Source organism: Diuraphis noxia, unplaced genomic scaffold (assembly GCF_037042655.1).
Source record: "Diuraphis noxia isolate RWA-SAM2 unplaced genomic scaffold, SU_Dnox_SAM2 contig0003, whole genome shotgun sequence".
Classification (NCBI taxonomy): Eukaryota; Metazoa; Arthropoda; class Insecta; order Hemiptera; family Aphididae; genus Diuraphis; species Diuraphis noxia.
In genome coordinates, this window is record NW_028301713.1 from 10240286 (window position 1) to 10312374 (window position 72089).

Sequence of the window (72089 nt, forward strand, 5' to 3'; positions counted from 1 at the left end):
TAAACATTTATATTTTAATCACGGGTGATTCTTAAAACATTCTAGAAAAATATACTCTTACAAGTTGTATATAAATATTAAATTTAATGAACCATATGGTAAATAATATTATGTCGATGATATAAGGTTTCTGTGTGCCTCTTGACTCTTGTTAATTAAATATACTTACTTAATGTGCATGTACATAGGTAATATTCTAAAAACATGTACAATGTTCATGCCTAAATAAGTCGGTCAACATTTGTAAATGTATATATGAAGAATGAATATTGATAATTTAATTTTAAGAGGTAGCCAATGGTCATCATAGGTAATGGCAATACAATGCATTGCTTTATCTAATTAATGTTTTAGAAATTAGAATAAATTAGAATAAAATATTACGTTTTTACGTAGAATTATTGCCTAATTCACCAAGTACCTAAAAATTAAAAGATAATAATTATTATAGTTGCATGTGAGATGTGCGTACTTTTATTCAATTCAAATTTCAATTGTTATATTTCTCGAAGGATTTGAACATGTAGTATAATCATAAGATATATAATGTCATATAATAGTCTTATTTCACTGTACATAGTCGTTAAAATGTACGCTGCTTACCTACATACAGAACTCAATTTATTGTTATTATAATATCCACAGTGTTTTGTGGTAGGTATATTCTTCCAGAAGCTAATAATAATAATAATATGACATCATGGGAGGGTGGATATTTACTAAACAGAAGATTACGCCGTTATTACAGGATTGCATGTCAATATTTTATTACCTAGGCAGCGCCTTTCACTTTATACTCGTATTTTTATTTATATTTTTAGTATGAAAATATAGACAGCCCTCGTCGTCAGTTAAACTAGAACATGTACCAACATGTAAAGCTTTAACCTACTTGTTCAAAATTGGCTTACATTATAAAATCAACATTAGATATTATTGTAACTGAATTACCGAGACAAAAATATCGCACTATATTAAAGCGTTTAACCTAACATTATTATATATTATGCTTAAATTATTCATTTGTATATGGATTCCCTATTTATCGATTAATAGATTTACACTAACTGGTATAAAAACAGTCTAATTTATAGGAATATCTAGTTTTGTAATAATATTTAAAAACATGTTAAGATGTATTTTCCTCCAAAAATTGACACCCTTAGATTTTGAAACAACTCTGGTTATGACTGACACAATTTTATTTATTTATGAACTTATATAATATTTAACTTATTATTTTATTTGGTATAGGTATTTACATATCTTATAATTAAAAAAAAAAACTGTATGTTTAATTAATAATTAGTAATTACTTATTTTGTATAAAACTACCGTAACTGGGTTGAGACTTGAGAATTTAAATAGTTAATAGAAATTATTATTTATTACATTATCTATTTTTACACGATTTGATTACTTGATATTCATGGTATTATTATAATATATAGGACAAATACCGTTTTTTCATTTAGGAACGTCATATCAATTATTTAAATCTCTAAAGTGTATGAAATCGTAGTAAAACGTCATATTATGTATTATTATGATTGTTGGAATTTGTTATGTGTGTATAGTGTTTTTATTGGTGGAAAATATATATTATGTATTTATATACATAAAGTGACGAAGGGAAGAGCCTTTTCCACTCTGTCACCCCCGAAGGCTGTCCCCACCACCAACTCCGCCTAGTTACATGGAAATCGGGAGCTGTTCGTGCCGTATATAGTATATAGTGTTTTATTAGCGCGTGTAGAAGCACGCGAATTTTGATCACGCTGAAGTTTAGAGCTGTACTTGCCGAGCTCAGTGAAGCACAAGAACTTACCAAGCTTTGACACATATTCACGCTCATTTTGTAGAATTATTATTAAAGGTATGTTATACTTTTATATTATGTATCACAAATATAATATTAAGTGTGTATAGTATTTACAAATTTTATACATCCAAATGCGTTTTGTATATTACTCATTATATTCTGTAAAAACAATAATAATCCTCTAAGGACTGCAACGGTTAGAACATATATATACATTTATGTTATACACATATTTACATTTTTTGATTTTTCGGTTTTTCGATATTTATCAAGGAACCATAAAAAATTACGACTAAGGATTTTGCTCACTTGATTACAAAATGTATTATACATTTCTATTAATACGTACGAAACTACACAAATAATATTTATATTTTTAATTTTATTAATTTAATCGATGTATAGTAGAACTATGTTAAGGCGCAGTGTCGTAATATATTAATAAACCTGTAGTAGAAAACGAGTAGATATTTGTACCATATTATACTAACTTTTTAAAGCAGTATGTATCAATAGACATATTGTATACTATTGATTCGTATATCCATCAGTCGTCCTAAATAATATACTCAATATACATAATATTATTATTATTAAAATATAAAATAATATTTGCTGTCAAAATTGAATAGAAAAAAATTTTTTTGTTTGATACGTATGCTTTCTATGCAGTCGTTTTCGGTTATGGAAAAGCTCATCATATAAATTATAAAATAAACATCATATAACAGTTATAGGTCGTATATACAGCCATACAGGTATGTATAGTTCATTTTTGGGGTCTCCATAAATACACGCGGACGTTTAGTTTATACATGTATTGCTCCGGAAATCGATGGATGACGTGCAGCGTGGCTTTGGGTGGAATATAGTAGTTTCCTGTTGTCTACCCCTCTTCCCACACAGTCTTTGAAACATACCGAATAATCGATTCTGCCCCATTTTGTTCGTGCATTATATGAATATATATGAATATATATATTTATGTTTTTGTGTGTTTAGGCACGATGTCAGTCAGTATATTATTACAATATGTATATATAGTATGTACAAGTATATTAGTATATATATATATGTTAAGTGTTTGACGCGCGCGATTCAATATAGTTACGATTCGCCAGTGGTGTGTATCGTGTATAAAGCGATGTACCTAAATGTTGTGATTGTCATTTTTAGGTGATCGCAAGAAACGGACGCATATAATACATATTTGAAAATGTATTATAACATATTATAATATAGCTTATAAAATATTATTGTTTTAAACGACAAAAACGTGATTAAATTATAATAATATACTTTCTTAAATAAATGCAAATATACATATATATTGCACGTAAATAATATAATTTTAACTAATACACACATGGCATCGCATAACTGCGATATACATTGTGAACACTAACCAAATTTACTAATAATAAAAAAATAACATGGACAGCCATCGTCGGAGTAGCATTATAGAACCCACGGGTGGTGGTTACGTACCGGATACAAGAAGTCAATTGAACACGGTAAGAGACGAATATTTTCACAATAATGCACTGCTAGAGGTATAAAACAGGTACCTATATGTCCTATATACAATTTGTATTCAGAAATATTATTGTAAACTGTATAATATGTGGAGCCAGGGATAGTCGCAACAAATATAATATTACGTGTATACTGTATAAAAATTATAGGAAGTAGATTTATCAACTTATATGAAAAAGTTTCGAAATTGTACAGTTATTCTTCGTCTGGGAATGAGCTAGCCGTTTTTTTTTCACGACGTTTTAATGACTTCAGTCATATTAAAATTATATATTTTATAATACACTGTTATAGTAAATTATGTATATAAACAGTCAGCAGATTGACAAAGAACACAAAGACTGTTATTAGAAAGTATCCATATTAATGAGTTAATTACGATAAATTATAATAATATGCTTGTTGGACTTAAATTTCGTATCATATCCCATAGTCGATATTTAGGGTGAAATTTTATCAATTAAACAGTTGTCTGAGACTTATTTTAGGTAGTTTACGGATCCAATAAGGCTGCACTTCGCACACAAAAATAATAATATTTATGAAGAATTAATCGTTCATGAATAGAATAACATAATTACAATACAATAGTTGCATAAAAAAAAAAAAAAAACACACAATATAGAATAGAGTCAATATTTACTCTTTACTAAGGCAGAATTTTTCTTTTTTGAAGAAGAAGAGTAGTATAATCTATAATTTTTTATGTATATATTACAGTAGAGGACAAATTAAAGTTAAAGTAATACAGTAATTTTTGCAAAATTAATTTTGTTATATGAAGATAACTATTTGGAAGAGTTCGCACAGTTATGTAATATATATATATATATATAGGTTTGTATTTTTTTCATTGTCAGACGACTGTACAAGCCAAGCCATCGCAGCAGAGGGCCCCTGAATTCGGTTCGAGACCGCCGCGGCCCGAATTCTATCAACAAAATCCATACGGCGCGCCCAACAGGCCACAGGGACAGCAGCAACGGCCACCGCCGCCGAGAACGTCAGGCGAAAACAAGGCCAGTCCCTGGAATCTTATTCGGCAAGCTCTGCCACCGGACGTCGGGGTCCGTGGTCCGGTACAGTTGCAGCAACAGCAACAACGTGGGCCTCCGCCGCAGAATTATAACAGCATCAACAACAACATGCAACAGAGACCACCAATGCAACAAGAACAGCAACAGTACAGGCAACAGTTGCCGATGCAGGAACGCCGTGGTCCTACGTCCCGGGTCACTGAAGACAGGCCGATGCCACAATTCCGGTCAGATAATGGTAGACAGGCGAGACCCGTAGGAGGCGGTGCTGATGACGACGAAGAAGTAGTGGTCAACTCTTCCATTAATCAACAGATGCAGCAACAGCAACAACCGACATTAAACCGAAGGGATTCTACGACATTTGCAAGCGGCCGAGCCGGTGACGGACCGGTTGACCCAAACAAGCAGTGGCAGCCGAGAGCGGTGGCGCCGGGAATGGTACCGTACGGTAAACCACAGCAACAGGAACAACAGTACGGTAGACAATCGTTGGTGATACCCGAGGGACAGGAGCAGACACGTTTTCCAGCGCAAGCAACCGGTGCGTACAACAACAGCCGGCCCACGGCCTCGCAAGAAGACGACGTTGGCCTCAACGGCAGTAGACAACCGGTGCAAATGCAAAATGGCATGCAAAAAATCTTGCAGCCACAACAACAACAGCCACAGAGACAACAACAGCAAAACTTGTTGACAAGACGGGACAGCGTGTTGGACGCGAGTACTGCAAAGGCCGGGACGGACATGATGTCGCGGAGGAACGACGGAATGGCCGAGTACGGTAGAAGGCCAACACTGGACTTGCAGGATGAAGGTGGCAACAGGTGGCAGTCGGAGCTTGTTGGTGGTGCCCGAAGACCGCCACCCGTGCAGGACTCTATACAAGATGATAGCAGACGGCCGGCTGCCGAATTCAAGAAAACGGAACAGGAAGACGTGAGCGGCAGACGTTTGACGGACTTCAAAACCATCAGACCAGAAATCGGTGCCGCCACCGAGTATGGCGCGGCCAGCAGACAGGTGAACGCCACGACCCGTCCGGACGACAGACCGCCTATGAGAGATTACGAACAGCCGCGGTACGAGCGCAAAGCGTTGTTGGAAAAAGATCAGCCTGTCCAGAGGCCGGCCGCGGTGGAGCACGGCAACCGTGCGTCGGAGCTTAGAAAGTTGCACTTCGAAGCCACTCATTTGAAACCGGTCAGGGAGCAACCAAATGCGGCCAACAACGACGGCAGGGTGGCTTCGGAGCGAGGTAGGGAGCCACCGACGAATGGGACGGGACCTAGGGATTACGCGGCGATGAAGTCCACCGGCGACGATGACCCGCCAAACGAACGGTACAGGGCGACCGTCACCGCGGCGGCGGACCGCGTTGCTGGCGGAGACGACAAGGTCGTGCCGCAGCCGAGTAAGAACTCCAGGCCCGATACTTTAAAAATAATTAAAGGTACTTTAAAGCTACTTTTCCCAGCAGATCGATCGCACGCACTTTTTATAGTCACCGGTACATTATTGCATAATACATATATTTTATTCGTTAATAATTGTACGAGCCCAAGTCCTATATAAATAACATTTTTTTTACGTTAACGCAATAATTACAAAGACGGACAAAAACCTGACGTAACAACATTGACAATTATTATGGTTAACATTATGAAGTACTAAATGCTAAAACTAATTTTGAATATTTGTCTTACACAAAATATAAATAATTTGTGACCGTTGTAGCAACGGCCAACGATACATCATTTTTCAAGTATGTGATGAGTTATATAGTATAACTCATGAGTTGATGAATTTTATGTGGAGAAGGCTATAGCCTGTAATTTGTTGGGTCTATATACAACATAATATAATCTAAACATATACGGACAGGGGGCTAAACTATATTCTGGTGGCTATTCATTGCCTCTCCCCATTATTATATGCTTATGGATATGCGGTGGTGTCGTTTTATCCTTTAAAATCGGCAATTTAAAAACACCGATGTAAAGCAACACACGTCACACACATGTATACACTTATACACTAAGTATACCTTCACCTTCCCCGCTCGTCGTACAAAAATACACAGATGTATAAAATAAATGGTATGAAAATCATGCGGTGTTCCAGAAAAACCAATATCGGGGTGTTTACTGGAAACACTTGTGATACTACACATTCGACACTACTGCACACGGATACTGAATCGTAGAATCATAAAGTACATAATATTTTGCACTCAATTTTATGATAAAAACTCATCATATTATTTAATTATTACGTATTACTTCATATTTATATATTATTATTTATTATATAACATAATTTATGTAGTTGTCATAATATTCGATAGTCATATGCTTTGATATGTTTTTACAAAAATATGTCATGCTTGCGTATAAGGTAATTGTTCATCAATAAAATTATGTTCCATAAATTATTACTGCTTAAACTCATAATATGATAGAACTATAGAAGTGTAACTATATAAGCGAATTATTAAAACTTATGTATATAATAGGTAATATATATTATATACCTACGTATTACTAAAGGTATATTATATCTAAAAATAATTTCAATATTGCACGCCTATATTATGATAATTATAGGTACTGAAATCCACAATAATGTTTTAAATATGTTTTATGTGTACATTATATGTATGTACGTATATAATAATAAAATATTTGTGTTAATAATACATTTGTTTTTGTCTGATTGTATTTTGCAGACAATGAACCACTCAAAGATTCATCAAACTCGAAAGTAAGTAAATAATTACAGTGTATTTATTGTTCAACTCTTTAATCGCTGTTGTAGGCCGTATATGTATCTATACGGCTACTACCACATATTAGATAATTCATATTTTAAGAGAACATCATCGTTTGTTGGTACACTGCAAAACCATCATTAAAAATTATACCTACGGGTTACAACTACAACAGTAATACGTTTAATACTATTGTCGACATACAGGGCGATCGTCAGAACGACAACGACGTGGGCAAGTCGCCGAGCAAAATCCCGAAAAAAGACCGTTCAGAATTGAAAACTCCCACCCGAGCTGTCACGCCAAAGTCTCCTGTTGAGGGCGTGACCGGACAGAAGAGTGAGTGACGGCGACCACCGGTTGTGATGGAATCGAATGACAAATTCCATCGATTGTTCATAACTAGGGAACGGATTTAAATGCTCAAAAAAACAAGAAAAATGCATTAAAAAATAATACGATTTAATGCCTTAAAAAAATGCTTTAACATCAAAAAATGCACTAAAAAATGCCCTAAAAAACTTTAAAAATGGGTTTATATTCAATAAAAACAAAATTTTGTATTTAAAACTTATAAAAAAACACATTATTATGAAAAATCTAATAAAAAATATTTAAATACAATACAAGCTTAATTAATTAACTTTAGATAAATAGTTTATCGTATCTTATCTCTTATCTTTACCTTAATGTGGGTAATGATCTGTTGTAACTTGTATGTATTTATTTTGTGTCTACACGTGTCAACAATAATTTCGTAATTTCGTAACATAATACACGTGTCAACAATAATTTCGTAATTTCGTAACATAATACATATTTAGGTATTTTAATTTTTTTTTAGAATGAACGTGGAAAAAATGTTGAAAAAATGACTTAAAAACCACAAAATGCACTAAAAATTTCAAAAAATGCATTAAAGTCTTAAAAATGCAAAATAAAAGTTACATTTTTTAATTCTTTGATGTATGAAATAAACGTTTTGCTTGGAAACCAATGTTTTCGGACATTCAGAAAAAAATGCAATTTGCATTCAAATCCGTTCCCTATTCAGAACTGTATAATGTGATATAATTATATTAATTTATTCATGCCATTTTGGTCGTATATAGAGTTGCCGATGAACAAAGTGCAAGTGGGATCTGCGCCATCACCGAATCTCAAGGTAGTCCGGTCAAAAGTCGGATCACTGCAGAACACCAGTCACAAACCGGGCGGTGGGCAAGTGAAAATCGAAAACAGAAAACTCGAATGGAAAGCCGGTACGAGGGTTGAGGCCAAAAACGATGCATACGTTCCCGGTGGCGGCGACAAAAAGGTACCTAAAAATAATTTGTATAGGTATTACCTATTATGGTATGAGGCCCGAAAAACGGCTGCACTCTATACCTACTACATATTTTTTAAGCTCGAAATTGCCTGTATGTGCTAATTATAGTAATTATGAATGATGTATTGCTTTGCACGCTGTGACCTGTGAATATCATTTAAATTTCAATAAATACATTTTTTTTTTATATATATATATATAGATTATAGCATTGAGTTTTATATAATATAATAGATATCTATGCTCAATGATAATAGGTATACACTACTATGCACAATAAAATATCATAGGGTACTATTAATAGGTATCACGCGACTACTTTTAGTAGTGCTAGTGCAGGCTATGAGTTAAAAAAGTATTTTGGAAAATTAAATCGAAATCAAAAATGTGGCTGTAGTGTTGAGTTTTTTGTTAAATGACGAGGAAATCGTGAAAACGGAAACGTTAATTAAGCACGCTAGTTTAACTTGCAGTATATCATATTATATAATATGATATCTTATTTCATCCCATCCCATTATTGTCATGTTATTATTTTCAATATTATTTATTTAATTTGAACTGTATTGCGATCAATTAACCTTTAACCAATGATGTTTATTTTTTTAGATTCAAAGTGTTAAGCTACAGTGGAACGCCAAACCTAAAGTAGGTTCACTGGACAACAAAACCCACAAACCTGGAGGTGGTGACAAAAAAATCGAAACCGTTAAGCTCGACTTCAAAGACAAGGCAAAACCAAAAATCGGGTCCAAAGACAACATTAAACACACTCCAGGCGGAGGAGCCGTCAAGGTAATGTTATAATAACAGTCGTGATATACAAATTAAAAATAACTTATTTTTTGAATTAGATTTTTGGTCTCTGAAATGATTGATTACATATATATTTGTAATTTGTAATTGTCATATTATATATGTGTCGTACTACTTGTATCGTCATCTCAATTATAAGTTATGATATAGTAGAAAATTTATTCGCTCTAATATACCACGATCCTTAAGATATAATATTGTTTTCTATTTTACTTTTTGCATTAAAAATGTCTTGCTTTTAGATATTTTTTGTGATCTCTCGAAAAAAAATCTTGTAAGCATACCTTAATGTATTTGTATTATAGGTAGGTAATTATACAAATATTTTAGTAATCAAGAATTAGATATTTGATATATTTTAAGTTCTCGACTATTTATGATGGTGTCCCGCAAGAATTTACCCATTGCGATATCGCACGAAATAATGGAGATATAAAAATTCTGATTTTGTAATAAGACTCACAGGGATAAGAACTACAATTATTTCATTTTTAAATTTATTTTTAAAAAGTAAATAAAAAAAAAAAATAATGTTTTGGTAAAAAATTTAAAAATTTATTTTTTTAATTTAATTATGTCCTAAAAAAATGAAAGATAGCCATTTTGTAATTTATTTTTACTAAAAATATTGACGTTACAAAATTTTGTTTTCATTAAATTCCTGATTTTTAATTTTTTTTTTCTAGTTTTAAAGAAATAAAATATGATAATAACTAGGCACACTGAAATTGTTCGGCCGGCCGTGCAGGCACGGCGCGGCGGGTGACACTACGCGGTGTTAAATAATTCACAATTTTTTCGAAACTAAAAAAAATTTTAAGTCAGGAAATTAATGAAAATAACATTTTTAAACGTCAATATTTTCAGAAAAATAAACTCTACAAAATGGCTACAGACTGTAACCTACAATCAATTTTTTTTTGGAAACAATTAAATAAAAATATATATTTTTTTAACTTTTTATCAAAAAATTAAAATATGAAATTATTGTAGTTCTTGTACCTGTGAATCTTATTATAAAACCAGAATTTTAATATCTCCATTATTTCGAGAGATATCGCAATGGGTAAATCCTCTTGCGACACACGACATTGTATATAGGTAGTAGCATCAAAAAACAAATTTTTAATTTAATAATTTAATACCTATATTTAATTATTTCAATCTGTTCATATTAAATTATTTTTGAAATTAAAGACAATTATCGAACTGTATTCGATTCGTATTTAATATTAAAAACGTAACCTTTCGATAAAATAAATTAACAATTATTTTGTGTGCCTAGTAAAATTCCATGAAAAAAATGAATAAACCTATATTTCGATATACCTATCTTATTAAAATTAAGGTGTGAAACATTATAATACATTCGCACAACCGACGAAATTTAAATATTTTATGACTTATTGATTTTTAAATATCGGTTTGTGCTATATTAATCAATAAGTAACTCGCACATACCATTTTAAAAAATAATTCCATACAAATAAAATATGTACACCTATCTATTTAAAACCACATCATTTGTGGAAAATATTGTTCATTTGACGTATATTGTATATTGTATATTGTATATTATATACAAATGTCAGTTATTATATTTGAATTTTGAGTTGTTAATTCATAATTTATTGCTTAACCATAAGTAATAAATATTTAATACGTATACCTGTCACTTCATAAGTGGCGTTAGAAATAGAACTGGAAGCGCAAAGTACACTCAAATAATAATAAAACCCCCAAGGTCACATTTGACGAATATCATTATTTTATAGCTTAATAATTTAAGTTATAATATCTGAACGATTTATTATTATTTTAAAACTACTTCCTATTTATAAGTCGGATTCTATTTTGGTGGATTTTATCTTTGGCCTGACGCCCTGACCCGTTTCATTTCAATGATGAGTAAACATTTACCTATTTATTTTTATTAAACATATTATAAGTAAAAGTTTAAAAAGAATGTTTTATTTTTTTCTGTAAGAAAATTATTATGTTTGTTCATGAAATAGTTCAGTGCATAATATTTTCTATAAAAATGATAGGTCATTTAAAAAAATAAAATGGTGGACCTTTCCTTATAAATTTGATTAAATCCCCTCCTGTGATCTGCAGAAATACCTAACTATGGTTGGTATTATAATTTATAATGTATTAGATATATACGTTAATACTAATTTATAACTTAAAATTAATATTTTATGGATTATTTACCTATTTTATTTTCAGATTCATAGTCTATTAAATGTACCTACCTAGTATTTATAATCAAATAGCATTGTTTTCAAGTAAATAAAATAATAAATTATAGTACTATAAAACCTTATGTAATATTGGTAAAATAATACTAGGAGATGCCTATCCCGATAAAGTAGTAATAATATTACAAAGAGTCTAAAATATTGTATTGGAATTATGTGTTTTTTATAATTTTTCTAAAGGTTTATTAAAATGCTATGTTTTCGCTTTTGTTTAAAACTGTATTTCGAACAGATTCTAATAACTGTCATATAATGATGACCTCGTCTTATTATTATTGTTCACCAAGAAGGTTGTGTAATTTTTTTTTTATGGAAAACGATATTTTAATTTTCTAGAGCCAATCCATAGAATTATTAGAAAAGGAATCGCACGACGTGAGTAAATAAATTAGGTCGCAAAACGCGTATGTACCTATATTTATGTATGTACAATGTGTATAGTTATATATACATATAGCAGGAGGTACCTACTCGTAATATATAACTATCATATATATTCACCAAATCACAGCGCTTAAAGCATATTATATACATAATATATATTTAGGGCGGTAAAATATACCTATAGAATATGCAAAACTGTTTGTACAAACGAGTGTGCGTGTTCATGTCTTACACTGCAATACTTATTTATAATATTTTATTATACACTGATTGTTCTGTGTTCATTTTTTGGTCTCTGCAAATATTTATACATACGTATATCAAATACCTATATGGCTATATCGTTTTGAGTGTTTTTAAGTTTTCGGACGTATACAGCAATCCGTTTCAGATTAAGTTACGCAGGGCAAAAGAAGAAATTCGCGTTACAGAAGACAAAAATGTTACCTACGATTTGTATTACTTATAATCAATATCCATCAATCAGTCCACCTTAAAGTTTTATAATTTCATTATGTGTGAATGTTGCAAACGTCGTAAATGGCGGTATCTTCCTAGTCGAAATATTAAATAATATATAATGTAGGTACCCTATTTATGCTTATTTTTATAATTTACATGAAAATTGTAAGCTAGCTGGTGGAGTGCAAGTGCAATACAATTTACATGCCGTGCTTATATGATACCTAAGAATGAAAGAGTCTAGAATTGATGAGAAAATTCATCGAAGGTCCGAACCGGCTCTAATATTATAGTATGGACATCATCCGCAAATTACCATTTAGACTTAAGAGAAATTCAACTATAATTTATACCTTTGAGAAAAAAAAATGGAATGAGTAAGCCTGGTGAATTACTCTGTATACGGTGGTTGTATATCAATAAACCTTCATCAGTAGATAGTTCGTCATCATAAACATACACACATAAAATAAAACTAAAAGTAATATTCGCGATAACGGATTGCTGCGCTATAGAAATGTACCAACGCTGTTCTCGTTTTACGTGCACATAAATCGCACATAAAATACATATTTATTATTATTATTATAACGTACTTATCATGTTATTAAACGCGTATTTTATGAATATATAGATAGAGGATCAAAAATTGGACATAAAAGCCCAGAGCAAGGTAGGATCGTTGGACAACATGAAACACAGACCTGGTGGTGGAGAGGTGAAAATATTCGATGACAAGAGTTACATAAAACAGACGAACGCGGGACAAATCGGAACGCCAACAAAAACACAGGTAAAATATTAATATATTATTATCTTTTATTAATAGGCAATAGGCATTATTATTTTATTAACGTTTGTATATTTAGGCAATTTTTAAGTTTATAGTAGAGGCACTTATAGGTAATATGGCCATTGTTCTAACGTAGACTCGGCATGTACCTGAGCTAACATTATTTGGCGTCAATAGTTAATGTTTTTAAAATAAATTTTGTATTTTTTTTTTTTAAATTCAAAGACGACCTTTTTATAAAATAAAAATAATTTTTCTTGCTGATCATTCACAATAACTATAGAAATCTAGATGAACGGATTTAGTCATAGGCGCACATAGGGTGTGAATTTAGGGGGTGCTGAAATAATTTATAGTACACAGACCCGTGGGGAGCGAAGCCCCCCACTACACCACCCTAATACTATAATAATTGCATTGCAATAATTATAAATTTTATTAAAAATAAAAATAAATATTTTGTAATTATATTAAAAGTTATAATAACATGTAATCATTAATTATTAATGTTAGACAAAATTTAATTTTCTGTTTGATATTGCAAATGTTTGCATTATAATTTCCCCCTCTATTTTATTGGTAAGATCTCTCTCAATGCTAAGCGTAGATAGCTTGGTAAATCTTTCTATCTTTCTTGGCCCATATTGGTGCGTAACCAGTTTTTCAATCTACGCATAGCTGAGAAGGAGCGTTCACACGTTGACGAAGAAATTGGAATTGTTATTCCCAATAGCTTACAGACATTTGGAAACGAACTTTTATAACATTTTTTCATGCCTTCATATATAAAGCTGGCTGGTAGACTATTCATTAAAACCATCATTTCTGCTGATAAACTAACTGTTGATATTTTCAAAATATCCTGATATACATAAACAGATTTATATAATAATATTTCAAAAGATATGACTATGTAATAAATATTTTAAATAGTTTATGCGGTGCTAATTTTAAACCTGGGAGTGCTAAGCACCCTCCTATGTGCGCCTATGGATTTAGTACAAATTATACATTTGGTAGGTAAGTACCTATATAAGTATACATATACATCCCTATTTTCAAATGTTAATGCCAAACCTAAAACTTATTGTACCAAAAATTCTAGTAGAAAACATTAAAACAATTAGATTTTTTCTTGAATAATTAAGTATTAACTTGAAAGAACTTATAATCATTTAAAATAACACAACTGATATGGATAACGAGTAACTTATTGATTTGTTCAATAACTGTTTTCGAAATATTTTTATAATTATATTAATCATATTCGTTTACATAATACCTATAATAGGTAAGTTATAGATATTAAACAAACAATTTATTCTATATTTCTTTAATCACAAACAAGGTCTACCCATAATTATTATAATCAATGGCCTATAATTATACAACTATTAATTTATTATATTTATTTTTAACCACTACATTTAATATTATTTTCACATCTCCTTTGAGGGCTTAATTTGACACTAAACGTATGTATCGAAAATCACAACATTTGTATAAATCGCACAGCTTTAATGATTATTTACAGAGCTCGAGATCATCGCAGGCCGGCAATGTAGCTGAACAAGAAATTTAGAAAACCATCATCATCACTTCATAAGCGTTATTTTGTTATTACGTATTTCATACTTGAAGTACACATTATATAATAATAATATAATATAGTATTAATGCTTTTGATAAGGCTCTATTAAAGCCAGAGCACATATTATCAAATATTGATTATTACTGAATAATATGTTTGCACTACCGTAAAACACTCACTGGTACTTGTACGTATTAATAATAATCTAAAGTAAAAAGCATCTTTTGTACTAAGTTTTATCAATTTTAAAATATAACTTTATTATATCTTTTTGTAACACTACAACAATATTGTCGTTATTGGGTTTCATTGTTGCATAGCTCCGGAGGAGTTCTAGTTTGAAAAGTCCATTAAGCATGAAGTTATATAGCCCTGATGAACGACCCAAAAGCCATGTGAAAATTGTCGTTACACCAACAAGTGAGGAGGATTTGTACAATAAAATAGCAACAAGCAACAGTAAAGAAGGACCTAGGCGATCAGCATACATAAGATCACCTTCACTACACAATGACATAGTTATACCCGAAGAGGCAGTTAAAACTAAAAAATGATAAGATGTCATCAATAATTAAGAATTATATATTTGTCCATCTACTGTGCAGAACATTTTTATAAAAACATTCCAGATGTGGCATAGGGTTACTACATTTACAGTTCCTGACATTAGCAGCATAGTTGAGATGTTGGGTTTTAATGTTTTAGATATATGGTACAATATGCACATTGTGTGATGATAATGATAATAATAAGAATAATAATAATAAATAAATAAATGGCTTAATTCGAATACTGATACAAAATCAAAATATAATACAGTAAGTACAAGAGTAATAATGGGATAAATTGCATATTTAACTAAACAAAAATTAATAAGGGAAAAAAAATCAAAACAAAATTCAATACATAATAAAGTAAAATTTTTAACAAAAAGAAAAAAAAATGGAATACATTTATCTTGTTACAGGTTTGAACTTGTGTCGATTATTTTTTATACATATGTTTTTGGCCCAAAGCAAGTCATAATATTAACTTCAATTTTAACTTTTGGTCAATGGTTGTATTTTACTAACTATTTACACTTTAAAATTTAAAATTTAATTTGGTATAACTAGAATGTCCTCAACACTCCAAAATAAACCAGATATTCATAACTCACTAAAATAAAAGTTAAAAATTATCGATATTATTTAAGGTGTTTCCGGTAGAGATGCCAGTCTTAAACTATGAAAATAATCCATTTCCAATATTTTTTCAGCCGACATTCTGTTTGCCGGATTGTAGGTACACATTGCCTGTTATTAAAGAAAAATACATTAATTATAATAATAAAATTATTGTTACTTATATTTAATTATCTTTAAGAATAACTAATAAGCTTATATTATTGATTTAATTTTCACATTATTGAGAAATGTGGTATTTTATAATCTGGGATTAAGAAAAAACAAACGATAATTGATTGATAATTATAATACTAAAACTAACAATATTTTCATATACACATAATTAAAAAATGGTAATTTAGAATCTAAGATGTGATTAATTTCCAATATAATAATAACATTCAGTATTTTATATGTATGATATAACACAGGAAATAAATCTTAGAGTAAATATTTTCTTAGTTTCACTTATATCTAATTATAAAACATTCAAAATAAAATAATAGTTAATATGTAATATAAATATTTGATGTACCTATCAAGAGATTTTGCTATACTTTTTAATTCTTCAGTCAGATAATATCAGTTTTATTGGATACCACTATTATATTTTAAAATTAATAAAATAAATGTAATCTAAAATCTTGTATCAATGGAACGAATGATATTCTTTCAAATAATTTTCTAACATTTAAAATTGATCAAAATCAATGTTAAGAGGATGCCACATCTGCATGTATTGTCTCCATCGTACAAGTGGGTAGCATAGGACATTTTATGCTCAGTAGATTACATTTATCTCTGTTAGTTTGAAATTTAGAGTGAATTGACCTATCATACAAATTATCTAGGGAATCTCATGGGCTTTTTATATTTTAACTTTTAAGCGAGTTATGAGTATTTTTAGATATACAAACAATTTACAATTTTAAAATATTCCTAACTCGCTTTAAAATAAAATTATTATAAAAAGTCCATGAGATGCCCTAGATAATAATCTTGCCTTTAATTTTTATGATAGGAATGATCAGATTCACTCTTAATTTTAAACTAACGGAGATAAATGTGATCTGCTGAGCCTAAAATTTTCTATACTACGCACTTGTATGACAGAGACAACACATGTGAGTGTGGCGTTCTCTTAAGAACCATCAATGATGATACTACAATTACCATGTGGTATTAATAATAAATTAAAATAATAACATCATTATTAAAATTCAAAACACTATTATACCAATAGGTATAACGATGAAATGAATAATAATATTTTTATAACATTCATTTCATTACTTAACTAGCACATATTTTTATTTTTTATGTGACTGTAGTTATTATTTATTTTACCTTTTTTGATTTTAATGTTCTTATATTATTAGTATTTTTATTATTCTGTTAATAAACACTCTTACTCACATAAAAAACATTTTGTTGATCTTTATCAGAGAGTTCAGGTAAGAATTCTTCAATGAGACGTGCTTCCCATAGAGGAAATAATGGTTTAAAATCTGGTAATTTATGTACTCCAGGCCATGTAACATCTGTTGGAGTTCCGAGAGTCCGAAAAATTCTAAATAACTGGTCAATTTCTGAATCGCCCGGAAATAATGGCCTCAAAGTCATCTGTTTAAACATAATAAAAGCAGAAAGTTTGACTTATCATTTTTATATATTATGGATTAATCTTTTTTTTTTAAATTTTTGTAGAATTTTACAGTAGAAAAATAAATGCATTTTAAAGACTCACCATTTCTGTGAATATACACCCAAGGCTCCAAAGATCTACAGCCATGGTATACACCTTAGCTCCTAATAATATCTCAGGTGCTCTATACCACAAAGTTATAACTTCATGTGTATAGTTACGCAGGGGAAATGAAAATGCTCTAGCTAATCCAAAGTCTGCCAATTTGATTATACCACCAGCAGTATTTACCAAAAGGTTTTGTGGCTTCAGATCTCGATGAACTATGCGATGAATATGACAATATGCTAACGCATTTAGTATTTGGTATAAGTAACTCTGAAAGTTGAAAACAGTTTTATAAAAGCATCCTCAAAAACATCAAAAAATATATGTAAATCAAGTTAAAATAAAATAAAATTAATAACATTTTATCCTAAAAACTGCATTAAAGATATGTGGCAAGAAAAGTCAAATGAAGTCAAAGTCAAATTATTTTATTTTAATTATGTGATACTTGTGCAAGTATACCTACAAAAAAAAAAAAAATTTAAAAACAAAAACTGGGCAAGATAAATGCATAAAATTATCATGAGCTATTAATGTGGATACTTATGATCAGGGCCCAGGAATGATATGGAAGAACTGTGAAAACATTCCACAATTATTAATGGTTCTAAATGAAAAAAATGGCTGTTGGCCCGAAAAACATTTTTATTTAATTTATAAATTTATAGATAAATATTAAATAATGAAATAATTATTTTCTCAAGCTAATACAAATATAAAATTTTACATTATTTAAAAACTACTTTTTTTCTTTCAAGTAAATTTATCTACAAATTCAAATAAAAATAAGTAGATAACCACTTTGGTATTAAGTAGAAGTTATACATGCCTAGTCATTTAGTAGGTACTGTAGTGGATTTGTTAAATTTTAATTCAATGATAAATTACTATAATATATAATGAATAATGATTCTGAGTAAAGACGGTCTAAGTATACTAATAATGATATTAAAATGTTAGTTTAATTTTTTAGTATTAGGTACAAGACCATTTTAAAATGACTGAGAATTATCAATTCTTATTTCTCAAAAGTACCCACTAGATCCAATTTACTAAAAGAAACTCTATCAAAGTTGATCTTTTTTACTAGAAAATGTGTCTTCAAACACAAATATAAAAATCATATATCATTGTAAAATCAATATATTTATTGTTATGCTTAAGCATAAAAAAAAAAAAACTGTTATAATATTAAAATATTTTAAATATTAATAATATTATATTATATATTACTTATAATATTAATATTAAAAACTGTCAAGTAGGCAATCACTTATCTATACAGTATTAGATATCTAGTGCAGTGGTTTATAACTGGCAGGTCACGAATAACTGTGATGTGTGTCACCAAAAATATTGTATATTTATATTGTATGTGATCAAAGTATAAATATATGACATTATTATGACGTTATGAGGTGATGATACAAAACATATACCAGAAAAATTACTGTGAAGATAGTCTCATTCTAAATTTACATATAGATTTAAAATTTATGTTTTTTTTAAAATCAATTACTTATTTTAAATGTGTTTCCAATTGTATGCATCTAAATAAGGGTATTTTTTTAAAAACAAGGTTGAAAAACATTGGTGTAGGGCATCTTGTCATAGAGTAGGTCAGGTCAGTGTAATGAATGTAAAATTATTATGAATGAAGGCGGTTTTACTTTTATTTGACCTAAGTTCCAAAGTTATTAAACAATTATTTTAATAATAATATAAATATTTTATCAAGTTTTTTTTTTTTAATTTCTAAATATTTTTACTTTTAACCCTTAAAGTACAAACTATTGTCCTATTTGGAAAAAGAAACAATTCTTAAAGTTGAAAATCAAATGATTTTTTCTACCATAAATAGTGTCATCAAACACAAAACAAAAATTTAAATTTAATAAACCACAATTAAGATGCTATATTTATAAAAATATAGTCACATGTTTTAAACCTAAAAATAAGTGTTTTACTGTTGTGAAATAAATAAACTACGTTTTGATAAATTATATTTGAAATTTTTTATACATCTATATGTATATATCTATTGTAATAATAGTATAAAATACATAAGTTGTATATCATTTTTTAAGAATATGAGGTGTACCAGTAATGGTAAGCCAACTTAAAGTTCCTACAATTGACATTTTCGATAAATTATAATTAAAAAAAAAATGAGAATTTCAATTTCTAAATAAAGTAGGTAGGTACATAAAAATTATTTTTATTTAATTTAGTTTAAGATTAAATCTAAACAGAAATTATTTATTTCATTAATATGTATTTATAAACTGAACAGGAATTATTAATAAAATTTTTATTAAACCAGATTGATGGTGTTATATTATGGTAATTAGTAGGTTTCTAAAATTATATTTTTGTGATTTGTTCTCACCTTGATTTGAGGTTCAGGTAATCCAAATCCAAATTCTTTTCTGCGCAATTCTAATACTTTTTTTAAATCATAGTCCATAAATTCAAATACAAGAAACAATTTCTTGTCAGACATAATGACATCATAGAGTTTGACGACATTTTCATGGTTTATTTCCTTCAACAATGAAATCTCTCTCATGGCTGTCGAAGGTACACCTTCTGCACTTCTGTACAATTCATGAAAAACAGTTAAATCATACATAAACAGAAATAAGGTACTAACAGTCAAGTGGACAAAATTATTTTGATGCTGGCAGATATATTAATATGACAAATGGCCAAGTGATGACTGGGATAATGGCAAGAATAAACCAACCAAGACTAAACCGGGTAGTTGTGGAAAAAAAAACTTACGACTCCATTCTGACTTTTTTCAGAGCAACAAACTTGTTGGTCTGCTTGTCTAGCGCTTTGTACACAACCCCATACGTCCCTTCGCCAATCTGCTCCAGCTTGTCATAGTTGACGTTGATGCTGACGTTTTTCGTGGGACCTTCTTTCACAAACTGTCTGCTTTTCAAGGCGCTCTGCAAAAAAAAAAAATTTCGCAAGACGTGTCACGCGAAGGCTCACACACACACACACACACTCAACCACATACATATAGGTAGGTAAGTGGTTAGGTATTTATTGTAATATGTGTCGGGTATAAATATAAATAATATTATGTAAAAATAATAAATTATTTCTATTGTGTACAAAAAACAAACCTGCATGACTCGTTGGCCGCCGTGTAGGGATAGGCTGTAGGTGTCACGAAACGTAGTGAAAAGAATACGAATTGCGGAAAAACAACTACGATGAAAAAAAAATTGCGTCCGGTGAAATTCGCAGAGGAGAAGGTGGCGTATAGTCAACGAGTAAAGAGACGACGTAAGACTTGAAAGGAGAAAAAAAAATAGTTAATGTAAACATTGTAAACAAATGCTCGATGATAAAGTCAGATTTTCCCGCCGTTTTCACATTCGCACATGCACCGAGACGGACTGGGCCAGTGCTACCAGACGGCCGAATCGAAATAACAGCTGAAAAATCCCGCCGTAAGCAAGACTCGTATGAAAATGTATATTGCAATAAAATATAATAATTGTATAGGTACGGCATAAAATAATGAATTAACCTAGACATATATTATTTTCATTAATATTATTTTTGTCCCCTCAACTTTGACATTATTACCTCCATATTACATCGGGCACATTTCCCGGAATCGTATATATGTTACACATTTTACACATCACGTAGCTAACCTGCAGTAACCCCTATATTTAATTATTTATTTATTTAATTAATTTACGCCGGTCGGCATTTACATATTGGTGATGGAGTTAATGGAGAAAATTTTTTTAAATTGTATAAATGTGAAAATTATAGATAACATAGATAGTATATTCAATTTAACATAAAAATAACTTAATAATTAACATTACTAAAAAATAGGTATGAAGTTAAGAAGTTAACAGCATCCTAATCCTGAACGTGGCAATGAAACTAAGATACGAAGAAATATAATTTTGTACAAAATGAAATGCATATATATTGTAGAATATTGTATAAAAGCATTGTTGTTTACAAAAGATTTAAAAATATCATTTAAAATAAGTAGGTATACCGTATACAAAGTTTTAAATGCCACATAGAATTATTATTGTATTAATCATTGTTATAAGTAACACTTATAACTTATATATAATGTAATATAAAATAAATTTTAATCCACTTAATATAATAACTAATTTCAAATGAAAAATAAAATATTTTTTAATAAAACTATTTATACGTAATTTAATATTTTTTAAATTTTAATTCGTAACGTGCAAGATAGGAAAAAGCGATGGATTTCAAAAAAAATAAAATAAAAATATATACAGCATTAAAAAATGTAATTTAAATAATATTTCATATCAAGAAGTCAAGACGCATTTAGTATGTAAGTACCTTAAAAGAAATTAAACTTACATATATAGAATATACACAACAAACACACAAACTAATAATTAAATGGTTATCAACGGACAAGAGGTAGTTGTTACTAATTGTTTTGATTTAAACAATTTTTGGGACTAAAATCTAATAACCGCACGAAGCATTCGGAGCTTTTAATGTTATCAATTTGTTGCTTGTTTGAATTGAGGGTTTGAGACAAGAATAAAAAAGTGTGTAGTGAGTATATGGTTGGACCATTAAGGAAAATACGACCATATTCAAAAGCAATAAAATAAAACATAAACGGATTTTGAAAATAATGGTAAAATAACTATTAACTATCAACTGTTTATACTCTGTCTTACACCTGTTTTGTTACTAGTAATAATTCAAAAAAGTAAAAACATTATTCGAAGATACCATTTTGTAATTTCTTATATTTCTTATATCTACTAATGCGCAGTGAAATTCTATAAAAATGTTATGTTAATTAAATATATTATATAGCCAATATAATAGCTACTTATTACTTTTAGTAATCATTAATTATTAGGTTATACTGTTTATAGATTGAAACGGAACCATTCGTGAGGCGTTGGAAATAGGGACCGTGGACCCTGGTACCAAAAATTGATAGTCTAAAATGTTCCGACGCTTGTTTACCCGATAACTGTTACGTTTATGACGAGGATGATTTTTTTATAGGTCCCTGGTATCAAAATCAATATTGCAATATTTTCCAAATATTTATTATTTAAAAAACCATAAATATACTATATATATATTATACTACAACATATATATATTTTTTATTATAATTTAATATTATTAATGTATTATACTTTTGTAATAATAATTATTAATTACCGTTTAACCAGTTACCACAGCGATAAATATAGGGCAGTGGATAAATAAATATTTTAAGAAATATACTCAATACTCTCATGTTAGCGAATTCTCAAAATTCATATTTTTATAAAAAGTTATTACGTTCCAAATTAATTTAACCAAGAAAATATTGAATTTTAGAAAATTTTTAAAATATAAACTACTTGACTTAAATAAATCTTTTTTTGTTAAATTTAACCTGCATTAATTCCAATCTAATCCCAAAGGCAAGATTTTAATATTCCTCAAATATTATTTATATTAAAAAAGATTTCATTTTTATTTTTATGTTAACTTTACGGTATCCACTCATAGTGTCATGATGAATGTTTCAATATATAGTTTGTTACATGGGTAATGCTGCAATATGATTTAAAATATTAAGAAATCAATGAAAAGTAAATAAAAATTTATATTGAAATCATAAAAATAATTGCAATGTATTTTTTGCAGTTGAACCGTGATAACAGTTTGTTTTGAACCAAGTAATCATCCAAGATTATGACGTAATTACTAATCAACTCTATAGATAAAACCACAGATTAATAATATAATATAGCCATATAGGTATTATCCGTGATGGTTAAAACGTAAATATTATGATCAAGGAAGATCCCAAGAGGGGGGGGAGATCCACCTATCGCCCCCCTTTATAACCACTACTGACTCGTTTGTTAAAATATTATATTCTGATTAACAGCTGATAACTTTTGTCGATCATAATCGTACATTCTTTGGTAAGTATTGAAAACAGGAACTACTAGCAATTCAATACACGACGCTACAGTTGTGTGCTACACTAACACAACTTATCGTTTAACTCTGAATAGAAGGAGAACAGCACGCGGGCAAACTAAAAAAAAAAAATAAAACCAATACTAATATACGGGTGTCGGACACGTGTAGTGTGTCGACAAAAAAAAATGTTTATTGTACAAACAACAAATATTTCGATAACACATTTGCGATATTTTGAGTATACTGATTGAAAGAGAATATTAACAATAGTTGTAGACAGACGACCGGACGAGTATAGAAACTTAAACAAGTCATTAGACAAAAATGCGAATGCAAAATCGATGCACGAAAAGACTACGTAGAACCTAGCGAAAAAAACGTGCTCGCGCGAGTTAGGTAGCGAAAGAGAAAGAGCCGTGCGCGACCGTTCGCCGCGTGAACAGGTACGTTGGTCGGTAACGAATACACAACAACAAATAGGACGGTGCGAAATTTGGTTGGATGTCGAAGGATTGGACACCGTATACGTGTGATGGTCGGTAAGTGGATCCTCCCGTACGATAATGAATGACGCTGGTTTGAGTCGATCGATGGCAATCCACGCCGTGGTGGAAAGATCGCGTTGCACCTATTGAATAACGTTTTTCTCGGCGTTCGACGAGTACGACCAGTGAGCCCTCGTAACGTGGTTGGAGCGGTGGTCTGGACAAACACGGCATGACTGACGACTCGACTCTGCAGGTCGGTGAACACGAACGTAGTGCGTTGAGTATCCGAGCTGTCTCGCGGAGTCTCGCTACGCAGCTACCAGCTCGGGTGAAAGTGCTCGCCTGAGCAGGTGCCGTATACCAACTCGGCCGCCGAAGCTTGTTCGGCGCCAGCCGCTTTGACTGTGTTGCGCAGCGCGAGTAGTACGATATATAAGCAGCTTGATGGCTGACCTGCACTGCAGCGGTGATTCGTGCGCGGCGTGCAGTAAAAACATACTACCATCGCGTTGGCTGCATGTTGTCCAGAGGGTGATACGCGGTATCGAATGTGCTGAATAACGCCGAAAAGTTGATCGAAAGTGCAGATTTGAACAGATCCTACTCGAACTGTCGGCCTTGGTCCGCGATGACGATGATGTCGGGCACGCCGAACCGTGCAGCCATTCAGTTCGCTATTGTTGAGATCTACGAGACTGCTCACCAGTGGCGCAACTAGGGTGGTGCAAAAAGGTTTTTAGCACCCCCAAGTTAAAATTTAGCACCCCTAGTTTTTTATATATAATTATTATTATATAGGTACCTAATATTATGAATTTTATGTTTTTAAATGATAGGAAATTTCCTGAAAAAATGTATAACTGTTTGTTCGTATAATATACTTTGTTATTTATCTTTGTTGAATATTGAAAAAGATTTATTCAATCAGATAAACACCGAAACTATTTTGAATAAATATATATTGCATGAAACCCAGCAAAATTATGCTGATTGCTGATTTCAAATATATAAATTATTATTTATTTAACAGGATTATGAAATTAAAATGTTTCAATATGTTTCTGATATTGTAGTAAAAAAAGAGTAGTATAAATGTTGTTCATTTTTTTATTTTTGTAAAAAGTCTTAATATATTTTTTAAAGTTTTGATGTACCTATCGATTAAAGTTGGTCTATGTGTAGGGGGTGTGGGGGGCTTTACCTCCCATGGCCCTGTGATGTATTCACAGATTTAGCACCCCTCGTTTTAGAGATCTAGTTGCGCCTATGCTGCTCACGCCAACATATTCTCGATCTGCTTCTGGCTATTTATTATAGGTACGCGGCGAGAAGGCACTCATCTCCGTCACCGTTAGCGCTGTATCTTATTTGTTCGGCGGGAGATGATTTTTCGAGAAAAAAACCCAGCGGCTGCCACTGACCGCTGACGTTCTGTTCGAGGACAGGGCCGGCTCAGGTGCGATAAACCCGCGGTTTCAGCGAGCGCTCGTCAAAACTGGCTTGCGCGGTCGCCGTCCACTGCAGTATTGGACCGTCCTGCAGCATGTTGCATGGTCGATCTCTCGGCTGCCGTGCCGTACAGCGGGGCTTGTATTTTGGTGATAAGAGTTCATCGAACCAATAGAAAGCGTTGAACTAGAGCAGCGTTGTGTTTGATTTGCAAACAAAATTATAGGCTTACTGTAAAGTTACTAATGCGATGAAGTGCGCGGGGCCCTGGGCAGCTGCCCCTTCTGCACTGCCCCTTCGCCGGCGCTGCTGATAATTTCCATAATTATTTTATAATTGTTTTTCAATTTCGAGGTAGAAGGAATCTCGTGCCAATTTAAAAACTAAGCAAGTTCTGTTCGCGGCACTGGAAAGTTACATTTTTGCAAAAAGAAATGTTAGTTTTTACTAGGAAAGTATAATGGGAAACCAAGTTTCAAGTGACATTTACGTAAGCAGGTTTTCATTTAATGTTTTTTTGAAGCTATTATAGCCATGTTGATGATTAAAATTAATTGAATTACCTCTTAGGTTCTCTGCGTTAATAGTTTTTGGTTTAAATTAAGCCATAATAAAAATAATCATTATTACTTCTGATTTACAATTTTTAAATTTTTAAATGGCCAAAATCACCCATGTTGACAAGCATCACACTTCTTAAATTATAACAATTCTCTCTACGATTTCATGGCAGTGACAATTTGTAATATGCAAAGATATTTGTACAGGATGCAATAATATTGTTCAGTATTCTTTAGGTACAGATATTTATTTAAAATGTATTAAATTAACAAACAAATTCTTATGTTAGTATTCCAAATGAATACGTGCGGATTGTTTATTTTATTACAAGCAATACTAGGAATTTTTGAATTTTTAAATGCGTTTAACCAAATCATTATTAATAATATAGTATTATTTGTTATACAATTTAAATATTTTTACAAAATCAAATAAATTTACTTATTACTCAGATACATATTTATTTGAAATTTGAATGAACATTTATTTACCCTAATAATACATCAGGGTAGGTATCCAAAAAAATATTTATTATTGGGATTATCCTTATAACTAAATATAATCTTTATCGAGTACTTGTACGTTTTACATTGACACTGAATATAAAGTATCGATAAATCTTGATGAATTATAAAAGCATAAATGAAATCTTGATTAATGTGAAATGTAACTTTTGTTCCCTCCTCTCCAATATGTGGTCATGTTACGTTCACGGTCCAAAATTTCCTTATTTTTTTTTTTGTAATCTAATCGTGTCTGTACTTGTGACGACTTATATAGAGGCGATGACTGCTGCAGTAGTGCTATCTATCGCCGTATTTTTTAAGTTCCCAACGAATTCACAATGAACTGATCGAGATTTTTGCTTTTTTTAGTCGCTAGATGACAATATCAAATACATTTTTTATTGTATAATTACAAATTTTTTTTCTCTTTACTTTAATTTTATCGCTTACTGGCCGTATTATATGAATATTTAATTTTAAATATTCTTAAAATATAATGATAATTATTAGTATTGAAATAATTATCTTGATGAAATAAAATATACACTACAATCATAAATCTTAAAGAATAGTTTATGATGAATAATTTTTATATCTAGATAAAAATAAATAACAAGCATTTTTTTGTCTGCATAAATTATTTATTGTATCAGTTATAAGTTATCTTAAAACCAACAGAGGTGCTAAAATTGTATATTGTATATATAATATAATATGAATAACAATTATTTAAAAAATTGATTTTCGATAATATTCTAACATATATAATATGATTATATTTACATAATGTATACATGAACAATAAGTAATAACTAATAAATATCTTTAGAGACCCTAAGTAGTTAAAAAATTGAACAAATTTACGATTATTTTATTATATTACTTATTTTTAATTATTATACATAATAAGTCTTAAAAAGTTTTGTGATTGTTACAAGAAACAATCCACTAAATATGGTAACTAATTACGTCGTGGCTGTTGATTGGTGCGATTTCGGTATTTTGTTTTTTATTTTCACTTTGGACGCCGCCGTCTACTGCAATGGACGATTTTTGGTTTCTGTTTAAGTGATATATCAGACTGAAAAAGTAAACCAAAAATATATTATAGCAAACGTATCGTTACAATATAATTATTAAACAACATAAATTATTATAATCGCATTTGCAGAGACATCATAAGTTTAACCTACGTATTATATCACACACATACAGATACAATTTATTTAATACGCCATGGATAAAAAATTTAAACTATAAATAATTGGCAAAAACTGAAGAAACAGATGAAAAAAAATATTGAACAAATAGGTACTTACTAAAAAACGAATATAAGCGGAGTTGTTAGGACAATACTGATTATAAAAAATGCACTGGGCGTTGATTCTAATGTATGGTTGTATACAAAACTGTATAATGGTAGAAATCCACCTTTCATCGAATTTTCCATTAATAATTTCACTGCATTCATAGAACCTGGCGCAACGTATACATTAAAAAAACTGTGTTAAAATCGAACTACGCTGCAGATCGTAAAAATGTCTGTTATTAATATTATTTTCATAAGTTATCATATAATCACCCAATTCCTCAGATCCAACGCATTTCGAAGCAATAGAACTGGTCAACGCCAAAGCTGCACCTCGAAAGATCTCTAACGGTGGCACTGTAAAATTACAAATTATTATTTTAACATTTTAACACAGCTATCGTTGATCAAGAAATGCCGTTTTTCGCGGTAATATACTTACCTAAATATAGTTGCCATGATTCGAAAACTAAAAAGAATGCGACCGCTGCTAAAAGATCAAATACCGAAGAAATCGCACCAATTAACGCATCGTTCATCCGAAATTTGTAGCTTAAAATCCCTAGTGAAAACATTGTGCCTGGAAAAAGATTTATATTGTAAAAAAAAAATAATAATAATAACTACAGTGTAAGCATTAAAACAAAACAACTTAAACAAAATTAAAATAGGTGATCACTGATCAGCTATGTTAATAATTAAAATATCCACTTATGAAGCTTATTAAATGATAAACAAAATACATTTTTAATTTATATAAATTATCATTTGTTATAGAGTATTAGTAGTTAGTATCAACAAAAAATGAATCATTTTAATACATTTTAAGGCTGCCTCTCTCTCTGGAATATTACCGTTTGTTTTATTTTTTCTTAAATATTTGTTTGGTATATTGTAATAATATACAGGTTGGTAATTTTTAGGTTACAGTTTTTAACTACCTACCTAGGTATCTAGATATTGTTATCTATTATTAAAAATTAAACTTACCTAACAATATGGCGGACATCTGGTAAGCATTGAAAACACTAAAGTCTACTTCATTCCATTGAAATTTATACCTCAAATATAGGTATATTACAGACATTTCTCCTAAAAAAAATATGTTTATGCATTGTTAGATTTATTAAATAGGTAATTTTAATTTACATTTACAAACAATAAAAAGGTATTATTAAAACAAGTTTTTTATAACAAATATAATATTTTTGTTAGTTGTACATATTTTTTATTAATCTTATTAATTTAATATTTTTGAGACGTAAACAGAGTGTTTCTTAATTATTTATGTGTAACAAAATATTTTTAGTTGTTATTAATTCAATATCAATTATCTACTGGTTCTGGGTATTGAATAATTAAATTAAAGAACAATGCTATCAGTCGTTAGAGAAACAAATATTTACTAATATCATTTATATGACAGTTTAAAATATTATTTTATCAATAATGTTATTAATAGCATTATAAATTATAATGTTTCTATACATAAATAAATAACAACAATTATAATATTCATTGGACTTGCCTAATTTTCTCGTCATATTTGTTACAATCTATAAAATAATTCTTGGATTTTACAAAATGTTTTATAGTTGGTAATGATAATAATATTAAATAATTTCTAATCTTTCATAATAATTAATAAACTATTGAGCAATTTTATTGAATAAAAGAACATAGACAAATAATAAAACATAATTGATTATCGTTCAGTTTTAAGACGTCATTTTCATCTCTGATCAAATGTATTAGACGAGAAAAAAAAATTACGGTAGTCAGTAATTCATATTTTGAACAAAATATAACTATAATGGCTTTTCGTAATTGTTGAGCTAGATTTAAAATTAATAAAAAAAAAACTTTTCGTATTAGTTATATACCTACTTCATAATGTCAGTTAGAAAATAAATAACATGGCACCTAATATCAGTTTGGATTGAATGTACCATTCAATACAGACGTGCAATATATTATCAATCTAATTACCTATCGGCTATCACCATTCACTGTTTCAAAATGAAAAATCACTATTACCTATAAGTAGTAAGTACTCGTACTTTAAACTCAAATCTAATTAAAATTATAGGAATTTAATAAGAACACTATCAATGTTTATAATAATATAATTAAAATTTATATTTTAACATGCATCATAATTGATTTATAATTTATAAAATTTAGATAGGATTATTTATACATTGAATGAATTAGTGACAAATATTTTATCCATTAAATTTTTGATCGAAAGTTTCAACTCCCTTGTAAAACTATACACGGACGATCTTTTAAAACAAACGAGACGCTTACTCGTATCTTATCGAATTGATTTTATTTTTTTATGACTCGTCTTACTAATTTTCATTGATTAGATCTACACATTTCCACGAATAATAGTGATTAAGTGCTAATCTTAAAAGGACTCCACACCCACATGTGTCGTTTTCGTTTTACTCACATACAGCATAGAAAATCGTTCACTAGTTTTAATAGTGTGCTGTTATATAGCTTTGAATGCTTTGATATTAGAAATTATTGACTTATCAACAAACTATTAGACAAGAACGTTATCTGTGTTCGTATGCTGGTTTTTTACGACATTAAAATTAAAATTATGAAATAATCATAATTGAATTATGAGCATTTTCAAATATTAACATTTAATCATAACTCAAACCAGAATTAGGATTATCGTAAAAAGAAATTTACGAACACAGATAATATTTTTACCTAAAAGTTTTATAATATAGGTCAGTTCACTATAATATCAAAATTAACAGCACACTATTGAAACAAGTGAAAAAAATGTAGTATGTATGCGTGTAAGACGGAGACAATACATGCCGGTGTTGCGTCCTCTTAAAAAGTTTATGTAAATATCAATATCAAATGTATTATTTATTATTATTAATTATACATGAGTAACATGAATAAGATAATATGAATGAATAGTATAGCAATTAGCAGCTGCTGAGTACTCGAAAATTAGTGTTACACGGAAAAATATGAAACAATGTTTTATATTTGTGGCAGTACTATATAATATGTATATATATATATCATATACTATTTTGATAACATGTATAGCTGTGTTATGTATAACTTATCAATAGGTAGGTACTATCTATAAATAGCTAAAACGTACGCATATTTTTTTAAAACCCATAAAATGATGTATTGAGTAAATAAGTATATAGCTTAAATGAGCGTGGATTATTTAGTATTTGTTTTACATTTAAATATATCATTTTATGAAATACTAATCGAAGATGATAAAAGTTTTATTATTCCATTAGACTGAGCGGAGCGATGAATGTATTAGTTTTATGATGATATCTTATATCTTTTAGATTTTTTTTTTTTTTGTTTCAGTCATCAATTTTGGAGCACATGCAAGAAATTCATTAATCTTAAATTTTATCAAAATTTTAAATTTAATTTAATGGTTGGTATTTATTGTAGTCGAAATTGAAAATCCCTTATATTTTTTAAAGTAGACTATTAATTAAAGAATTTACGCAATCCAGTTTTTGATAAAATGTATTTTTTTTTTTACTCATTCAAAAATGAACAACTATGTAGAGAATTATATTGTATTTAATATGCTACCTATATATCATTGTTATATTGTAATAGTTTTATATTCATAGTAGCATAGTTCTAGAAATAATATAATTTTCAACATTTTGGCTTTTTTGGTGTTATTGATTGATATTTTTGTTTTTAGATTTTTTTGTTTTAAAGTTTCATATACGTATGATTTATATAATATATTTATGCATATTCATACATCTTTATATACGCAATTTTTGTTTGTGTGGAAGATAAAGTTTTGAAATATTATAAAATGTTCCAAAGTTGTTTAAAACAATTAAAAAATATTGAAATTTATAAAAACAGTAATTTTATTACCATATTTTTGCATGTAAAAATAGTTCATCATAGTATAATACTTATAGATATTGATATTATGAAATATTATTACAGGCAAAACTGGTAGATTTTCTCAACTCAGTATGGTTTTTCGTATCAATAATTTATGATTGAATATGTTATCAGTATTCCGACTTACTTAATCTGTATCAATTAATGCATGTAAAACAAAATGTAGGTTATATAGGTATACCCGTATACCTAATATTATACTTTTTGGGACATTCTTATCGACCGCATATTTTTGGACTTTGGATTACACCTGTTGTTTAAATAAGGTAAATATGTAAGCAATTTTACACTCGTATATTTAACAGACAATTATAAAATTTTATTTTGTGTATTATATTAAATTATTATAATTTTGAAATTACGAAGTACTCACTTATGTTTTTGATTTAACAATTTTAAATGCAAACGTAATTTTGAGGCAGAATGCATTTAGTAGAACAACATATCGATAAAAAGCTGTTTTATTTAATACTTAAATATTTAAAGTTTAAACAGACTTAAATAGGTATAACTTTAGAACATGCAGTGTAGACTTTTATCACAGTATGCTATGCACAACATTTTTCTATAGACTATATAGTTCTAAATGTTCTAATTAAACGATAGTGTAATATAAATCGACTCTAATCTTTAGATAAATTGCGTTAAAAAAAATATTTGTTCAAAATTTCAAATATTGACTAGGCATGAAAAATGAGTGCGTAAGTACCATCGAATGGCTTAATTATTCACCTCTGACCTATATAATATTATATTATCATGTTGAGAAACTATTATGTAGGTAAACATAAAATTATTGGTAGGTACATTATATTATATAGAACGTTAAATGTTTGATAACTCACCCTCCAGCGGCACGCACGTGAGCGGTGCGCACACGAACACGACCAGGCACAAGATCAACTTGCCGTGGTTTGGACGCGGTTTGACCAACACTCGGTAACAATTTCGGAGCACGTCCAACGGGTTAACGGCCTGGACTACATCCTCGTTCAGCGAAAGCTGGTCACCGGCGTTTGACGTCCGCCGCCGGACGCCGTCGTCGTTGATGAACACAAACGTGAAAGCGAGTGCGGTCAGGCCCAAGGCGATGGACACTACGTACGCGGCGACGAAACCCACGTTAACCACCACGAACCCGTAAAAAAGCATCCCCAGTATACCACCCACGGCTACTGTACCGCCGACCACGCCGTATTTGACTGTCCGCCACTCGTCCGTGGTCGTGTCGGCCACGTACGAGTTGATGCCGTTGAACAGCATTGGCAGGCCGCCGGTCAGCGACAGCGCGGCCGCCTGCGCAGCGGCCGTCAGCGCCGGCGATACCGACCACACGACGGTGCAGTACAGTGACAGCACGTCTGCCAATATCTGGCCGGCGATCGGCGGCACGATCAGCGGCCGTCGGCGGCCGTGCCGGTCACTCCACGTGCCAGCGGCCATGGCCAGCGCGATGGGCACCAGGTATTGGACGAGCGCCTTCCAGCCGTTGATCGGCGCAACCACGTGCTGCGCGGTCGCCTCGTCCTGGCACTTCGAACCCACTTGGCTGGCCATCGCACCCGTCGGGTCGCACGCTTTGTACAGCAGTAGGTTGGTGCTCAGGCACCCCGAGTACACCATCGCGAGGAAGTAGAACAGCACCACCGGTTCCACGGACACCTGGGCCGCCAGCCCGCGTACAAACGACATCGCTATTGGCAATATCGACATTCGATATTGTTGTTGTTGTTGTTGTTGTTGTTGTTGATATTACAGTACTATGCTCTCGATTCCGCGGTAATCGCCGGTGGTCGTATAGTAACGATCAAATTAATTCTTATCGAAAACGCGTTCACATTAAACGTTATCGTTCGGCGGCGGTGATGAGTGTAATGTTTTAATATACATAATTAATATGCGTGAGTGTGCGTGAACAACTACGATAAGGAAATAAATCGAAATAAATCATAATATTTAAATTTGATTGAAGTGTCGTTATTTTGAGTCCAATCTCGTTCAAAACAATATTATGTTTATTTATTTTTACGAGTGCGTTTAATATCTACTTCCTTAGGCATACGAAAGCGCCAATCAAATCGTCTTATTGTTTATGAAATAGGTAGCTGGTAATTTTCATCTGTGAAAAAAAAAAACTAAACAATTAAAAATTAAATATTGTTGTGCGCGAGTTATCAAACTTAACAAATAAACGAGTCGCGATGATTGGAAGTTGAAGGGCGATATAAATTTGATTCGAGATATATGTTTTATTCGAGAAATCTCATCAATTAAAAGGGAAAGAATTTTCTAGGGGATTAATAAAAAATTCGAGTTATCGAAAATCGACTGTACAGTAGATACTAGATAGTATTAATAATTATGATTAAGAGGACGCTATACCCGCATATGTTGTCTCCGTCTTACAAGTGCGTAACATAGCAAATTTTATGCTCAGCAGATCACGTTTAGCTCCGTTAGTTTAAAATTTAGAGTAAATTGACCTCTTACAAAAATTAAAGGTAACATTATTATCGAGGGCATGACGTAGGCCTTTTTATTATATTTTAATTTTAAAGTGAGTTATGTGTATTTTAAAATTAAAATATAATAAAAAGGCCTACGTCATGCCCTCGATAATAATGTTACCTTTAATTTTTGTAAGAGGTCAATTTACTCTAAATTTTAAACTAACGGAGCAAAACGTGATCTGCTGAGCATAAAATTCGCTATGTTACGCACTTGTAAGACGGAGACAACGTATGCGGGTGTAGCGTCCTCTTAAAATACCCATGGCAACCGTGCAGATATTATCGTGGTAATACTATAATTATTAGTGTTGGCATTTTTATTTATCACGGTATTATTTTTTAGCAATAATAAAAAAATCCAAAAAAAAAAAACAAGAAAGAACAAAGCAATCGTTTACAAGCCGTGAACGTGCTGAACTAAACGCATAGTTGCTTATTTTTTACGCCTGCAGTCATGTCTACAATAATATTATATTCAATGAATATTCACAACAATTAATAATATTATCGTGTCCAAATGCCCAATCAATTTCAACGTGTTGAAAATTGACATTATTATTATCATATAACTATAGTGTAGTTATTATACGATGGACACGTCATATAATCGACACGTGATGCATACAAATATTCAATAGTCGGTATAAATATTAAATCATAATTATTAATATTAGCTATATGATGCAGTACCAAGTTATTGTTTAGTAGCGTGCCCAGGGTCCAGGGGAAGGTTATAGGGGTTATATACCCCACATTGCCCGATAAAGCCACTTAATTGTGTTTTTGGTATTTCCACAACAATTTATTAAATAAAACTCATAACATCTATACGGTTCCATTAAAAATTCTTGGGCACGTCACTGGTTATTATGATATAGAATATTTAATGGAAATGAAATAATTTATGTGACGTTCATAAATACGAGCCTGGCCAGCGAGTATTGCCAAATTAAATTGTATTTAAAAAAAAAACACAGACCTAGTCGGAATATTTTTCGAAAAGGACTTGTCTATCTCAAAACTGATTTTTATTTCTAGGTATATAAATTTGAAAAAATTAGGCTATAATATAGTGTTAATATAGTGTTATTATTATAATAATAATTATTGTTAGAAAAATGCATAGTGTACCGTACCTATACTAATTAGTAATTATAAATCATTTCTACTTATACACCTAGTACCTATATGTACTTTCGACACTGAACTAACTTTTGTAACCAACCTAACCTAGTATGCATAATAAATAATTATATAAACTGATAAAATTTTTATTTATCTTTTGACATTTTAGAATAAGATTTATTAGTTGTCACAAATAACAAAGACGATGACTAAATAAAGAATTTCATATTTATTTGAGCACGCGTTGGTTTTAAGTATAACTTAATTAATAATATTTTATATCGACTGATCGAAGGTTACTATTACTCGTTATTATTCAATAAATAGTTTATATATATATATATATGATTTTATTTTATATTTAACTAAGTGATAATTTATAGTTGACCTAATTAAAGTTATGATAACTATATATCTAATAAAATAATACTCAAAAAAGTTGTCTTTAAAATGATATATTCTTAATCGTTCAAAATTATCTATCATTCAGAATAAAAAAATGATTAAAAATAATTATGGAACTATTGATTTAATTCAATTTAAAAAAATCTTTTATAATCAATTTTCGAATAAAATGTTAATATTTTGATAACATCCTATGGTAATATTATAAAACTAGACATTTTGTTAATAATTATTATTGTTATTGACGCATCTACCTCTTTAATTATACCTAGTTTTATTATTCGTAATAATTTATAATCATAGACTTTAGTTGATAGTATGAAATATAAATTGTATGGCTATGTAGTTGGTGGTAATTAAAAACTTGATCATTAAAATTTAAAATAATCTGGATCGTTTTATATAATCATAAATATAGTTATCGAACTAAAATATAAGTACGTAATAAAATTGAATTTAAAAACAAGATTTTGTATATAAATATGCTAATGTGTAGTATATTTCTGAATAGATACCGAGCCTTTGACTTATATGAAATATAATATATACCATAAACGATTATGTATTAATATCATATTTTTTCCTTCAATGTTTCTATAAACGTTATATTAATTTATATACTCAATTTAATATTTAATCAACTGTCAATAATTATTTGACTATAATAGGGTATGTATTTAAGTACTAACTGAATTTTTTTCACAATATATATGCCTAAACATATGGCTATTATAATTTTAATTTTTGAGATTTAAATACACCCTTTCAAGCCTCCACTAGTGTATTGTGTATTTAAAAAAGTACTTTTGAATATAGTTGCACGTCTTGCACTAATGGCTATTGTAATATTATACCCCCTCATGTTACACACAGGTTTTACAATGGGAGTATTAACAATTGTTGAGTTGTAGTTTATGAAATTGATGCTATACATTGATAAATTTCTGATTTTTTTCAATATTACAATTTGTAATTATTGATATACCTTTATTTTATTTTATACGAAATATCTTAATCAAATATTTATTTGGCTGTGTGCTATATTATTAATACAATAATACATAATATTTACACCCAACACGTATATAATAGTTAAAATGTTTATTGAACTATGATAATTTGATTTATTATTGAAATTATATGCATATACACATAAAAACGAGTTACATGTGTAATTAAAAGAAAACTAAAATTGAAAGATTTTGAAATGAAATTGTACTTGCAGGACACTCTGGAATATATGTAATGAAAATCGGATGCACATTTCAAGAAAAAATGAAGCAATCTACATCAACGACCCATCTGAAATATAAACTCAGCAAAGCTTTTTAAAAAAATTATCTATAACCGATTAAAAAAAAAAAAATGGCAAAATGAATGGTTAAAAACGAACACAAAATCAAATGAAAAAAAAAAAAAGATAACATTTGAAATAATCCAATATCTCTCAAACGAAGAGACGAAGATGTATTAAATTGCCTAAGAAATAAGAATACACATTTCATATACACACTAAACACATGGCTATATCTTATCATAAGATTCTTATGAAAAAAAGAGCCACCAAGAACATGCCAAATACATGGCTATCGAACTTCAATCAAACATATTATCATAGAATGAAAGATACACAAGAGGCCCGACAAAATTCGACGTACAATATGAAATATATTGAATTGTACAATTTAGTCAAAACTAATTCAAATATTATGTAGTTATTATGAACATTTATGACACATTGTTATTAATATTTACATATGTAATTTCTAGTCAAATAATCTGCAATTATGCATTCAATAGTATTTACTACAGTAAGGCTTTATATACGGATACCTACCTAAATATTATCGACCATGATTATCCATCATTATAGATTCAAAAGTAAAATATAACTATTAGATAATTTATAAAATTATGTACATTGTGGTACCTATATTCTATATGATTATATAATGTGTTTAATTGCAATTCGTAAAAAATATTTTTTCACATAATAATTTTTTTATAATATTTATGATTTTATTTTCACTATATTAAGTGAAGTTTTAAGAATCCAATATATTATATGCAATGTTGCAGTTGACATTTGATAATACGTTATTCACAAATAGGTACGTGAAGTACCTACTTAATACTTAAGTACACGTTATTGTGACAAATGATGACGTACCACACTACATGTTAGGATTGGAGTATTTTAATATTTAATATACATGGAACTACATAGACTCAGCCGAGAATTGTTTTACAGAGTCGTTTCCAATCAGCTCAGCTGTGGCCACTACGTCATTAACTATTGATATTATACAGTTGTCGAGCATACACATTATTGATATTATGAAATAAAAATATTATTCTTTCATATCATAGTACAATATAATAATAGGTATGCATATAGCTGATGTCTAACGAAGGACTCTCCTTCTCAGAACTGGCACACACTCTAAACAAATATGAATATATATTATATTTTGATATAAAATAGGCATACCTACTACTTTACAAATATAATATTACGTAATAATGATTGAAATTTAATTGGACATTAATATCAAGTATTAAATTACTACGATTAAATACCATAAACTCACTGATTTCATGATATGATATTGAAATATGTATTGTTTGAATTTATGTTGGAACAGTTTGACTGTTTTTGGGTCGGCTATGCGAAGTATTGAAAACAATTAAAGCACTACATAGAAAGATGAAAAACGCCAAAATCGACTCGAATGCCCGTAAGTATACGTATACTACAATAGGTTTAAAGATTTACACCAGATTCTGTAATTGCCAACAAGGCGCATTTTAAAACACTGCGGCGTATACTTAAGTTATGTATGACGTTGAGAATAGATTGGCGAGGACAAATATACCGGTTTTCGGCGTGCATCAAGAGAGAGGGGGGAGTGAGTGAGTGAAAGAGAAGAGTGTGTAAGAATGATAGTGGGGAGTAATATATTATAATATAAAAATCGTAGCGGAGGCCAAACGTCAGGGCAGAATTTTTTATAAAATTTAAAATATACATTTTTTAAGTTAAATGTAATAAAGTATGCCTATAATATGCCTATATAATAATAATTTATATTATTATGACATGTGGATGTCAGGTGCGTATAATATGCATATAATATATAAAATATGTTGTGATTTATTTTACATATAATAGTTCTTGTTCTGGTATATTAATAAATATAATATTTCAATATTGTACTATGATAATGAAATATAGGTCAGTTGCATACAGACAGTAGGGTGGAGATAAGACCTCCACCAAAATGTTCAGGAAGAATTAATTTCTTTTAAGAGATGTTTATTTGGTCAAATATAATCACTAATAGGTTGGGTTGAACAATTTTTATTTTTTTTCAGATAGCTACCTACTACTATAACATTATAACGATGCCGTGTAGTTACGAGACGAATAAGAGGTTTATTGTTTATTTTGACAAAATTCTATTTAGTAAAATTCTGTATTTTTGTCGTTTGGTTGTTGAAATCCGGAAAAATACTTTTCTTGTATCGTAGTCGCGGTCAAAACAGGGCTCTAAGCAAGATTCGTGTAGTTGCATCTCCACTTAAAATTGACCTAATATTACCTAATTGATTTGATATCATAACGTAAGCCGTTAATTATTTCAACGTTATTATTTTGTTCTTAAATATTGTGTTGAGTTTGTATAAAAGAACTATTGCGAACACAATGTTCATAAATGGAACGTGCGATTTTTCGATTTTTCGATTATTATCATATTGAATATTACAATATAATAATATGTAAATTGAAAATTTGCACAAATTATTTTTCCGTTCTTTATCACTTATTCAATGATCGACGGTGGAGATATATAGTGGCAGAAAAGCAGTTTCGCATACATATCTACTTTACGAATATCGTAAAAAAAAATTAAAATATTTAAAATTCCTGAGAGCATTGGAATATTCTGAAATTTCTAAGTCAGACCTTCTTTCAAATTAAATACATATATTTTTATAACTTTGATGTTAAAATTTTTTGTATGGATAATTATTTGCCGTTCGCAAATGAGTAAGCATAAAAATATGAAGAATGTTTATAGCAAAATGTATTATTATATTTACCTATATTAATTATATTATTTGCACATAAAAAAAAATATTACTGCTTAAATTGTTTTGGCACGTCTGTCTTTCGCCGCATCATCTATTAAGTTTTTAAAGACGTTTTTGTTCATACTAAAAAAGTATTGGAAACGCGCCGAAAAAATTAAACTCTAATATACCAAACTAAATACAACATAATAGTGAACTTCCGTCACAAAGTTGCAATTAAGTGCCGCAGGCCCGTAGTTGACTTGTAATCGACAACAGTAAGGTTGCCAATAGGTCCGCTATCAACGGGTAGCCGACAATTGTTAGTAAATCTATCTTTATGGCTTTATAATAAATTCACTTAGTTATCAAGATTACGGCACAGATGCGGTCGGCACAGTTGCAGCAATACCTTTTTGGTGGCACTTGCGGTCACTATTTTTTTTTACATATTTGAACTGGTTTTTACAATACTGATATACCTAATAATAATAAAGTTAAACTTAAACTATATTAACTTTCCTTCGCACTTTTACAGGCTTAGGACTGGCAATAAATATTATTTAATATTTATTTGGCGTACTTAAAAGTTGGTTTTTTTATATATATATTTATTGTAAACTATTCTGATATAAATATAAAATATATAATTATTAGACATGTCAGTTAATTGTTATTGCCTATTAATCAAGTTTTTGTATGTAAGAAATTATTGTTAGACATTTTTTTAAGTCTCTGTCTTTTTCATATGATTTTAATGTTTTTTAAATTCTACTGTCAAGTGTAATGTAAAATTTTTTCAACATTTTTATAATTATCATCGCATTGACATCGATAACGTTGTACCAATTTATATATAAAAATAACATAAAAGAAGGAAAGTTTGATTTTTAATATATTATAGGTTTAACTATTATTAATTATTATGATATCAGTATTGTAAAAACCAGTTCAAATATGTAAAAAAAAAATAGTGACCGCAAGTTCCACCAAAAAGGTATTGACCGCAACTGTGCCGATACCAGTTATCAGAGCTATGGTTCTGTTTGTAGCGAAAACGGTTATTCAGGGAAATATCTAATTTTGTACGGTATATTTGGATGTTGTATCGTTTATTTTTAACAAACTAATGGTTACTTTTCTCCAGGAAATCGAAAATAAACATTATTCTTATAATAATATAAAGTTACAACTATTATGTAAATTATAATTTTTGTAATTATTTTCCTTACTTATAAACGAAATTAATCCAAGGAATTTACATAGTAATATTTTTCGCAATAATCCGTATCAGTATTCATTACTACAGGTATAAAATAGTTATATTTAATTTAATTGAAAATTCAATTTCTAATTATAAGTAGGTATGTACCGAGAAGACAACCGTATTGTGCTGGAGGATGACGTCAGCACGTAGGCGGGAGCAAATTTGTTCGGATTCTGGGAAATGCGCGTTAAATATTACGACTTGAAGAACTCAACGTACTAACCGAATTCTGAAAATAATGATTGTCAATTGGCTGTTGACATGTTGTTTTTAAAATTTGTATTAAATTTAGATATTAGAAATATATCTATAAGGCATTTTAGTATTAATCGAACAATATATTGCTTTCTTTCATTGAACACACACAACTTTCATGCACGTCCACAAATGCGTCTAAATATAATAATGTCCCAACTATTTATTACTAACCAGTAATAGGTATCGATTTTTGGTTCGTTTCGCCATTGAATCGCCCATCAAATGACACAACTAATTAAATTGTGACAGAAAGCAAAAATGCTTTTATCGTTTCACTATTAGGTAGAATTTAAGAAAAGTTTTACTGTTTACTGTTTTTTATTCGGACCACCGCGTAGTATAATGTAATAATATTTAATAGTAATAATAATATGATGTATAATTTACAAGAACCTATATTATACATCGGACTACAACTACAGACACACACATTTTGTCGTGTAAAGTATCTACGTGGCGGCCGGCTTTTAAGGAAAAGAAAAAGAAAAACCGAATTAACCAGAAAAGAAAATTATTTTTACATAAAGGAGCGCGACGACGTCGTAGGTATTAATTCTAGCGCGCGAGAACAGTTTAGGTACCTGTACGAGGAGAAGAGCAACTAGTCGGGTGGTGTAATAACGTATAGTTAGAGCAAGACTTGGAAAAAAAAATTTTTTAATGCACATTGAATATAATATATTATTATCTTATAACATTATATCGTAATAATAATACACTTTTCCTGTGTACTTTACGAGTACAGGTGTTGACATTGGGGCGCGAATACTCTTTTTTTCCATTAATTTTTTTTTCGTTGTCCTTTTCACGCGCCCATACACACACACACACACGCACACATACACAAAACTATATACCAATACTCTAGCACTCTCTCCCTCTCTATTTGTTTTTTGTATATTACAAGTTTATGTATATAAATTACATGTAATATATATATTATCTTTAATATCTGCGTACGCGTGCGCGTGTGTGTGTGTGTGCGTATGGTGTGTCTTGTATAATAGTTTTCGGGGTAGCCGCCTGGCACCACTGTCGGAATTTTTCGTACGGGGTTGAAGGCGTCGCGTCTGGCCGCGCGGATAGCCGCCGCCGATATAGTTCCGTGGACCGATTTCAGTCTTGTGTGCGGTCGCGTGTCGTTCGTTTCGCGTTCCGATCGTCCTCTCCGCCCGACGCGAACATTGCAGTCCATCGAACCTCTCGATATTCGCACGACCATTACATTATCACGATAACGATATCATTTTGACATTTTCCGTGTGCCGTTTCGGTTTTTGATTTTTGGTTTTCATCGTTTCCGCGGTTTAGGTTCGGCAGTGCCGTTTCTGTTTGTCTATTCGTGCAGATACTAGTAGTTATCTACTGACCAGATCGGTCGTGTTTTGTTTGTTTGTCGATTTTTTGTTGATTTCGTTTTGACGTCGCGTCTGACTTTTACACATTATCAACGGTGTTATTAGCTGTATATATTTATGCATCGAAGAGAAAATACTGAAGGTGTGTTTTTCACTCGTCATCGCGAACTTTGGATAAATTATTCGTCAACTGTAAGTGATTTTTAAGCCAAAACCATTTACCTATTACGATTTAATAACATGATGTATGAACTCTATAAATACTATATGATCGTCCTTATTATTATTACCTATCAATTTATTAAAATGTGCTTTTAGATGAAATAACGTAGACTCAACTTTTCGCCTTTCGGGTAGGAGATACCTAATCCTCAGCTTAGGTACCTAATCTTGAAAGGGCGAACAAATACTAACGTATTTGAATAGTATTATTAGTTATTAATTATTAATAATATGACGTCAATAAATATCTACTTGTAAGTTGTAATGCATAATAATGATTCTTGGCGATGCTGTAAAAATATTTTTGAACTACAAAATATATTGTGTATTCATTCCTAAATGTACTTCGAAAAATGCGAATATAAATACGAATACTTTCCAAAAGTATTAAAACTTTTTCAAAATGTCCTTTAAATTATTGTAAATTTTTGCGGTAGATATTTTATGAGTACCTAGGTATCTGCACAAAAAACACATAGTAGATCAATTGTTGAATATTATGTATTAAGTTCATGACAAATATTGTCATATAAAATGTGATGGTGTGCAGAGCGTTAAGTGTACTTAAAAAAAAAAATTGGATACTTATATAGATCATTCTATTAGTACTATTTGCTATATAACCAACAGTCATTATATTTTTTAATAAACAAGTAAAAAATAATGTCACCGAATAAATATTATTATGTTGGTTTTAATTAGCTTTTTTGAGAAAATTCATTACTCATAACTATTTTTGTTTTAAGTAGCTATCCTTATAGGTACTTAAAAAGTATTTAAAGAAAAAAAAATACAATGCCATATGCTCTATATGTTATATAATTTGTTAAAATGAATACTATTACCTAAATCGTTTTTATATAATTTAGGACGATGGTGTAAACAAAGAACGTTTATATGATATGAATTCAAGTAATATATTCTAGGAGTATATATCTTTTTTAAAGAAAGATTTTATTATTTTATGTCACTTAAGGGAAATTGGTGCTTTAACAGTATATATACCTATATAAAAAAAAAAAAACATTTATTGTATAAATAAAATAGAGCTAAGTATAAAACCTTTTTATTTTTTGACTTAAATACTCGTAGAATAAAGGTGAATTGAGTGATGACATATTGTAACCGACCTGCTTTTTAATATCTGATAAAAAATGTTGTAATTTGTTTATTGTTTGTAGCTATTATACCTTAATGCCTTATAAATAACTGTATACCTACAGTATACATAACACTTAAATCAGTACCTACGTATTTATTGAAATATTACAGTAAACCTTAAATCGTATAACGTAGCCTAAGTTTCCGGGTTTGGTAAATTATACAACTCACTTCAATGTTAAAAACAGCAAATTGTAGACAGTTTGGATCAGTTAGCTCTGAAAAATATTATGTTTTATCATCGTCTAAGTTATCCACTGATGAAATACTGTTATCATTAGATGGTATATATTAAAATATATAATGTCATATTATTTCACCAATCGAGAGTCTTTAAAAATATTACACGCACTTTTAAAGCTACAAAGTTGTAAAATAATCATAATATGAACATAACTATTGATGATGCCGTCGTATAACGTTGTATTAACGCGACTAACACTTATTGCACGGTGGGACATAATATTATAATAAATTGTCATTCACTTTTTCACAATGATATAATATTAATAACAGATAATTAAAACCAAAACTGAAATAATCTTTATATTATTATAGTTACAAATAAAGAAGTAATGAAACATAAAGTTTTAAAAATAAATGTTAAAATATAATGATTTGAAAAAATGAATTGTTATTCAATAATGTTAGCCTTTTAAGAATTTATATAAATAAGTTCTACATCATATATTTGAAAATATATTAAATTTATTGAATTTATTAAATTCAATCAAGTGGTGGTTACAATTTAACGCAATGAAGCAAACAACTAGGGGGAGGTAATAGTGTCCAAATAACAAAAACACATTTTTTTTTCTTTTACTGAACATAATTGACATCAGCGCAAAGGCCATTAGTCACATACTTAGTATACTCAATTTTTTTTAGATTTTACTATACAGATTAGATTTTTTTTAAGAATTCGAGAACCCGTGCGATGGTGGTAGCGTCCGGTCCGGCAGCTGCGTCCAACGTGATGGGTACGTTTGAATTTCTTCGTTCATCCGTTAAAAACAAATTGTCAATAGTATTACTTGTATTATTAAGGTTGAATGACATATAATACGTTGAATAAATCGCGGGAAAATATTATTTAAACGATCTGTCACAAAATACTGCAAAAACACTACAACAGACTACTTTTGGGGTAAAAAATTAAATTGTGTTCGATAACTTTATATTAACGTAGTGGTCACTGTGACGGTCCACTTTTTCTGTACGTTACTATTGTATACTTATTATAATAACAATGATAATATGGCCTTTCTATATATTCTTAATCTATGAATTAAACCAAAAGATGACTGAATAGCAGAAAAATAATATTTTATAGGTGGTAGATATACACAGTTTATCCCTCCGTGTCTGATGGGTATTTTTTTTAAATTTATCTCATAAGTGAACGTATACAACAATTTTTACTATTCATATAATATAAAATAACTACGTTACGTTAGGTTAGGTTCTTATACAAAAATGTTGGATGTTTAAACCAAAAAGTTGTACAATATTAATAGTCTATAGAAGTATATTTAAGACTTCATTGAAGTCGAATTTCTGGATTTCATTTTACAATATTACTCTGAAAATTACAGTTTAATTACAGCGTTGACTGTCTAAAATTGAAATCCAACACTACGCTGATGTCGTTTGTTATATCGTTGTGGTTTCAAATCTAAAACTTTTAAGTTTTGCTTAACTTTACCTGTGTAAACTACAAAGGAAGTTTATACTTATACTTTCATTTGTGTCCTTTGAATGATAAAATTGTAGTTGTTTAAAAAAAGTTCAAAAAGTTCGATAATTAATAAAGTTAAAATTATATAATAATGCAATTCTATTGAGTAATTAGGATGGCGTATTCAAATAATAAAAATCATATATCTCAATTTTATATATTTGAGCAAATCACTTTATTAATATTATATGTTAAAGTAAGATACCCCTCGTTATAAATTAATATTATCGACGTCACGTTTATATAGTTTTTATAATTCATAAATTGTAGTTAATATATATAAATTTAACCTGTTATTAGGTTATCCAGCTGAATGTTTGTAAAGAAAATATGTTTTTGATATTTTGAAGTAATTATTTAATACATAAAAAATATTTTGATAATTTTGTACAAAAGATTTTTATTTTTTTTATACATTTCCATTTTTAGACATTATTATTACTCGTAGAATTAAATAAAAAATGTTTCTCGTATGTTAAATGTAAGTTAGATTCGTTTTTCAGTGGGTTCAAGTTAAAGACTTAAGGTAAACAATTTTATGTACAAACTTAAAACTAAATATTTTTGTTCGTCGTTTTACAAAAATGTATAAACTTCAATCAGTGAAGTTTCTTTAGTAAATAAATAATCTATATGTTTTTACTAAATACATTTTTTTAAATAATTTAAATGAGGCTTACAAGGTAGCTTGTACAAGGTACCTTACTACCTTAATAACTTGGAAATAGAGTATAGTATTTGTGATTATCGAGTGTTGAGTGTTATGGATAGTACAGAGCATAATATTTTGTTTAAAATGTACTTAAAAATAAAAATAAAATCAATTCAGTAGGTATATGATGTTTTGCACATTTAAAATAGGTAGGTATTATCTCATCATTGTAAAATTGTATTATTATGAATTTGAAATGTTTTATAATATTTGTCCATGGAAATTTGTTTTTTACTTTACAATAATTTTAAACCTGTGTTACGTGGGTGTTCATTTACCATTAAAAGGTGACCTTTGAATTCATTCAATATCCATTTCTTGCTAATGGCCCTTATCCAAGTCAAGTGGCTTTCATTGTACGCAACGAAATGTTTAATCTTGAAGTAATGACAGGTTTCTATCTAAAACTGTGCATAATACATATAGGGTTTCTCCTTCACTTTTACATTGGAATTTTTTAACGCTTAGATGCACTCTACTATTGTAAATTCACGTAACCTTTATAAGTAATTATTCACGGAACAGCCATTACCTTTTTTTTCAAAAATACTCCAACATTAAAATTGTGATAGTGAAATGTTATTAAAAATCCATAAGTTCATGTTTAGGCCTCCAGATCAGGAAGAGATGGATATTAGTATTTAGTAATATATGTTGTGTGTTTCGTGTATTAAAATCAATAAAATATAAATGTTATGCATATTATATGACCGCGCATTATATAATCGCTGCCCCGTGGAACTGAGGTGCTGAAGTAGTTTATTGATCGAGTTTTAACGAACGCTTTGATACAAATGCTTCGATTAGACAAAATCCTTGAAAGTTTACCTCACCAGTTTAAAGTATAATTGGGTTTGGGAGTATTTGTTTTGATAATAACGTTCAACTTGAGAGTTTGATGAGAGTCTTGGCGTTAAATATTTGAATGGTGGAAGGGTGGTTCTGTGACTAGATATATGTGCGATGTTATCGCCATAATCTTAGCGAGTTTTAAGTGGCAATTAGGTACTCCTTTCCGGTTGTGTGACAACATCTACAAATAACGTTGATGACATCAACACATATTATTATGGCTATTTGCAGTCGAATAATTAAAGTAGCGTAGTGCATAGATATCTAATAAAAAAAAAAAAATAAAAATAAAAATAAAAAATATCAGAAAATGTTTAATTTTATTAATAAAAAAAAATGAGGATTAGATTATAAAGTTAAATTTTTTTGTGCATTTAACATCGGTGTACAGCGAAATATTGATTTAAAATTTTTTATAACCAGAATTAAACGTGACCATCTTTTAGCACACTTTTATTAATAAATTGGATTATACATTTCGTAAATGTTGTATGGTATTCCACTTTATCGATTTCAAGGTTAGATATACATAACTGATAAAAGACCAAAAGTAATACTAAATTCTTTACTACATTTGGTTTTAAGACAAAATTATAGATGTTTTTATTTTTATGTTTCGTATGAAATACAACATTCAGAGTGCCTAAACTTAACTACATAATATACTTATTAAATCAATTATTAGATATTTGAATATTTATAAACATTATTTAGAGCATAATACATAGGTACAGTTAACAGTTCAATATCTCATTTTAGATAAATATTTATTCTTTATTCTTAATTATAATATAGACAATTTTTAAGAAATCGCTTTAAATTACCTTAATAATGTATTATTATTACGTATTGATTTTAAACTTATAACATTTTAGAGTTGATTAACTTTTTTAATACTTCGATACGTTCTTAAAATCTTAACTATGGTGTAATTTATGTGTAGTTATTGCTATTTTAATTTATTTAATTATTTATTAAATTACACACACTTGAATTTAAATTTAAATATTTACTTACTTAAGTAATTTTATTGAAGTATTTATGATGGTTAGTTTTTGTAAATGTTTAAGAATACATATTATATAATAATTTCACTTTAAGAGGTGAATAATAAATCATACTTTTTATTTTGTCCGAATTCATTAGTAATTTTCTGGATGATTTTAAAATATTTAAATAAGTAACTGAAATATTTTTTTATTAATCATGATTTTTTAAAAATATTATATCAGATTACTCTAGTTTTTTTTATTGCATAATTTCAAACATTTTCTATTAGTGGAAATGAAATAATACCATGGAATTTTAGATTCTGAGCAGAGCGATGAATGTATTGATTTTACCATGATGTGTGTTTTTTTTTTTGTGTCTGTCATCACGTTTTGGGGCAGTAAAAGTGCTTGGATTTTGACTTCAGTACCTCGTTCGATCAGAAAGTGAATCTAGTTGGTACTTTGGGGGGGGGGGGGGTCAAAAGTGAAAAATTCTTAATACTTTTCTAAATAATCGAGAAAAACAAACTAAAAATTAAGGGAAAAACGGGAAATTTTACGCACACTAATTTTTCGACAAAATCGATTTTGGTTTTTGATGTAACTTTAAAACAAATCACCAAAGATACATGAAATTTTTACCGAATGTATAAGTATATTCTATCCACCATGCAATTTTCAAAAAATTTTGACTTAAGTTGAATATTTCATAGGCATTTGAAATTTTTTATCATTATTAGCTTTTTTTAAATTAATATCGATAAAAATTTATTTGTTGGGCAGAAAAGCTTGAAAATTTAATACAAGGCTCTTAACATATTGTTACAATAGCAGTTGAAAAATAAAATAAATTCATGGTCACAATTTTTTTTTTAAGCATTCAAAGTTTGAGTTTTGACAACATATTATGTAAAAATCACGAAAATTCACAAATTATTTTTAGCTAGAAATTCATAAAAAAAATATTCTTTTTAAATCTAAGATTTGAAAATTTAATACAAGATTCCTTACACGTTTGTCAATCTTTATCACAAATAAAAAGTCCACCGGAAATTCAAATTAAATTTTTATGAGCATTTGAAATTTAAATTTTTACAACATTGGATTTCCACTGGATTTCACATTTAGTGATTTTCTTATTTTGGTGTAACTCTAAAAGTCTAAAACAAATGACCGCAGATACTTGAAATTTTCACTGAATGTTTTTATAGGCATTTTCTATATTTGATAAAATTTTCAAAATATTTAGATTTGTTTTGAGCTGTTTACTGACATTTTAATTTTTCAACTTTTTTAGTTTTTTTTTCTATAAATATCGATAAAAATGTATTTGTTCGGTAGAAAATCTTGAAAATTAAATACAAGGCTTTTAACACATTTTACAAAGAATATTATAATACAATATATTTTAGTATCAATTTTACTACATTATTATTGTTATTGTTTACAATGGATAGTTTGAGTTTATATTCAGGAAGAATGTACTGATTGCAGCTGTGTTCTTTTCTTTGAAGGCTTGGCAGAGTAAATAGGATTTTTAAGAATCTTGCGTGCTTCTATGCATTTGGGGCAGGCAATGATAATGTGTTCAATTGATAATGTTACTGTATATATTTATACTACGTAATTTCTGTCGATAGACTTGAAACTATATTATATCCGAGGATATAATATAGTATTATATTAATAATAATAATAATAATAATAATAATAATTTTTTTTTTCATCCGATAAAAATAACATTTTTACGTTATGGGTTTGTTGAATGTTGAATGACCGAAGTATCAATGTATTTTGATTACATATTGCGCACGTGCCACCAATTAAATTGGTCGTTAAAATGCTCCAGGATTAACTTTGCCAAAAACGTTTAGGGTGTCCTATATAACAGCCCCGTGATCGATGGTAGTCGGGGCTGAGGGGGGGGGAAGTGTTGGCTTGAACAATATAATATATTAGGCCAATGCGTTCTGCAGGAATCCAACGCCGAATGGGGGAAAATATAATAATTTCTGTTAATTACAGGGACCTAGGTAATAGCTGGCCACAACAAGGGCTTAAGATCCGGTTTGTCTGTTCTACAGTGCTTCGTGGATAATTTTACAATAACGGCAAAGGATTTCTGTTTATATATCTATATTAAATGTAAGCGCGCGTGTTCGTATATTATACACCTACCTGTGTATACAAACTATAGTATTGAGAGCTTTTTACTAGCTAAGGCGTTTAATTACCTTTAGTTATATACTTATATACAAGCAAAGAAACCTACCCAATGTACCATACCAACATATCCGTGGTATTATATTTTCATTTGTGACTTAAATGTTAACACACAACTGCAGACGATTTGTCAGTACTAATAACAATTGGATAAATATAGGATAAACATCAAGCATATCGAACGTCAGATGCGATTTACCTTATTTTTTGTAGATTTAATCGTTAAATATTTAGTTGTAGTTTAGTTTTTAAATGTTTTATTTCACTAGACATTGAAAATTTAGTGATAAAATCCGTAGCGGATGTATTGATTAAAAGAAAATAGGTATTAAGACACTGATTTTAAACAGTGATCTTATGGTGTGGAGTTTATTTATTTATTTATTGCTTTTATGGGCTTTCATGCATTATTTAATGTTCTTAATATAATATATTTTATACATTGTTAATAATTATTGAACTGTTATGTTTTTCAAATTTCAACATTTGAATGGTTTTTATTGTGATATTAATGCAATTGATTTACAAGTAATAAAAATTATTTAAAAACAAAACCAATTGTTACTGAATCGAGGATTATTTCATGAAATACTTTGTAGAAAATAATATATTTACAATAACGGATCAAGTAACCGTCTTCAGACGTGTAAAATAATTATTCATAGTTTATATTTAATGTTTTGAAGGTTTTTTTTTGTTTTAGAACCTTCAGCAATAGCTATTACAGTTCAACAATTAATTTATAATATAGGATGCAAAGGTTACAATTTAAGATAGGATACAAAAGTTGATACATGATAACAAAAGACAATTAAATTAAAATATTAGTTAGTGAATTAAATATGAAATAGTGAGACATTTATATAAGAATATTATTACAAAATGAAAATAGATCGATAGCTGTTTAGTAATTATCTACATTAAATCATATATACATACCATAAATACGGTGTTATGTTGATTTAGCAAGGAAAGAATTAAGAGTAGTTGTGAGAAGAGAGATTAGAGGGCTGATAATGGAATTAAGATTGGAAATGAAATTAGATAGGATATTGGGAATATTGGTGAAAGGAAGTTTTTCTTCGTTTTTCGTTGATTCAGCATATTTTTTGTTTTTGGGCGGAGGTTGAGTGATCGGGACCTTGACTGTTGGGGTACCCGGACATACTTTTATTTTTGAATCGTCGTTGTTGATTGTTTTGTAAATGGGTCATTTCAGTTTTTCGGCGACAGGGCAGCCCTTATAATTTGCCGTATGATCTCCGGAGCATAAGGCACATTTCGCGGGCAGTTCACGGGACTTTGTGCAATCCACAGTGAGATGAGTCTCACTACATTTAACATAGCGAAGTAAGTGTCTGCAGTATGATTTGGTGTGACCGTACATCTGGCATTTCATGCATTGGGGAGGAAAGCGGGATTTCCTTGGTTTTTCGACTGCGATTATGGAGTTTAGTAACTTGGTTATTTAAAAAATTTTATGACTGGATTCAATTGGTTCAAGACTCACTGAAAACAGAGACAGAGGACTTTTCGTAGAACGATTAAGAATTGGGTGAACGCATAAGACGGAAAAACCCAATTCCGTTAGGGCTGTCTCGATATCATCGACGGGGATCGAGTATTGCAGGTGACGAATAACCGCTTGGATTGGACGGTCGCAGTTTTGTGGAAAGGTATGAAATGACAAATTTGTTTTAGCGAGATATGCCGCCGCCTTGAGATGATTAGCGCGGTCAGCTGTTTTGATTATAGTAAAGTCTTTTGAGGACTTGAAACTAAACCCTTCTGGACCCACTATAGATGAGAGCTTATTTCTTAGCTTGGAAAGATTAGTTAGGTTTTTTATATAAATTGGTGGAGACCTGTTTGATTTCATGTGAGTAGTCGCTGAAATACCCGTATCCAAACCTTGATGTAATGACAGTTCCGTGACGAGGGGAGGGCTGAATACATCAGGAAGATGTTCCACAGAGTGATAGGGAAGCATATCTGTTGGGCGTAATAAATATTTTTCCTTTGGTATTGTCATGCTTCGTAGGCAACAAAGCCGAAGATAACTGACGTTTGGATGCGTTATTATGAGACATGATTGGATTTTATTTAATATACGACATAACGATAAAATAACACTCGTGACGACGAAAAGATGCGATAACAGAGGTACGCGAGTACCGCACGTGTGTACACTATGACGGTTATCGTGGAGGTTTTGAAGGTTTATGTGCAAATGATGCACACTTTGTATGGACACTTAAAGGATTAAGAATTTAAGAACATTACATATTTGAATGGCGTAAATATTATAATTTCAATATGGACCGTATCCTTCAGAGAACGATAGTATGAAATGGGAGAAAACAAGGGGAGGGATCATTTATAACTATCTTAATCTGGTGGGTTTTATAGTATCTTAAAAAGGATTATTGTTATTTTACTCTACTTACGACCTCACGACCTGTGGTGTTCATTTTTAACCGAAATTTCGTTGGCTATTATGTTAACCACGCTCTTTTTATCTTAATACCAACACGACAATTAAAACATGGACAATTTAGTACAATATTTAATTAGATTAGTGTTTCAGTTAACGGGATTTACCAATTCCTCGTTAAATAGCAAGTTTAATTAAAGAATAATTTCCGAGTGTTTTAATTAGAGTTAAGTAAATGAGTTTCTTTATTATAAATTTAAATGTCATAAACAACATCTTCTATTTTATAGAAATTGTTTGCAGTGTTTTTAATTTTTAATTTATCATGATGAAATAGTTATTAATATTGTACAGTTCTAATTTATTTTTGTTTCATTTTAATTAAATGTGCCTATAGCATATCCATCTATTGAAGTAGTTTGTTTAGAAACATAATTATAGATAATTATTTTATTATTAGTTAATTTATTTAAATAACGAGATTTTGTTTTTAAAGTGTTAATTAATTGTTATCTTTATTTTTATGCTAATATTTCAATTATGTACTTAAATGATTTTTGTATTATAATTCATAATCATTGGGCTACAAGTGCGTACATGCATTTTTTAATTTTTAAAATTTAAAATTTTTTTGGTAAATTATTGTATAAATTATTTAAATATATTGAAAATATATAGCTAGAAACTGAATAATGAATTATTGGACCTTTTAACTAAGTACAATATATAATATCATATTTGTCAACACAATGCAGTCAGTTTTTATTCTGAGAAATATGTATCTCTAAAGATAAATTTAGCTGAAAGCGGGGCTGAAAGCTTTAAAATAATTGATATAGTTTTATAATTTTTTTTTATTATTATTTAATACCTATAATCATAAAATGTTTTAGCACACATGGTGCTATTATAAGTGAGTATTTTTCAACAATGGATTCAATTATACTAGATACATGAATTTTTTACATTGATACAGTCGAGTGAATTATAGTTACATATAGTATGAACGTAAGCGTATTATTCTAGTTTTATAATGAAATTGTAGGTAGGTATTACATTTTACAATGCACTAAAATTAAAAAAATAAAATAAAATATTAGAAATAAAAATATCACAAATGGTATATTTCATCATTGATTTGTTCGGCAGAAATTCACATTCGTAAACTTTTTTTTAACGTGATATACTCTATAATTGTACATAGGTATATTTGCATATATGAAATATAAATTATTTTTGGGTTAACATCTGACTGAAATTATCTTCCAATGTCTTATAGCTGACACCCTAGAATTTTTTACCTAACGTATGCTGAAGTATATTTGCAAGAATTGTTTCTACATCAATTCGTTAAAATAAATAATTTTATTACTTTAAGAGGACGTTACACCCGCATTTGTTGTCTCTGTCTTACAAGTGCGTAAGATTGCAAAAACTGTTTCGCGCGGGAAAGAACCGAGATTGATACAGTTATAACTAAGAAACGAAATTTTCACCACATAAAAAGGAGAATTTTGTCTGTGCAATATCGTTTTTATTTTTTCGATATCACTTATACAAAAAAAAAATTCTTATTGTTTTATAATATATTAATTTTGTGTTTTTTAAGCATGAATAACTTTTTTTGTAGTTCTGATATCGAAAAAATAAAAACGATATTGCACAGACAAAATTCTCCTTTTTATGTGGTGAAAATTTCGTTTCTTAGTTATAACTGTATCAATCTCGGTTCTTTCCCGCGCGAAACAGTTTTTGCAATCTTACGCACTTGTAAGACAGAGACAACAAATGCGGGTGTAACGTCCTCTTAAGAATCTGAAAAAAAATTACACATACCTATTCACACTTCCAGAGGGTGCCTTTTGTTTGAAAAAATCTCTTCAATATAATTAAAGCGAGTAAGGGAGACTAGCTTGAATCTGGCTAAAGCTAAATTGAAAATTGCTCCTCGAAACTAACTTAAACTGAGGTTTATAAACAATGTTTGTCTTTCACACTTTTCATCAGTTTTCATATAAACCATAAGATGATGGTATGTTTATGCGTACTAATGTCTGAATTGTTTCGATAATGTGATTGGAATGAATTCAATATAATATTACCAGCTGCCCTCGTATAGTTGACGCATTTTTGTTGCAATTTTCAATTTCACCCAATCATATGTATGTGTAATAATATTTTTTCATATACCTACCTTAGCTTGATATTCAGTTTCAACATTACTCATTAGTTTCCTAAACAATATAAATAATGTTTTTCATAGACCAATATTTATATATTTGAAGAAAATAGTTGAAGTCTAATGATTTTTATAGATATCTGAAATAAGGCTTCTATAACATTCCTTTTATAGCATTAAAAAAAAAGTTGAAATTCAAAAGTATTGTACAAATATTGTTTTTTTTTAATTTACTTTTTTACTCTGATGTTTTTCCAGGTTAACTATTTTTGATCTGAATGTTCATAATCATAATTTATTTTTGTTAAATATTTATTAGTTTTGTGTTAAGTCTAAATGTTAGTATAAATTACATTATTTTTATTGGAGTACTTTTAATAATTATGAGCCATTAATTTATATAAGTACCTATAATATTTATACTATTAATAAAAATGAACACTCAGTTAAAAAACGATTGAATTTATGATTTTATTTATATATCTACTTCATTAAATACTATAATAAAATAATTCAGTAAAAATAATTATTAGGTATTTAAGTGATCCATTATAACGTTAGTAAATTATTTTTTTGGTTAATTATATTATATAGATTATGGTGAGTAAATATTGTGAATAGTGTATCTACTTTAAAATTATTTTACAAAGAAATTTGATGAATACTATTGGTTATTAGATTTTTTTTTTCAAACAACCTTAAGAATTTACAATCTATGAAGTTTCATGTTAAACTAGATTTATGAAAAATTCGCTATACCATATTATATACTATATAACATATACCTAATTTTAAAGAAGTACTTATAATGATAGGAGCCGAGATTTAAAAAAGTGGTTGGGTGCTGTATGTGAAAATTCACCTTTCTCTACCAATAAACAAAATTTCGTGTAGATTCTTTAATTGCCCATTATTTAATAGTGATATTACATACATTTACCACTTACATTTGCATAATCATCATAACGCTGACCACAGCAGTTTGTTATTGATAGCTTACTTGTAAATTGAGATGGAATACCAGAATTCGAGATAAACAGTCAAAGAATTAGTTGTATCTGTTGTATCAAAAACCCTAGAAACAGTTCAGATCATCGACTATACTAAAAAACAAATGAATACGAATGATACGTCTTGTTTTATAGCCTATTATTTTATCCATAGTAATATTATCTATAGATTTATTAAATTTATTCATTAAATTAAAAAATTGAAAAAAAATATTTTAGTAATTAACAAAATTTAATTCAAATTTTTATGAAACGCCCAGCACTCAAACAAATTTCGAAATGAATGACCATATTTTTGAATATTTTTTGCGCTATTTAAGTAGTGTCCTGTGTAGGTGCAAATTTCTATTTGTTTTTCAACGTGAACACTGAAATAGTAGTTCACACTTTATTTGTAAGTATTACAAATACTTTAAAGAATTTTATTATATTTATTAGATATTGAAGGAAAAACATAGGTGTGACGGTGTGAGCGCGTTTGGTGAATGATGAGTTATAACATGATTGTTATTGTATATGAGGTTACTAAATTATGTTGTTTATAACATAATTTAGTAACCTAAATATGTTTATGTTTATAACATAAACGTACATTGTTGTTTAATAAACAGATAACGTTAATATTTTTCAAATTTTCTTACTAGTGTTTACATTACACACGTGTTGTAATACCATAACTATAAAATACCAAACACTTCGATCAAAGTCTGTACACACTTGCTGGAATCACTTAAAATTCCACACCATCTGTCTATGTTCGTTTTGTGTGCTAATATGATTTTGATTACGTCTTGGAAGAACATTCAATAGATTTACTTCGTCTTGAAAATTCTTATGTGGGAATTGTGTTTCCATAATTTTCCTGTAGTCATAAAAAGAGAAAATGGAATAATGTATAAGCGTTAATAACAGATGAAAAATATAATATTTTAGACTTAAAAACTTTATTCATAAAGTATATTTTAGATTCTGAGCGGAGCAATGAATTTATTGATTTTACCATGATGTGTGTTTTTATTTTTATTATTTTTTTTTTTTGTGTCTGTCATCACGTTTTGGGGCAGTAAAAGTGCTTGGATTTTTGACTTCAGTACCTCGTTCGATCAGAAAGTGGATCTAGTTGGTACTTTGGGGGGGGGGGGGTCAAAAGTGAAAAATTCTTAATACTTTTCTAAATAATCGAGAAAAACAAACTAAAAATTAAGGGAAAAACGGGAAATTTTACGCACACTAATTTTTCGACAAAATCGATTTTGGTTTTTGATGTAACTTTAAAACAAATCACCATAGATAGACGACATTTTTACCGAATGTTTTTATAAGTATATTCTATCCACGATGAAATTTTCAAAAAATGTTGGCTTAAGTTGAACTATTCATAGGCATTTGAAATTTTTTATCATTATTAGTTTTTTTTAAATTAATATCGATAAAAATTTATTTGTTGGGCAGAAAAGCTTGAAAATTTAATACAAAGCTCTTAACATATTGTTACAATAGCAGTTGAAAAATAAAATAAATTCATGGTCACAATTTTTTTTTACAAGGATTTAAAGTTTGAATTTTCACAACATACGTAAAAATCACGAAAATTCATGGATTATTTTATGCTAGAAATTCATAAAAAAATGTTCCTTTTATATCTAAGATTTGAAAATTTAATACATAGCTCCTATCATATTTTTACAATAGCAATTGAAAAATAAAAGAAATGCGTAGTCACAATTTTTTTTTACAAGCATTCAAAGTTTGAATTTTGACAACATAGGTAAAAATTACGAAAATCACTAAAACTCGCAAATCATTTCAAACTAGAAATTCATAAAAAATTTTCTTTTTAAATCTAAGATTTGAAAATTTTTAATAATCTATAATGTATCTTAGACAGATAAACCGTCTTCGCTCAGAATCGTTTTTCGTATACAATGATATTATAATATCATTGGATTCAAATTTAATTCCATCCATTACAGTAACCCACTTGTAACCTACTGTACAGCAGAGCGACATCCACGACTTATCCGCCTTTTTTTAAAACTTAAAATTCATGAAAGAATATTGATTATTAAGTATTATTTGAGTTTATTTTTTTTAGTTAAAAATAACTTCAAAAAATTAGTTTATGATAAAAAAAAAATTGTATTAAAAATATATGTTTGTAAGCTTGGTATATTATAATAGCGTGTATATGTTCATAATGCATATATTATTTTAATGTTAATGAAATAACAATTGTATTTTAAAATTGTTCTATTACACCTATTATAACTTTTTTCTCTATTAAAAATTAATCAAAGCATTGAATTCAGAATTAGTTGTTGAATGTAATTTAAAGTTTACAACAATTCGATTATAACTTCTAAATGTACAAAAAATAAAACCCATACAAACGTCCTGGAGATCCTTGATATTTGATCGAATTTGTTGTACATAATATTATGTAGGTGTTTATTAATCTGTTAATATCAACTTCTACTTTTGTTTTAACTTTTAATTTTTTTATTTAATTTAATTTTTCTACAGATTGTCAAATAGTTTTAAGTTTTAATTTTTGTATTTAATGTAAACTTGTTTCGTTTGCTTACACAATGATAATATATTTCAATTGTTATTAAATTAACATTCATCCTCATTTAAGGACGACTATCAGCATTGATAAAGTAATTAGAAAAGTTTATAAGTTTATTTCAAACATATATCGAAAGGCAAGTGTTAGAAACTGTTCTTGTTTGTACATTTACGCCATGAGTTTTAAATTCTAGTTATCTGCGTCATAAACAAATCGTTAGGATGGTGAAAATGGTGGAAAAGTATTGGCCGACATTAAAATACTATGTACACATTTGCTAGAAAATTATTTGAGACCGTAAGTATGTTTATGTATGTTGTATCTCACATCGAAAAAATATCTAGGAATATGGACGATATTGGGATTTATTGAAGACGTCATGTGCTTAACATAATATGAAAACTGTAAAGAAATCAATTTCGTTGGTATTTCAAAGAGACAATGAGCAAATTAACACTCCGTTAAGAAGATTTTTTCGGTAATAGATTTTTGACATTGTCATATAACCACGGTCAGCGCTGGCGATGATACGGAGATCACGAAGTTAGGCCTATAAATAGTAGTTTTATTTCAAATAAAATTTTATACTAGATTCTGTGCCTCTATTATACTATGTAGGTCTATATAATAATATGAAAAAAAGTGGGGACCCATGCAAATAGATTCTGAATGTTCCTTGCCATTACCACTATATATTATACATACAGTGGTGCGTTTTAAGTCCAATAGCATCCGGTCGGTTAGTTTTAATAGTTGGAACCTTACGGACATTAATAATTCATATAGTTTACGCGTGTATTAACGTTGCGAATATTCACTGTATTCTCTTCGTTTGCTTCATTAGACACTTCGCGTACTGTCCTGAACCATATACCATATAAACAACCACATATAACGCTCCGGTAGGTACATTATACATTTATTCAATACCAAACACTCACAAACGATTCAATTACCGATCGTATTTCTGTGATTGATTAATGGTGCAATTAGCGTCGGTCACGCATCCAATATATTGTATACCTAATAATATGTGGTATATATGGCTTTGGTCACAATGGTTACAATAATGATTTGTTTAAATGAGATTATACTATAGTTTGTTACACACGTGTTATAAGTTTAATAGGAATGTCATTTTCATTTTGTACTCTAATAAAGTTTCAACAATTTTTGGGCACTATACAATATAATAATATTATACTGATGGTTAAAATTTAAAATTTTTTTCATTACATTGTTGGATTTACACGCCCCCACACGAGTTTCGGGATAAGACCTTTGTATTATATTTTGCTTCTCTTCGTAATAATTCGTAAATTATGTATGTACGTCAGTCACCACCAACGCACTATCCATTTAATTGCAATAAGGATATTTCTCATCAATAATACATGGAAATAGGCAAATATTTATAACATGTATTATTTATAAATTTATAATAAGAGTATATTATTATGATATGATGTTCTACAAATGTACGCTTTCGAGCTCCGTCGTCACGATACATTTTTTTTTTGAAAATGAGCCACATATTTTTCATATTCTGTGTAATAAAATGGTTTGTATGAAATACGAATGATAGGGTATTGTACTTATGATATTATTACATTTTTCTCGTTACCAGCCTCCCCCCTGAATTGTATAGACATATCGACTAATTAAACACCCCGGGATTTTAAAACTTGGCGATTAAATGTTAATCCAGTTTTTACAGTAGGTATCTTTAAAGTTTCGAGTGGTCAGTTGTTATAATAATAATGAGTGTTTATTTAGCAGTTTTTGTAGGTAATATGTACATAATTAATATTTATTATTACACTGCAACGTATATCACTAAGGATGTTTCCTTGTATTGATAGACGTAAGTCTCTAGAAGAATATAATTAAAATGATTAAATAGATAATATTAATTAATTAAAATAAATGAAAAAGTAATAATAACAAGGTAGGTACCTTGAAGTTGCCTATCTATATATAAATAACAATCGTTAGTTTTTCAGAAGATTTTGTATACAATATAAATGAATAATAAGAGCAAAAATAAAGATAAAATTAAAAATCATATTATGTGCTTTGTGAGTTAACCTAAGGATTTACTTCATTTGTCAATAACCATTTCTTAATTAATAATTTAAAGGTATCAAAGTTTGGATAGTTTTTTTTATAAAAGTGGGTATTTTTTCATAAAGTTTCAACCAAGTTATCATATAGCTATTGTAGTATTTAGTTGTGTTCATTTTTAGGTATATTAACTTTTCAGTTCTCGTGTTATAAGTATTAACGACCGGCTGTATTAAATTTTTTTTGACATGTAATATAGAGTTTTTTTTATAATATAATTGTTTTACCGTTAATATTTGGGCTTCAGAGTATAAATTTTTGGATGAGTAAAGCCTAGGTTTGTGATAGATTATTTTTAAGGAGGTATTTTGTGCTATCTGTAAACAATTTATATGGGTTTGTGCCGCGTTACTCCAAACTACTATACCATATTCTATCAGGGATTGTGTTAAATTATAGTAAGTATTTTTTAGCCAGTGAATATTTAAAAAGTGTTTTGACATATTGTAAAATGTGTATAATTTGTGCAGTTTCATATTAAGCTCCGATATATGAAAGTTCCATCTTAAGTGTTGTAATAGTAATTATTGTCGTTTAACTAAAGTAACATAAGGCCTAATAGAAATTGCTATCTTACAGTGTATAAGTTGAGGTTCTATCCTTCTGGATGGTTTGCAATTAGGTGAGTTTATACGCCACGGTGTATGGTGGAAAATTACAGTGAAATCACCAAAGGAGGCAGTCTACTAGTTTATTGCACGCAAATAGTAGCATAAAAGATAAAACCGAAAAGTCCAATTGGAAAATAAAAGATGAAAATCCTTGTCTCTGCCATCTTCGTCGAACCTACTGAGAATTAAGTCTTTCTTTTAGTTTCTATTCTGCTCTAATGAATTATGTTGTTGGTTATGTACTTAATTATAAATGCTGCAACATTATTATTTTTTTATCTATTACTTGAGTGACTTCGAACAACTTATAATTAGCGTTCGAAATTATTATAAGCATTTTCATATTTATACTACAGAGTGTATGCAGCTTAATATGAGGGTTCGAAATATGGGCGTTTGAAATAAAACTGCTTTCATAAACCAAATTTTATTTTCAATTTGATGAATATTTGAAGGGTTAAGGGATATTTTGTTATTAGACCATTTAATTAGCATTCATATCTATTCATATTATACACTTTTTTTTTCTAAATTAAATGGAACTAACATGCTAATCAACAATTAATTGGAAATTGTTATGGAAGAATTGTTAATATACCTAATCAAAAATAATTTATAATTAAATAATTTAGAAAAATATAATTTTATTGTTATTTTTATTGGTATCAAAGGAAATATATAATTATATATCTGCTACTGTGCTTTATGATTGAAATATTCTTTGGTTGGATTTGATCAATTGTCTTATTACCTATATCAATGTTTATTAATCATTCTTATTGATTTTGTACATATTTTTATTACACAACATACTGAATATTATTTTGAAAGTGGTGCCTAATTTTTAATTATTAACTTACATATTTATCGCCGTTTTAATACATATAATTTCGGCCTCTACCTACTACAATCGTAGTAACGAACTAAAAAAAAAAAATGTTTGATTATTATGGTGTTATGAAATTATGTTATTATTTCTCACTTAAATATGATACATACTCACATATATCAATACACTTTTCGGAATATCTCTTTTAAGGTGTTTTACTGATGAAAAAAATCATTAAATAGATGGTCGTATCTATCTATATTATATATAATATATAAAAATGGATTGTCTGTTATTTATTCATTCCTAGACGGATGTGTCCATCGATTGTGGTGTAGAGATAATAAAATTATTATAAATAAATATCATTCAATTGAATACTTGAATTATCAAACTTTCCTCGATAAAACGAATAAAATTACATATTGATAAACTAAATTGAATATCGTTGAAAGATTATTACTATTAATATATTTTAACTGTTATCTATCCATATGTATAAAAAATATACTGCTAGCATAAACACAGTATTCGAATTTAATACATAGGTAGTTTGAGACATATAAGAAGTAAGATTCTTAACGGGCTACGAAGTGCACGGGTTCAGCAAGTTACATTTTACTATCAGATATATGAAATTATGTATTATTCCAAACTGAATATAAATACATATTTATTAAATTCTTTGATTTACTCCACACTAAATATAAGTTATAAATTGGAATATATGTGGCATACATAATATTATACATAATACCTAATATTATGCTGTGTTTATTATGTTTAGATTTGTGGTAAAATAGTTTATAATATAATTTACATTTTAAACACCAGCTACAGTATTATGAAGGATAATTTCACACTCATCTAGAGTACTAAAATTACTTGAAGTTTAATAAGTGTTGTTCATGATGTTATTCGAGTTGTTCACATTTAGTGGGCTATGTTTACGATTTCTTGAAAACAAGATGAAAAGTTTAGACATTAATATCTTGGAAACTCGGAATCTCGAAAAGGCCTTATGGCCTTATTGTGTTGTTTTAAATGAGGTAGTTTCGTGTTTATTTGTTCATTTTATAATAAGCTATAACTTTGTAACTTTGTAATTTTTATCGTTATTTATAAATCCTAGTTTTATAGATAAAAAAAAATGCTAATACGATTTTTACAACATTATAATGTAAATCATGTAAATTTATAGGTATGTGTTATTGAATAGTAATAAAACATATAGTAATAAAACAATTTACTTCCCAATAGATTGGTTTAAGTAGTAAGAAAAAAGGTAGATATATTTGAATAATTAAATTAATATGATCAATATAAGTTATATTATGTTGATTACTACCAGTCTAAATTTAAAAAAAATTAGAAGTTGATTTAAATGTTTAAGCATATTCATTATAAAAATTGTTTTATTGCATAAGGCATTTATTATCGTTTTTTAATCCCACACGTTTATTAATTTTATACTTAATTGATTTCAATAATCAATGAAAAAGTTTTCAAATATTTTGTTTGATTATAATTTAATTGGAGATTAATGATCAGCATTTGAAGTTTCTATATGTGTCAGTGAAAAGATAAAGCTATTGATCTGATAAGTTTCAAACTTTGTTGACGATGAATAACGATAGGGATTTATTCTTAGATTCTTAGCATTGAGCTTTATCAACATCATCATTCTAAGTTTAAGTTTTATTTTGACAACAATATTGCTTTTAAATTTTGAATTATAGACAATGTCATACAATTAATATGAATTATTAAATATTTATTATTTAATATATGTTGTGAATACATGCCGTGTTTTAATAAGTTCAGTGGCATGCATTAAGTAGTTAAAGTGTAATTAGTGTAAACATAAAATATATTCTTTGAATACATATTATATTCATTTTTCGTATAACTTTTTTTTTTATTTAAGAAATAACCCTCGGCAACTTGGTCATTGGGATAAGATACATGCTCAATAACATTAAATACCTACTCTTTGTTTTTACTAAAAATTAACTGTAGGAGATAACAAATATAAAAAAAATATCTTTTGCGTGATTAGAAACAGTCTTATTGCTGAATTTATTCATATAGTGCTGATAAAATATAGGTATGTTTTGTTAAAACAAAAAATCGGTTTCTTTACTTATTCTTTTAGTTTAATAAATAGATGCATAATTTTTATATTTAATTTAATGATATATAGTTTCTAGTTATAGTTATTAAGACCTCTTTGTTTAAGCACTCCTATTGTTATTTATAAGTTATATCATTTGGTATAGTATGTAGGTAAATTATAACGATATAATTTAAAATTTTTGATTTTTAATTAGGTACTCAATTTAATGAATTTGTATCGTTCAAAATACCAAATTTTATTCATCACATACCTATTTTTTTAAATATGTATTTATTATACTTTAGTAAGTTTTAAATTTTAACTGTGTTTCAATATTCGTTTTGTAAAAAAAAAAAGATGACTGAAAATCATTTTATCAATTCTTTGCTATAATTTTGAATTAAACGTTTCAAGCAATTTATTCGATTTCAATGATAGTTTTATTAAGTATTTCTCATATGTGATTGTTGACAGTATATTAATGATTTAAATAACATTTTATTTGTGTATTAAATATAATTTGAATTCGTCCATTGCACATTATTGATCGATTGATTAAAAAAAACAACAAAGGTACGAGTTTATGTTTTTTCACTAAATGAAAAAAAAAACTATTTCCTATAAATCTGAATACTTTTTTGCTCGTTTACCTTCGTAATAAATAAATGTTATTTCTGAAAATCTACTGGACAAAAAAGATTATTCATTGTGTGCATCACTCGGGAAAATTGAACTCGGTTTTATTAAGTTTTTCATGGCACAATATTCAAATAATATGGTTCTAGGACTTTATGTGATTACAAACATTTAAAATGGATCCATAAAGTTAACTATGTGGAGTCAGTATTTATATTTCATTCAATTTAATAGATAGGTACTATATCTTCGAATACATCCTTTTTTTTTTTTTTTTTATTAGAAAATTTACAATCTGTATTACATGACACAATAAGCAAAATAGATAACTGATATAACACTATATACATTATAAAAATACATATGAGGCACATGATGAAGGAAATCATCCAGCGATGGTACCCTTTAGTAATTTATTTTTTGTTCATTAATTTAATAGGTCACGGCACCAATTTCTTTTCAGTCGGCGTGGTGGGTTGTCAGGAAGAGTACGTGATGCTAGGTGAGTGACTAAAGGATTGGGATGGTGTTGCAGTTTGGAGTGAAATCTGTTATAGTATAATTTAGCTAGTTGGTCAACTGTTGGAATTCTTAAATCATTGTGTAGGGTTTCATTTGTTACATACCATGGGGCCGAGGCTATTAGCCGGAGAGTGTCGAATACATCCTATATTTTATGAAATTAACTATAGTATATGGTATTGTACTGTACTATAATGCTACTTATTAATTATTATTAACAATAAGTATTATTATTTAATTATTATATTAAAAACATTATTCTTTTATTTGTGGTGCGCTTGATTATAAATTACAATAGTATGGTTTTGTATGACGTTTTATAATTTCATAAAATAAATTTGTCCGTTGGCTAAAATATGAATCAAAAATGATATACTGTAAAATTAAGTTCTACATTATTTAAATACATTAAACAATATTAGTTTTGTTCGTAAATAGATTGTGGACCGTAGTATTCACGGTGTTTACCCCATTTTTCGTTTTTCATAAATTATAAATAAATAATAAAAATATGTTCCATCGTCTGTCATTGGACGACCGACCGCGCCTCCCTTCTCGTCTCGTTTCGTTTCCCATGCATTCAAGCGAAGGACTGAGTTCGCCAACGCTCTAGTAGGTTTCTTCAGAGAGAATTGAAATGCCGGTTAGGTTGCCTACAAATTACCCGAAAGACGAATACAACTATACTACTACTACTACTACTACTAATACTACTACTACTACTACTACTACTACTACTACTAGTTCTATCACCATAACTCCTTATAGTGCTGTTACAACAACAACTACTACCACTATATTTATATGCTATTGGAAGGGGGATGGGGGAAAAGACGACTGTGTACAAAAGACGTCGTTTACCCATGGAAACACCGAAGTCATCGTGTACTCTTTTACTCCCACTTTCCGCTACTACAGCCGTAGCACACACAGACGTTGATTTATTCTGTTGTTTATTCAATTCCGGTTGCAATGGTGTCGTACGACTCGTAGAGAATATTTGTCAAAACGTCCACCACGACCGGTCGCCGAACAGGAAATTATCAGACTTACGACGAAAGCTAAAATTAACACAGTTGCAGCTGTAGAGACGGGTTAAAAGTAAAACGAGCGAAAAGAGTCAAAAAGCAAACCATACCCTTTAAGTTGTGTTTGTATTTTTCTTTCGTTGTACACCGAGTGTTTTTTATGTACAATAATGCATTGAAAATTTGCGCAAAGTTAAATTCGTTCTCGTAGCCTCGAAAATATAAGCTTGCTAAAATTTGTACTTACAGATTTCAAAATCACACGTTCACACGATAAAATTGAACTCATAACAAAAAACCGAGGTAGAAAGGTGGAAAATTTCCTTTTTTATACTCAAATATAATATTTCGCATAAAAAATAAAAAAGGCTCACCATGTTTCGGGAATGGAAGCATTCTAATATGTTAACTTTGAGAATACAGCCGGAGATTAGTTTTGAATTTTACGATTGAAGTTATTAACTATAATTTAAATAATATACATAATAAATATTACGCCCGCCTACATAGAAAATAGTCTTTAGATACCTACTTGATAATAATTTTCAGAACATATAATCTCATTAATTTAGCTAATCGTAATTGATTATTATTTTATATGAAATCGTTACGTCAAACCTGTCTGATTGGGTATGTACAAAAGATATTTTGTACATATGATTATTTCTTTGATCAGGTTATTTTAACTTAACTTTTAGGTATAGTTAATAATTTTAATTAACATACTCATATTTTTTACCATGCATTTAATAATTATTGTGATTTATGAAGTACCTACATACACTTGTAATAATTAAATTGTTTAACGCTTTGAAAATTTGAAAAGCTTTTAATATATCAAATAGTTTAATTAGGGTATCAAAAGATTTTTGATTGATTTCTATTCAATTATGCAATTGTGACGATGGTTGAAGTTCATGTAGTAGGTACTTATATAGGTATACTTGTATTATATACCAACTCATCTACACAGCTAATTAATTTAGTAAAATAGAAACAAATTACTTGTAACGAATATATTGATTATCTCATTAAAAATACTTTTCCAGTATATAGTATTAAAAGAGCGGGTAAGTGGATGTCGTTTTGTTGTACAGTAGATTACGAGTGGGTTATTGCAATAGATGGTATTAAATTTGAATTCAATGATATAATATCATTGTATACGAAAAACGATTCTCAGCGAAGACGGTTTATCTGTCTAGGATATATTATATTTTTATACTATATTAATTATATTGCTATTATTTCAAAAAAAAAAAAAATGTCTGTACCCGTGAAATAAATTCCAAATAAATTGCATCAAATTCATTATGTACCCGACTCACCCAGTGATTCATATAATATACAATTTATTATAAAGTATTACCTAACATAAGTTATTAAGTTAGTAATGGCATTAACTATTAATATTTAAAATCTCTAGAAATTTTAAATACCCGAGAGTAATGTTTTTAAATTACAACAATATAACTAAAATTGTTATTCTTGGTTATTTAATATGTAATTTCATCCAAATTTGAACTTAAAATAACTATAAAAAGAACTGTGTTTGCATAGTTTTTAGAATTTTTACAGCAGAATTAATTAGTTACGTGGAACCTTGTTTTAATTAATACATTTTGTCAAAATTTGATCTTTAAATGGTTATAAAAAAAAAAAAAAAAAAAACGCCTATGAATTTTTAATATTTTCCAACTACTGCTATTATACATATAAACTTATGGGGAACCTTGTATTATATTTTAAAGTTTTTTGACCCAATTTATACAATTTTATCGACACCTATATAATAAAATACTAAAAAAACTGAAAATCTTAAATGTTTATACATAAATTAAAAATAGTTAAAATATTTTAAAAATTGTATCAAGTATAGAAATTGATAAAATAAACATTTGGTGTAAATTTCATGTTTCTAAAGATATTCATTTTCGAATAACAACAAAATAAGAATATCGGTACAAGAGAAATTGAGTGATTATATCTAATGTGTGTAATTCAAATGCACATAAAAATTTAATTTTACTTTTCGATAGACATTTTATTTGATAAAAGTAGATAAACTCGTGAAGAATCTTGTATTGAATTTTCAAATCTTAGTTTTAAAAAGTTAAATTTTTATGAATTTCTAACCCATAATAAATTGCAAATTATCGTGAATTTTAAATGTTTTGTAAAAATTCGGACTTTCAATGCCTATTAAAAAATTGTGACTATGTAAATTTAATATTTTTTAATTGTTGTTGCAACAATATAATATAAGGAGCCATGTATTAAATTTTTAAGCTTTTTTACCAAACGAATACAATTTTATTGTCATTTATAAAAAAAAATAACTTAAAAAATTGAAAATTGAAAATGTCTATAAACAACTTAAAAGATTTGTAACATTTAAAGTATAGTCTATACTATTTCTATACTGTATAGAAATATCAGTATTAAAATTTGGTGAAAATATCTAAAATCGATTTTCTCAAAAATTGGTTTTGCGTAAAAATTCTTGTTTTTCCTTATTTTTTTTTGTGTTTACCGGCGCTTTTGAAAACTAATGAGAATTTTAAATTTTGACTCCCCCAATGCACCATATATATTCACTTTCCAGCCGGAAAAGCTACTGGAATTGAAAATCAAAGCAATATTTCGAAAACTTATCGTGTAGACAGACACAAAAAAAATAAAACACATACATTGTAAAATAATCAATAGGTACATCTATCGCTCAGATCAGAATCTAAAATAGTGATTTTTTATGGTTATTTGTTCTCACATTACACAGTAAATGAAAAAAGATTTTATTAACTGATGTTGTATTTTGAAAAAGAAACTTATAAATTTGTAGTATGAAGAAAAAAATATATCTTTTTTTCATTAAAGAATAAAAAATACAAAAATAGCATACATTTTTATATGATGAAATATTGAAATATAAATTACCAATTATTCGGGTAGTATTATGGTTTATGGTTGTAATGAGTTTTATATACATATTTTTTTCTTCAAAATCTCTAGGCGTAAAGTATTTTTTCGTTTTTATTGTAGTTATACAGGAAGCTTGCTTTTTTGTGTACCTAACATAGAAACGTTTAGAGCTTTGGGTTATCGGTTTTTGAAAATATATGTTTATATACGTGTTATTGCAGTATTTTTTGGACCTTTTCGTATTGTCACGTACTTGATGTTTTATATTCCATTCTGTATCGTGCTAAATATTTCTTCAGCCATATGATGTTGCTATTCCCTTTAGGGTCAAGCCAAATGTTATTTTTCTACATCTTTTTACTACCATAGAATTCATAAAGGATTTGTTGGATAGTGAAATAAAATTTCTATGCCCATCACAATGTACGTGGATTTAATCACCAGATATTTGCTGTCAAAACACGATTTAATGGCTTAAGAAATAAGATGAACAAATATATCGATAAATATACTTTAATAAAAAATAATATATTTATAAGTTTGAGATTCTAGTCATTGTTATGGTTTTATTCGTAAAGATTAGTACAATTATGAAACAGTTCATAATATCGATGAAAGCGAAAATATTAGGTTGTTGATTTCAACATTTCCTGGTTCCAAAAATGTTCTGATGAAAAAATAGTCCTATCATTTTCAGTATCATGAAAAAGATTAGAAACTGATTTTCTAACGTAAAAAATACATTTAGAATAAAATATAATAATTATTTTTTTTATTTATATAGATATTAACCTTTTTTTTAGGTATATTATGAATTATGATAATACGAATAATGTGTATTGCGCTTTTGTACTTTCCGTTGTAGTGGTTTCCCTTGGAGGGGCTTCCCTTCAAAATTGGATTATTATTATTATTTATTATCGGTTATATTGTCGAATAGCTGAAGAATAAAAGTTAATGAAATTGTCGGTCAGCATTACATCCCTAGACGGGATTTGATTGATGACCATCTATTGATGATCTCCGGTGATCCATCAGTTGCAGATGATAAACTCTCCCTCTTGTCAATAATGCATTCTTAAAATACACAAGTTTTATAATATTTATAGATGAATGCGAATAAAGTTCGTTATTGTGTCAAGTAAATAATTGTTCATTATAATTTTTAAATTTTTAATTAAGTATTTATTTTTTTTTAAAGAATTTCTTAGATTAGGTACTTATATTATTGTTAAAGTCTAATACGTGGGTTCGGAACTAACATATTGTGTGAAAATAGACATCCATTTTTTTTTTACATAGATATTTAGTAAGTTGTCATTGCTCTAAAAAAATACCATTCAGGTGCATTATTTGAAGAGTTATCGAGAACTAAAAAGTTTTAGATAAAAATAGTTTACAAATGTTAGTATTTTATAGTGATCCAAAACGGTTAAAACACTAAGTGCACATTTACCTTACAATATATTATAAATCAATTATTGCTCGAAAAATTTTGAAAAATACTACCCTTTATTAAGTAGTCACAGACTCACAGTATACGTCGTGAAACATTTATATTATAGTTTATCCGTTTCTATATTTATCTCAGAATTAGAATCGATAACATAATAATTTATAAGTTGTAACTTGTAAATTTTGTTCAAGTGGTACACACCAGGCAGACCTGTATAAATATTTAATACTTAGATTTTACCAGAAAATGAATTTTCATTGTTTATAATTTTGTAAACGGGTTGTTTTAAAATTTGTAAAAATAATATGTGCGTAAACGAGTTTCCGCCGATTTAAATACATCCATTTAGTTCTTAACCATCACGTTAAAACTAATTGATTTTGGCTACAAGACAATATAAACAAGTTTTAACAAAAGATAAAAGAGCGTGTTATTTAGCTCTTCATCATGTAATTGAGTCCAGCATATTCCAATGATAATATGATATAGGACAATTATATTATTATGCGTGTCTCAACAAAATAAAAAATTCTTACATAAGAGTATCATAATAGTATTTTGATTTTATCATCATATCACTTCACCTTAATAAAATTTTAGTTCCCGGATAATATACATTTAATTTAGGTCGAAAAGTTTAAACTAGGTGAAAAAAAATGTATTCACATCCAAAAAATCTATCCGTAGAACTTTTTATACTCAACTAATATTCTTAAATTATTTCTTATTACATATAGTTTTGCCTAGAATAAACCCAAATTACAAGATTAAAGCAAAAAAACTTAGTTAATA

At 28.8% G+C, this 72089-nt stretch overlaps 3 protein-coding genes across 7 annotated transcripts; 1 reads left to right on the forward strand and 2 right to left on the reverse strand.

Moving 5' to 3' along the window:
* The first annotated feature begins 2973 nt into the window (after window positions 1-2973).
* Window positions 2974-16100, forward strand: tau (microtubule-associated protein tau). 5 transcript variants are annotated; one of them, XM_015515011.2, is made up of 9 exons: window positions 2974-3336; window positions 4219-5848; window positions 7124-7158; window positions 7372-7504; window positions 8278-8483; window positions 9105-9290; window positions 11912-11950; window positions 13056-13214; window positions 15126-16100. In XM_015515011.2, exons 1-9 carry the CDS (start codon window positions 3256-3258, stop codon window positions 15357-15359), a joined length of 2703 nt encoding a protein of 900 aa, XP_015370497.2. In that variant the 5' UTR covers window positions 2974-3255; the 3' UTR covers window positions 15360-16100. The 5 variants fall into 5 exon arrangements, with proteins under 5 accessions (XP_015370497.2, XP_015370501.2, XP_015370499.2 ...); XM_015515015.2 differs by lacking the exon at window positions 15126-16100 and adding an exon at window positions 14730-15093 and having other exon boundaries at window positions 3024-3336; XM_015515013.2 differs by lacking the exon at window positions 15126-16100 and adding an exon at window positions 14749-15093 and having other exon boundaries at window positions 3047-3336.
* Window positions 15370-21075, reverse strand: LOC107166377 (cyclin-dependent kinase 2-like). Its single transcript, XM_015515016.2, has 6 exons — window positions 20865-21075; window positions 20509-20681; window positions 20114-20321; window positions 17719-17994; window positions 17388-17594; window positions 15370-16100 (listed from the first exon to the last, which is right to left on the reverse strand). The coding sequence occupies exons 1-6, from the start codon at window positions 20868-20870 to the stop codon at window positions 15996-15998; spliced, it is 975 nt and encodes a 324-aa protein (XP_015370502.1). The 5' UTR covers window positions 20871-21075; the 3' UTR covers window positions 15370-15995.
* Window positions 21076-27360: 6285 nt separating this feature from the next.
* Window positions 27361-38844, reverse strand: LOC107166380 (putative peptidoglycan muropeptide transporter SLC46). Its single transcript, XM_015515020.2, has 7 exons — window positions 38596-38844; window positions 32810-34083; window positions 29010-29111; window positions 28462-28599; window positions 28293-28376; window positions 28030-28186; window positions 27361-27791 (listed from the first exon to the last, which is right to left on the reverse strand). Exons 2-7 carry the CDS (start codon window positions 33675-33677, stop codon window positions 27659-27661), a joined length of 1482 nt encoding a protein of 493 aa, XP_015370506.1. The 5' UTR covers window positions 33678-34083; window positions 38596-38844; the 3' UTR covers window positions 27361-27658.
* Between the last annotated feature and the right edge of the window lie 33245 nt (window positions 38845-72089).

What these genes read in the sequence shown, in the direction of transcription:
- tau (XM_015515011.2), top strand. Translation starts at nt 3,256, where the DNA reads ATGGACAGCCATCGTCGGAGTAGCATTATAGAACCCACGGGTGGTGGT. An exon ending in AAGATTCATCAAACTCGAAA is followed by an intron (nt 7,159 to 7,371) that starts GTAAGTAAATAA and finishes GTCGACATACAG; the next exon opens with GGCGATCGTCAGAACGACAA. An exon ending in CAGGCGGAGGAGCCGTCAAG is followed by an intron (nt 9,291 to 11,911) that starts GTAATGTTATAA and finishes TTAATTTTCTAG; the next exon opens with AGCCAATCCATAGAATTATT.
- LOC107166377 (XM_015515016.2), bottom strand. An exon ending in TACCTGAACCTCAAATCAAG is followed by an intron (nt 17,995 to 20,113) that starts GTGAGAACAAAT and finishes TTCAACTTTCAG; the next exon opens with AGTTACTTATACCAAATACT. An exon ending in ATCAACAAAATGTTTTTTAT is followed by an intron (nt 16,101 to 17,387) that starts GTGAGTAAGAGT and finishes CTTTAATAACAG; the next exon opens with GCAATGTGTACCTACAATCC.
- LOC107166380 (XM_015515020.2), bottom strand. Translation starts at nt 33,677, where the DNA reads ATGTCGATATTGCCAATAGCGATGTCGTTTGTACGCGGGCTGGCGGCC. An exon ending in CACGTGCGTGCCGCTGGAGG is followed by an intron (nt 29,112 to 32,809) that starts GTGAGTTATCAA and finishes TATTTTTTTTAG; the next exon opens with GAGAAATGTCTGTAATATAC. An exon ending in CGTTGGATCTGAGGAATTGG is followed by an intron (nt 28,187 to 28,292) that starts GTGATTATATGA and finishes ACGTTGCGCCAG; the next exon opens with GTTCTATGAATGCAGTGAAA.